This window comes from Saccopteryx bilineata, chromosome 1 (genome assembly GCF_036850765.1).
Source record: "Saccopteryx bilineata isolate mSacBil1 chromosome 1, mSacBil1_pri_phased_curated, whole genome shotgun sequence".
Lineage (NCBI taxonomy): Eukaryota > Metazoa > Chordata > Mammalia > Chiroptera > Emballonuridae > Saccopteryx > Saccopteryx bilineata.
Window position 1 is genome coordinate 294,531,503 of NC_089490.1, and position 72,089 is coordinate 294,603,591.

Consider the following 72,089-nt stretch of genomic DNA (forward strand, 5'->3'; position numbering starts at 1 on the left):
ATGTAATTAATTTAAGAATGTTGAGATGGATAGTTTAACCTGGATCATCTGGGTGAGCCTTAAATGGCATCAAATAAATACTTATACAAAGAAAGCAGGGCAAGATTAAAATTAAACACATGGAGATAAGACAGTGTGAAGATGGAGCAGAAAAAGATCTGAAATGCTGATTTTGAGGAACAGACAAATGTAGCTACAAATTAATGAATTCTGGAGTCACTGGAAGTTGGACGAGGCAATAAACAGAGCCTGCTGAGAGTGTCTGAAGAACGCATGGCCTTACTGACATCTTGAGTTCATCAGTGTGATCCTGAACCCTGACTTCTGCCCACCAGAACTACATATATAAGAGAATAAATTTTTATTGTTTGAAACCACCAAGTTTGTGATAGCTTGTTACAGCAGCGACATGACATTAATAGTAACATTTTAAAGACAGTTGAAATATATTTTAAAGTACTATTAATTAAAATTAAAATCTGCTTTATTAAAATTTTTTCAGTTCTATGCACATGTATTATTGATGAGCCAGTTTATTGAATAAATAAATAACTGAAAATAGATAGAAATAATATATATAATAAATAGAAGTAAATAATAAAGATAAAATTAGGTAATCATAAAATATAAAGAAATCATAACCATAAAATTGCTAAATCAAAGAGCTTTTTTACTAAAAAATCCAAAAATTTGTTATACATAAAGTATAGATATATAATTATGGGTACATAATTATATAGAAACAACATTACGTCAATAAAAAACCCAAACTAAACAAAAATTCAGGTAGAAAGGGTTGGATGATAAAATTACAAAAAAGCAATCAAGCAATAAAGTTGCAAGGTAAATTCACTGAGACCATTAAGGAGAAAATTACTTGACTTACATTAAAAGTTTCCAGGTTGGAAAATTTTATGTCTGTGTGATAAAATACCCTATCAGATGCTATAATGTTTCTTCAGGCTTTAATGAGAAAAGAAGCAACAATGTAATATTGATCATTCCTAATAGAACAAGTTACTTTTAAGTCACCGATAAGAGTTATTTTCCAAAGAATAAGTATAGGGAATCTTTGAATGCACCAAAGACACAAAGGGAATTGTAACTAGACCATTTGCAGGATATCCATGGGGAAAAAAAAATGTTGAAATTTGAAAGAAACACTAGAAAAAAAGGGATATTTCCTCCTACAGTAAATTCAAATGGAAACCGTAGCTTCAGAAATGACCACAAGTAGAGGCACATTCCAAAGACAGAAGAAGAAGTGAAATGAGGCTCTTAAAAGAACCCAACCCTCACCCCTCACACACCTACTTTATCATAATCGAATCAAATGACAGACTGTCATATTTAGTTCACACCCAAAGCCTTAGAAAAATAAATCACAGTCAGATTGTAGATATTTTTCATTTCAGTTTGATCTTGTAAACCATACTACTCTCTGCCATAATGTATCTGTAAATTTTGAAATAAAATAAACAAATAAATGTAGATTTATTCAATTGTTGATGGCATTATTTCAATTCTAGTGTTGGTTTCAGTCCTACCTAGGTTTATAGGCTGAAGTCAAACACTGATTCAAAAATAAATGGTGAAGAGCTTTAGCATTTTAATGCTTTGTACATTTTACAAAAGGGCTTTTTTCCACTAAGAGCACACTTTTATTGTCAGGTAAGAAAATAGAAAACTATGCAATTCATTGCAAAGTCAGTTTAGAAGAAGATTTTGAAAAAAGTTAGTTGGAATAAAATTTATGCCGAGTAAATACTGTGAAAAAAAAATCAATACTTGTTTCCAGAGAAGGAAATGTCTCTTGTCATATCTGTTTACATTTCATTGCACTGCATTATATGGTTTGAAATGACTCAACTGATACAAAAAAAAATATTTTAAAAAACAAACACAAAGCATATTACCTAAAAAAACAGAATTTTTCTCAAACTATTCTTATAAACACAGATTCTATCACTGCACTGACCCAAAGTATATAAAGCTAGCAAAGTTCTTTCAAGAATAATTAGAAAACTTGGACACACTTAAAATAACAAAAGAAATTGATAAGATTTTCTGCAAACAGCATTCCATCCCATTGACCTGTTCAGGTCCACCCTAATAATCAGCTGTCTTAAAATCAATTGTGCATATCCTGATCCATGTAGTGACATCTACCATACTCACAGCCATGGCAAATTGGGTGTGGATACCAATGGGTAGAAAGTCTAGGGAATTTAGAATTCTGCCTACCATACCCACTAAATTATATATGGGAGAGGGTAATCTGGTTTACAGGTTTGGCTTAGTATTTGATGTTCTCTATATATTCTTGATATTCATTTTAAAACAAGATGAAAATAATATGTTCTTAAGTTGGTTTTAAACTATCTTGTTTAAACATCTAATTTTAATAAAACAATAGAAATAGTTGCCCATATGTTGGGCCACAAAGACAATATCAGCAAATTTAGAAAAATTGAAATTGTACCAAGCATATTTTCTGATCATAAAGCCTTGAAACTAGAATTCAACTGCAAAAAAGAGGGGGAAAAACCCACAAAAATGTGGAAACTAAACAACATACTTCTAAAAAATGAATGGGTCAAAGAAGAAATAAGCGCAGAAATCAAAAGATATATACAGACAAATGAAAATGAAAATACGACATATCAGAATCTCTGGGATGCAGCAAAAGCAGTAATAAGAGGAAAGTTCATATCACTTCAGGCCTATATGAACAAACAAGAGAGAGCCGAAGTAAACCACTTAACTTCACACCTTAAGGAACTAGAAAAAGAAGAACAAAGACAACCCAAAACCAGCCGAAGAAAGGAGATAATAAAAATCAGAGCAGAAATAAATGAAATAGAGAACAGAAAAACTATAGAAAAAATCAATAAAACAAGGAGCTGGTTCTTTGAAAAGATCAACAAAATTGACAAACCCTTGGCAAGACTCACCAAGGAAAAAAGACACAGGACTCAAATAAATAAAATCCAAAATGAAAGAGGAGAGATCACCACAGACATCATAGAAATACAAAGAATTATTGTAGAATACTATGAAAAATTATATGCCACCAAATACAACAATCTAGAAGAAATGGATAAATTCCTAGAACAATACAACCTTCCTAGACTGAGTCATGAAGAAGCAGAAAGCCTAAACAGACCAATCAGCAGGGAGGAAATAGAAAAAACTATTAAAAACCTCCCCAAAAATAAAAGTCCAGGCCCAGATGGTTATACTAGTGAATTCTATCAAACATTCAAAGAAGACTTGGTTCCTATTCTACTCAAAGTCTTCCAAAAAATTGAAGAAGAAGCAATACTTCCAAACACATTTTATGAGGCCAACATAACCCTCATACCAAAACCTGGCAAGGATGGCACAAAGAAAGAAAACTACAGACCAATATCTCTAATGAATACAGATGCTAAAATACTAAACAAAATACTGGCAAACCGAATACAACAACATATTAAAAAAATAATACATCATGATCAAGTGGGATTCATCCCAGAATCTCAAGGATGGTTCAACATACGCAAAACGGTTAACGTAATACACCATATCAACAAAACAAAGAACAAAAACCACATGATCTTATCTATAGATGCAGAAAAGGCTTTTGATAAAATACAACACAATTTTATGTTTAAGACTCTCAACAAAATGGGTATAGAAGGAAAATATCTCAACATGATAAAGGCCATATATGATAAACCATCAGCCAACATCCTATTAAACGGCATAAAACTGAGGACTTTCTACCTTAAATCAGGAACAAGACAGGGTTGTCCACTCTCTCCACTCTTATTCAACGTGGTGCTAGAAGTTCTGGCCAGAGCAATCAGACAAGACAAAGAAATAAAAGGCATCCATATTGGAAAAGAAGAAGTAAAGCTATCACTTTTTGCTGATGATATGATCCTATACATCGAAAACCCGAAGGACTCCACAAAAAGATTATTAGAAACAATAAACCAATACAGTAAGGTCGCAGGATACAAAATTAACATACAAAAGTCCATAGCCTTTCTATATGCCAACAATGAAATATTAGAAAATGAACTCAAAAAAATAATCCCCTTCACGAGTGCAACAAAAAAAATAAAATACCTAGGAATAAACATAACAAAGAACATAAAGGACCTATATAATGAAAATTACAAAGCATTGTTAAGGGAAATCGAAAAAGATACAATGAGATGGAAAAATATTCCTTGTTCTTGGATAGGAAGAATAAATATAATCAAAATGGCCATATTACCCAAAGCAATATACAAATTTAATGCAATTCCCATCAAAATCCCTATGAGATTTTTTTAAAGAACTGGAACAAAAAATCATCAGATTTATATGGAACTATAAAAAACCCCGAATAGCCAAAACAATCCTAAGGAAAAAGAATGAAGCTGGGGGCATTACAATACCTGACTTTAAACTATATTATAGGGCCACGATAATCAAAACAGCATGGTATTGGCAAAAAAATAGACACTCAGACCAATGGAACAGAATAGAAAGCCCAGAAATAAAACCACATATATATGGTCAAATAATCTTTGATAAAGGGGCCAACAACACACAATGGAGAAAAGAATGCCTCTTCAACAAATGGTGTTGGGAAAACTGGAAAGCCACATGCAAAAGAATGAAACTCGACTACAGCCTGTCCCCGTGTACTAAAATTAATTCAAAATGGATCAAAGACCTAAATATAAGACCTGAAACAATAAAGTACATAGAAGAAGACATAGGTACTAAAATCATGGACCTGGGTTTTAAAGAACATTTTATGAACTTGACTCCAATGGCAAGAGAAGTGAAGGCAAAGATAAATGAATGGGACTACATCAGAATTAAAAGTTTTTGCTCAGCAAGAGAAACTGATATCAAAATAAACAGACAGCCAACTATATGGGAACTGATATTTTCAAACGACAGCTCAGATAAGGGCCTAATATCCAAAATTTACAAAGAACTCATAAAACTCAACAACAAACAAACAAACAATCCAATAAAAAAATGGGAAGATGACATGAACAGACACTTCTCCCAGGAAGAGATACAAATGGCCAACAGATATATGAAAAGATGCTCAGCTTCATTAGTTATTAGAGAAATGCAAATCAAAACTACAATGAGATACCACCTCACTCCTGTTAGATTAGCTATTATCAACAAGACGGGTAATAGCAAATGTTGGAGAGGCTGTGGAGAAAAAGGAACCCTCATTCACTGTTGGTGGGACTGTAAAGTAGTACAACCATTATGGAGGAAAGTATGGTGGTTCCTCAAAAAACTGAAAATAGAACTACCTTATGACCCAGCAATCCCTCTACTGGGTATATACCCCAAAACCTCAGAAACATTGATACGTGAAGACACATGTAGCCCCATGTTCATTGCAGCACTGTTCACAGTGGCCAAGACATGGAAACAACCAAAAAGCCCTTCAATAGAAGACTGGATAAAGAAGATGTGGCACATATACACTATGGAATACTACTCAGCCATAAGAAATGATGACATCAGATCATTTACAGCAAAATGGTGGGATCTTGATAACATTATAAGGAGTGAAATAAGCAAATCAGAAAAAAACAAGAACTACATGATTCCATACATTGGTGGAACATAAAAATGAGACTAAGAGACATGGACAAGAGTGTGGTGGTTACCAAGGGTGGGGGGGGGGGAGGGAGGACATGGGAGGGAGGGAGGGAGAGAGTTAGGGGGAGGGGGAGGGGCACAGAGAACTAGATAGAGGGTGACGGAGGACAATCTGACTTTGGGCGAGGGGTTTGCAACATAATTTGATGACAAAATAACCTAGACATGTTTTCTTTGAATATATGTACCCTGATTTATTAATGTCATCCCATTACCATTAATAAAAATTTATTTAAAAAAAAAAAAAAAGAAATAGTTGCATAAATTTTAGTATTAAAGTCTCTTCATTTTTTTTTTTTTAATTTTTCTGAAGTGAGAAGTGGGGAGGCAGAGAGACAGACTCCCACATGTACCCAGCTGGGATCCATCCGGCATGCCCACTAGGTGGCAATACTCTGCCCATCTGGGGCGTTGATCCATTGCAACCAGAGCCATTCTAGCACCTGAGGCAAAGGCCATGGAATCATCCTCAGCACCTGGGCCAACTTTGCCCCAATGGAGCCTTCACTATAGGAGGGGAAGAGAGATAAAGAGAAAGGAAAAGGGGAAGGGTGGAGAAGCAGGCGGGCTCTTCTCCTGTGTGCCCTGGTCAGAAATCAAACTCAGGACTTCCACACATTAGACCTACACTCTACCACTGAGCCAACTGGCCAAGGCCAAAGTCTCTTCATTTTTTATCATTATTTTTAGAGATTATCTGAGAAGCTGTGCTCAATGCACAGTCAGTACATAAAGAAAGACTATCATATAAGAAGTAATGAGGAAAATATAATTACAGGTAATAGTGTAGTTTTTTATCTGGAAAAATAAGAAATTTAGCTGGAAAATATTAAAGCACAATAATTTAGTAACATTATTTACTTGCAAAATTGTTATGGAAAACTATTATGTTATTTATATATAAACAATGAGCAGTTTATTAACATAAAGAAAGAAAATACCTTATTTATAGATATAACTACACAAACACAAAAATAAGTAGTTAGGGATAAACTTAAAAAATAAAGTATTTATGAAAAGCACAAAATTCAATGAAATAAAAAGCTAAACTAGATATATACATTCAATGACATACAACTATTATATACTTCCAAATTTATCTATCAAACTATATCCATAAAATCCAGTAGGATTGGAAAATACAGATTCACAAAGCTATCTTATTGGAGGAATATGAGTGCAAAACTCTAGAAAACATTTTTCAAGATGAATAACAAAGATATACTTTCTCCCATTTACTAAAATGCTTCAGAGAGCACTTTAAAAAGTATGGTGTTAGCCAAGAATCAGAATGAAAAACAAAGAAAAAAATTAAGTGAATTAATCAACCTAGACTCTTTATCTTAAACTTTGTCCAAACAAAAACAGAGTAGCACAAACAACGAATTATATATTCAAGGCTAACTGTAGTATAATGACAACATGTGTGTGTATATCTGTCTATGTGGAGTTAAGAATTTAATTATATATATTATTGAAATTTCAACTAATTGAGAAAATCATAAGAGCTGCAAAAAAACCTGATGTACCTTTGACACAGGGTTCATTCTATTTTTAGCATTTTATTCTAGTAATATGTACTTAAGAAACCAACGATGAACAAGTCTTTTCATAATAGTGGTGTTTGAAACATTTAAAAATACAAACTATGTATCTGGGATTTAATCTTTAATGGTCTATACCTGTAGGTTTCAAAATAGTACAAAAAATAAAAATGAAATTTAGAGGATTAAATCACTAGGAAAATATTAAAACAAATACAATTTTATGTAAAATATATATGTACCTATACATACATATAAAAGTTATTTGGAGTAATTTTCATATTATTTTTGTAATATATTTGTATTCCTTAAATTTTCTACATTTAGAACCTATTGCTTTAAACATCTACCTAATGCACAATAAATAAAATAATTTAAAAAGAGTGAAAAAATTCTATCACAAGTCAAAGTTTATTTCATAGTAATTACTACCATTTACTCTAAAAAAGTCAAGTACTTAGCCTAGAAAGAAAGCTATGCAATTACCAAATACTTATTTCTAAATGCTAGGTAATATCTTCATATCCTTCAATTGCATTATAAACTTTATACTTTTTTACACTTCATTTTGAGAAACCCAAGTCATAACTCTAATCATGATCCTTAATGTCTTGCTTTTACATATTTCTTATGAATCTCCATTTTTCATTTGGTCTCTGGTAATTCATTTTTACCTACATAATATATTATAATATGTCCCCAGTGGGTGAATATATCAGAAAGGGAAGAGAATGTAAAGATGTCTGAATCATACATTAATGCCCTAACTAGGACATTCAGGACAGAGAATGCTATAAAACAATGTATAAGATTATCCCCTGTGGATGAGTCTATCAAAAAGAGCACAGAATGTAAAGATGTCTGCATCAGGCATTAATGCCCTTCACAGGACATGCAGAACAGAGAACGCAATAAAACAATGTATAAGAAGATCTGTCTTCTTCATGTCAGTCAACTTCTATTTCAGGTTAACCTGATGTTTACTCAATGGGTCTATTTACAAAATACCTGTGACAGAGTTTATGTATAGTTTTAATTTGGTATTCTTCTCTTCACCAAAGCAGATCTAGCTACTAACACTATTGATTGCTCAATCTACCAAAAACAAAACCCAAAAGTAGATCCCAAATAGAACACCACATTCTGGGATTACCAGTCAGCTTCTTGGTGGAAGGTTGATTACATGGGATCCCTGCCATCAATATGAGGTCAACAGTTAATTCTAGGAAAAATTGATAGCCTAGGAAAATATTAAAACAAATACAATTTTATGTAAAATATATATGTACCCATACATACATATAAAAGTTATTTGGAGTAATTTTCATATTATTTTTTGTAATATATTTGTATAGCCAGGTATGCAAACCAATACATACGTGACCACTAAAACATGGAACTTGTGTGAATGAAAGTCATGTAATCCTTCCAGTCAAACTGAAAACAGTGGACAAGGTAATTCAGAATGATAGTGGAAGAAGAAAGAGTATTAATATTAGCTTAGATATCACTATCATTTATATCACTATTACTTATATTTTATGGCGATTGTTTCTTTGCCATTTATATCATAGTAATAATGGATGCTAATAGTTACCTACAGGTTCCATGTTTATAGAATTAAAGTGATCTGACATATGGTGCCATCACAGTGGAACTTTAAGTTTCTCCTGCACTGGGGATATGCTCCTGATACATCAACTTCTATCTTTGACATAGTATTTTGTAACTATATTATGTTACGGTATTTTAGATGAAATTGTTCAAGTGTCTTACTTGCTCTGCTAAAGTATACATTATTGATAACAGAGGTTTTCTTCTAATTGTATTCATCTGGAATACTTTTATGCACTCAGAACATAGTATGTTCAACAAATATTAATTGCACTGAAATACTTCAGAAGATAAAATTGTAGGTAAATATTTTCTAATGAAAAAATACTGAATATGAAGGGGCAAAGTTACCTTTTTTGAAAGGTATTATTGCATTCTTAAAATTTTTAAATTAACTCCCATCACTTAAAAAAGTGTGATCAGCCTGACCAGGTGGTGGCACAGTGGATAGAATATCAGACTGGGATGCAGAGGACCCAAGTTTGAAACTCTGAGGTCACCGGCATGAGCGTAGGCTTAACCAGCTTGAGCAAGGGCTCACTAGCTTGAGCCAGGGGTCACTGGCTTGAGGATGAGATCATAGACATGACCCAATGGTCGCTGGCTTGAGCAAAGAGTCACTTGCTCTGTTGTAGCCAGCCTGGTCAAGGCACATATGAGAAAGCAATTACTAAACAACTAAGGAGCTACAACAAAGAACTGATGCTTCTCATCTCTCTCCCTTCCTGTCTGTCTGTCCCTATCTCTCCCTTTCTCTGACTTTTTTTTTCTCTCTCTCTGTCAAAAAAAAGAAAAAAGAAAAAGCATGATCATATTTTTAGCATTTGATGGCATTTTTGCAGTGTCCTAATATCTTTATGAAGGCGGTAAAATGAATTAATATATAAATCCCATTGCATGAGTATAGGTACATGTATCATAGTCAGTTTCACCTTCAGTAAAGTTTTCAGTTGTGGTCACTTTAGCTCTAAATAAACCTAACAGAAATAGAAAAAGCCCAGTGAAGAAAAATGAAAAGGATTGTAATCATAAATAAGTAATACCATAGGAGATGACTCCAAATGAGGGAGGGGGCCATGAAATAGACTAGGCTGAATTACTCTGAAAAGACCAAGGGGAAAAAGGTGATAAAATAGAAGCATATTAAGTAAAGAAAAGAATAAAATAAATACACAGAAATTCTTCTTTTTTGCCCTTCCTTCCAATTCAAGTACAATGGATAAAATCAGAGTGCTTAAAAGTAGAAAATAACAGACCTCTTGCTTGGAATAAATTGTGAAGAAATAGTTTCAGAGTTTCTCACTGCTCCATTCCTAACTGAGGATCTAAATCAACATCACTATACCTTTATTTCCCAATATTTGTATAAAAATGTTAGATAGTAAAAGCTCCTAAGTTAGACTAAACAAGAACCTAACAGGCCATGGCCAGTTGGTTCAGTGGTAGAGTATCAGCCCAACATTTAGAAGTCCCAGGTTCAATTCCTTGCCAGGGCACACAGGAGAGGCGCTCATCTGTTTCTCTACCCTTCCCCCCTCCTTTCTCTCTGTCTCTGTTTTCCCCTCCCGCAGCCAAGGCTCCATTTGGAGCAAAGTTGGCCCAGGCACTGAGGATGGCTCTATGGCCTCTACCTCCTCCTCAGGTGCTAGAATGGCTCCAGTTGCAACGAAGCAATACCCCGGATTGGCAGAGCATCATCCCCTAGTGGGTATGCCGGGTGGATCTTGATTGGGCGCATGTGGGAGTCTGTGTCTCTGCCTCCCGCTTCTCATTTTAGAAAAATACAAAAAACAAACAAACAAAAAGAACCTAACAATTTCAATTGTAAAAGAAAGGAAATTAAGGCCTGTACAATTTGGAACTTATATTTGTTGATAAATCTTTTGTAATTAGCCAGAAATCTGTGTCTAAGTTTCTCATGTCAGAAATCTTCTTAGAACACCATGTTTACCACCAGGATAGTCATTATATATCATACATCTCATATCTCAGTTATCGAGATATGTAAATACTCAAACATATACACTACTCATGTGTATGGTACATTGAATGCACACACAAATATATTTCATGTATCACAAATTTATTTTAATACATTTTACTATTTATCTCTTTAGTTGAAGGTATTTAAGTAAATGTATCATCTCACTGTCATCTATCCACACGTAAAATTATTTATATCAATTCACATATAAACTGATATATATCCTGAATATTTTTAATATAAAGTATCAGTGAAAAATATGTTAATATAACAAAACCAATTTTTTAAGATGGGATAAGTTGAACAACTAATGAATACCACTTGGTACTCCTTAAAATTTATCATATATATTTTTTCACATTTTCCCTCATTTCTTTTAGTCCAACATTAAATTTACATTGTTGCCATCTTTTTACATACATCAGCAACCTGATTTTCATAAGTTAGCAGTTGCCATTAAAAATTTCTATTATTTTGAAATTAGCAATGGGGAATACATTAACAGTAAAATCTGAACTAAAGAAAATTATAAACTGGCTTATGTTAAAGTATGACACATAGACAGCCTTAGAGACAAGATTAAAATTCAGAGCAGATGTTCCTGCCAGTTGATCTTCGAGTCCTTGTGCCTTTCACACTTTTCTGCTCCTGATCTCCTGCAGGTCCGAGCTATCACCCTCTCAAGTGGAGGTCAGGTTTTTGCTACATACCTGGGTCTAGGTGCTTTCCACATGCTTTTAGAACAACACATACTTAGCTTTTCACTATATAAAAACCTCTGGGTAAAAACCACTGTATAAAGCTCTGGCCAGTTACCTTAGTTGGTTACAGAGTGTTTGATACCAGGTCAGGGGACATATGGGAAACAACCAATGGACACACACTAAGTGGAATAACAAATGAATGCTTCTCTCTCTCTCTCTATTTCTCTCTCTCTCAAATCAATTAAAAAAACGTTATATATATGTGTGTGTGTGTGTGTATCTATATATATATAATACTTTTTCTACTTCTATTTTCATTGTCCTGTTACTTATTGCTCTGTCTGTGGTTTGTAGCAAGAATTATATCCTCAAGTCCTTGTTATAAGATTGGTCAAATTATTTGATTAAAGTAAAGGCATGTAAGCGAAAGTGATAACATGGTAGCTCTGAGCTGAAACTTGAAAATACATCTGCTTATCTACCAGTAATCTTGCTCTGCCATGAAAAGAAACATGCTTTAAGTAGGAGCTTCTCTTTTAATCTATGTTCTAGAATGGAAAAGCAGAAGGAGAGTGACCAGGTGACAGAGCTTCATGGAGCTGCAGCCAGCATAGCTGACTTATAGCCACCAAAATCCTATGTGAACAAAAAACAAATTATGCCATTGTAAGCTATTAAGATTTGTGTGCTCCTTTGTTATTGCAGCAAATTTGACTGATATGCAAGACAAGCAAATTTTTGCTGAAATTGACAGGCTATCCTCTGTGAATTCAAAGAATATTTACTTAGCCTCAGTGTTGAGAGCACAAGTATAATTCTGTGGCTAGAAAGATTTTTTTAAAGGACTTTTTCTTTTATTGCTCATAATAAAATGAATATTGCTGTAGTGGAGAAACATTTACAATAGAATATGATAAATGCCACAATATAATTATGCCCTTGTTTACATTTGTGTGGAGTCGGAGACTCACCTAACTCCACCTCAGACAAAAATACGAAATTTGAAGAAAGATTTACAGAACAATAAATAACCTGAATCTTGAAGGAAAACAAGGGTTCATTGAAAGGACAAACTGAGGAAAAAATTACAGATATAGAGAAAGAGAGGAAGGAGGGTGAAGAATGAGACATATGTGGAAACTGTAAATCAGTCCAAGAAGCCTGGATTGCTGGTAAATATTGTACGACACAGTCTGTCAGTGGCAAATTAAAATGGACCTTTTCATTGCACAAATGAGCTTGCAATTCTTTCAGTCGGATGAATAGTAGCAAGACGAAAAATGGACTATAGATCCAGAGAGAAAGAGAAAAGTGAATTCTAAAAGTGCATGCAAGAATTTGAACTAAGACACTGGCACTGGGCAATCAGACAAATAAGTTTCCTGCTTGCTTTGGAGGAGAAAGACTAGGAAGAATTTACTTTCACTCTGCTGCCCAAATGTTAGTGTTAGATGAGGAGTAAAGCTGACATTGATTTCATGACATCCACCCTGAGAGGCTAACCGGAGGCCCAGCCATACCTCTCAAATACTTGCTGAAGACACAAAATTTTGAAATCTGCACAGCTGAGCCAAGGTCAAAGTTCAGGGGAAAAAGTAACATTGTAGCCTCTCTAAGTCCTATTGTCCCAAGGGTAACAATGGACCTATGTTTATGTTCTGTGATCAGGATTAAGAGAAGGTGGCAGATACTAGCCAGGGGTGAAGGTGTATGGAAGGAGGTTAGGGGAAAGAAGAAGAACAAGGAGAAGTTTCAGACACTGACATTGCTTTTATCTTTACATTATTTTGTCTATAAAACCGACAAATTTCCATCAGAGTCTTATTAACTCCGTAGAGATCATTCTAAATATGCTTAAACCAAACATGTAGTGTGAGAAAAGCTCATTGTGTCTTGTTCTGGAAGTATGAAATTAGGCAGAAACCATGCACAATACCAAACATAAAGAAATATAACATTTTATCTTAAGGTGTTTTTTTTTTTTTTTTTAAATAAGATGGAGAAAAAGGACGTGTACAAGAATTGAGAGTAAATAGTCTGCCAGTGGTTGTAATGGTGAACTGGGTAATTTATCATATAAAGAGAAAGCCCCAAACCCTTCTTAAACAGATAGATATATTCAAAAGTGATGTGTATATATTTTATTTTCTATTTCACAGAAAAGTCAAAAGGAAGATAACATCATGAAGCTATAACAATCAGAGTAACAGTTAAGTGAATTTGTCATCTGAAGAACTAGAAGCAACATGAAAAACAGCCCAGAAGACTTTCTGGCAACAAAAATTATATAAATTCAGCCGTTAGTATACACTCAGACTTTCCCAGGCACCAGGATGGCTTACGAAAAGAGGCATAAGGGCATTCCTCATTACTTTACTGCCACCACTGACGAAAGAAATCTTTTATAGAAGCTGCCAGATCCAGGTTTATCAATAATGGCAGTGATCACAACACTCACAATATTAAAAATTTTACAATAGGAATTTTAATACTGTTCCAATATCCAAGTAAAAAGAAAAGAAATAAGTATCGCCTTCCCTATTTCCAAAGGAGGGCAAATTGATCCCGTTTCTGTCAGTGAAAATAAAGGAACTACTTAACATCTAACATTCACTTGTTTAAAATGTTGGGACAGAGAACTGAAAGAGGAGAAGGTCTTGAAACCAGGAAGACAGCAAGGGTTGAAGAGGAAAACCTTGAGAATCACGAAGTGTAAGGTTATCTTAGGAGGAAAGCAGGCAGAAGAACTAGAACATAAGAAATAAAAAGAAACAAGAAGGTAAGTGGAGTTTTGATGAAGAAACATCCAATCAATTCCATTTGTGAGCAAGGGTCTGAGCTCCCGCAAAGAGAGCGGTGATAGATAAGACAGGGAAGGACTGATAAAAGACTGGAGACCTGAGGAATGGCAAGCACTTTGATTTGGGAGACAATTTTAACTCAGAAAGTTTGTCAGCTGATAAGTATAATATTATTATATAAAGCATTGTGTATGGAAGAAAACACGGCCCCATGACTGAGACTGGTAATGAAAACTGAAAAGTCTCTGAGGATAAAATTATAGGATGTTCATAGGTGATCACAAGGACTTCAGAACAAGCACCAAAAGAAGTCTTTAATTATATACATTTCATAGAGGTGTCTGTGTGTACGTGTGGGGAGGGCATAAAAGCTGCATAGTTAACCCACATTTGCCTATATAAACAAAATGTGGGATTTTAAAAAATTAGATGTTATTCTCATAAATCAAATGAGATTAGAGAAATTAAAAAAAAAACCTGAATGGAAGGATCTGATAAAATGATGAGCAGGTTGGTTGTAACTAGTTTTCCTTATTTCATATGCGCCTCTCATTTCCTGCTTCACATCCAGTGCTCTATGATAGTGAATACTTTCTGAACTGAGTCCTTTGCTTGGTTTTACCCATCAATTACTTTCTATAGCAGCTACTTGTTCTCTTCCCTTCCACAGTAATATTTACGGTTCATGAGTCTGGAGGTTAAAGAAGCAAGTGCTTGTCTGGCTGCCAAAAATTAATGCTGTCTGTATAAAATTCATTACCTTGCTTTCACACCCTGGAAAGGAATAATAATGAAAAAATTGCTGTCATCTTCTGTGTTCTTTGCCAGCCGCAGCTGATGTGTAACAGCAGGTGCTTTGGAAAGAAATGTTGTTGGCTCTTGTAAAGGCTGGCCAGCACATCTCTGTCTTCTATGCTTAAGGAAACAACATCATTTCCTTTATGCTATACTGTCAAGAGAAAGTTTTTTCAGAAGAGTTCAGGCAAACAAGGTGGCACAACATGAAAAACAATTTCAGAACCAGGAATTGAAGAAGTTGAGAACACCACTGGTCAATGATCACAGGAGAAGTGTCTTTCTAATAATCTGTCTTTGAATAAACTTGCTAATCATAAAAACCTCTTACCTCTTAGTTCCACTTGATTGAGTGAAGGTTAAGGTTCTATATTAAAGGCTGGATTCATAGAATTTCTGTTTCTCAGAAAGTCTTCTGGGCTGTTTTAGACATTGCTTTGAGTTCTTCAGATGACAAAGTCACTGTTACTCTGATTGTTATAGCTTCATGTTGTTATCTTCTTTTTGATGTTTCTGTGAAATAGAAAATAAAATACATATACATTATTTTTTAATATGTCTACCTGCTTAATAAGGATTTAAGACTTTCTTTTTATATGATAAATTACCCACTTCACCACTACAACCACTGGCAGAATATTTACTCCCAATTCTTGTAGATGTCCCATCTCCTTGCTTCAATCTCATTTAGAGAAAATTTAAGATAAAATGTTTTATTTCCCTATGATTGATATTGCACAAGTCTTCTGCATATAATGTATAAATCATAACATGTCTGTGGCTATAATATTGAAAGATTCTGAATTAAATACATAACTGTATTTAATTTGATAGTCCTTTAAAAAGTGTAATGTCATTTACAAAACCATTTCCAGAGAAACTATAGTCATAACTTACCTTTTTTTTTAGGTTCTTACAGATTCCAAAGTGCTTTTAATAAAGTTATTTTATTTAATCCTAAAGTAGCCATGAGGAATGATATCACAATTCAAGTTTTGCCTAGGAACATAGTGAGAATCAGAGAGGCTAAGAGTTCTGCCCCAAGTCACAAAGTTAGTAAGAGCAGCACTGGCAAGAAAGCTCTGATCTTAGCCAAGCAATATGGCAGTTTTCTGTGCATCAGTATGTTCAAGGGTTTTGAGATATTTCCAAAAAAAAAATCTAAAATTATTTTGTAGGGATTAGGAAGAGTAGTTGATCCCTGCTGTATCCACAGAAGTACCTGTCTGTCTCTCATCCTCAGCTCTTCCTTTCTGCCTCGGGAGAGATCTTAGCTGGTCTGCATTCACTCACCATTTCATCCCCAGGACATGGAAAAGTTGCTGGTGCACAAAGTTATACAAGCAGATTTTCGCTCTCCAATTCCTCATGAAAGTAGCTGGGAGATCACTACTCCATCCTAACAAGCTCTGAGCTGAACAGACTGGAAAAACAGCAACTTGTTTTTGGATCCATAAAGGAAAGAACACATGAGAAACTGCTCTCGAGGTTGGAGAGACTGACAGGCAAACGCAGGAACTGTGGCTTCCTGGAACAGAGACCGCCTAGCTGAACTGACAGGAACTGGCCCTGGAACAGAAGCAGCTAACTATAATTGTCAAGGCGCAGGCACAGTGTGGACAAGTCTGAGACTAAAAACCCCAGAGGACCCGGTCATAGGAGACCTTACAAAATGGTGAGATTGACCTCCAGGACCTGGACCAGGTTCCCACTGTAAATATCTGAGAAAAATTTCCCGTGGCTGTCAGGGGAGGAGAAACAAATAATTTTTAAAATACTCAGAAGACTCCGTTCCTTTCAGTAAGGCCTGCCTGGAGAGGCAACTGGCTCACCAGAGCCCAACCTGCTGGGCTGATAGCAGAGCATAACTGATTCCTAGGGGAGGAAAGGACCCAGCTCCAGCCCACTCTAGCTCTGTCCTTCCTAAGGGGAAAGGGAATATACCTGTGAAGTTCAGTCCAAAGGCATAAGCTCACTGAAAGTCTCAGAACTAATCATAGGACTGTAGAAGATGTTCCCTACCCCATATCTCACCACCACATTACTAAAGGCTTATTTTCAATATTCCTTTTATTCAGTACACCATGCTGGGCCATTTAAAAAAGTTCAAAAGGAATGCTAAAAGGTAATAAGACATAATTTGAAGAGACACAGCATCAGAACCAGACATGACAGAGATAATGAATTATGAGGCCAGGAATTTTAAACAACTATGATTAATGTGTGAAGGGCTCTAATGAGTAAAGTGGAGAGTATGCAGGAATTGATGAGTAATGTAAGCAAAGAAATTAAAATCCTAAGAAGCAACCAAAAAACATGCTGTAGATCAAAAATAAATTAAGAATACCATTGATAGACTTCTAGGCAGACCTGGCATGGCCGTAGAGAGTATCTCTGAGTTTGAGGATAACTCAATACAAACCTTAAAACTGAAAAGCAAACAGAACAACAACAATGAAAAGGATCAGAATAGCTAAGGGCTGTGGGACAACTATAATACATGTGAATGACTTACTCATATGGGAATTCCAGAAAGAGAAAAAGGAGAGTAAAGAACAGAGATAATATTTAAAACAATAGTGACTGAAAATTTTCCCCAAACAAATATCAGACACCAAATCACAGACCTAAGAAGCTCAGAGAACACCAACAGGTTGAATGCCAAAAAATAAAATAAAATACACCCAAGCATATCATTTTCAAACCATAGAAAATCAAAGATAAAGAAAAATCTTGAAAGAAGCAAGAGACAGAAACACCTTCCCTATAGAGAAACAAAGATTTCAAAGTCACACATGACTTCTCCTCAGAAATCATGCAAGCAATAAGAGAATGAAGTGAAATATTTAAAAGTATAAAGAAAAAACCACCACCTCAAAAATTGTACAATATATATTTGCTAAAATAATAATTTAGATGAATGTACCTATAAACAATAAGACTTACCTAACACTATTGCTTCCAGAAAAATAGTGAAATGTTAGATATCTCAGGAGACTATCACTCAAACTCAGACCCCAAGTCTCCACCACCCCCACCTCCCAGTACCCTTCAACATACATCAATGACAGCAAAAAAATCAATGGCAAAAAAAACATGTTCAGAGTCAAATTACCAGTTTGGAAAAGGCATTTGTGGTATGAAAATTATTGATTTGATAATCCTTGCATCCCAACTATTAAAAATATGTTGAGGAAACATAGATTTAAAGAGCAGATGGGGCAATGGGAAGCAACAATGTCTTTAGCTTTCATTAGATTCTCAAAAGAGGTCTCTGATCCCCCAAAATGTTTGGGTGTCAACTCTACTTACAAATAATGCAATTAAGGTTTAGAACACGTAGAGATAAAGTTTTAAATCTCCCATGTCTCCTCACTTGTATTCCAATTTTGTTTTTGATACATAAAATGGTTAATATTTTAGCAGTTTTTTGTAAGTCTTCAGTGACATTTTCTTTCTTTCACTTATAAATCATAAATGAGTATAAAGATTTTCATGTCATTATTAGAACCAGGCACCTAATAATATAGAAACCTTAATAAGATCAGACAAGAATAGATTATTTAAAAATTGTGGTCTCAAAAACCTCAAATTCGATGTGTCACCTTTTAACCTAGATTGCATTTCCCTACATCCCTTGGTGTCTATAGTGTGTGTGTATAAAGATGTGAAGAACCACGCATAATGAATGCATGATGAATCTGTTAAACTTCGTATTCATTTAATTATTGTTAGTAATTTGTCTTAACATTTCTATTTCACATTAGAAAAGATGAGTTGTTTAATATAACGTGTTAAGCCATCAACATCTTATATACTCTACAGTAATTGTTTTTCCTGAAAGTCTAATTTTCATTATTTAGTCTTAATAACTACATAGTGTAATTAGAACATTGGTATGTTACAGTCCTTTAATTCAAGATTCTATTACTATGGAAATATATAAATGTGTAAAATGTGACAAACATCAATACATAAATAAGTATAAAAATATCCTATACTTTATAAATAATCACATGGAGGCATAGTTCAAATGAATAATACACTGCTTTTTCATCTTTGAGCTTGTTTTTGCTGTTCCCTCTTACTGGAATAATCTTCTTTGTTGTTCTCTTTCATGAATTTCTAATCAACTCGTAAGACCCATTTTATGTCATTTCCTCTGGAAAGTATTTTTCAGTAGTTCTGCACAAAAATAATTACCCTTAGTATTCAAGAGCATCAGCTCATAGTATTTCAAAACATACATCAGACACTAGAGTGATGTATGTAAGAGGAAAAGCTGCATCCTACTTATCTTTTCCTCTTCCACCAACATATCTCCAGACACTCAGTCAACGCTAAATGAATATTGTTGAATAAATCTAAGGATGAAAAGTGAAAGAATTCTTTTCTTCTTAAGCATGAATTATGCATTGGGTATCATGCTAAGCAGCAAAGATATACTGATCTTGTCCTCAGTCATTGTCAGGCTGTTGCCAGGACTCTTATTTGAGAGCCTCTGGTTACACCTTAAAATCTCTATCTGAAAACTTGGAGAATACTTAAAAATAATGTTTACTGAGTTTCCTTTTTTAGGCCAAGCACCATCAATGTTACTGCCTTAAATCTCATAAATAGCAGTGCCATGCTGTCTACATATACTGACATGTCTTTTTAAACCTTACTCTTTCCCAAATCATAAGCAATATGGCCATATATGGCTATAATGTTTTCCATTTGCATTTTCCCTTCTTACTCTATCAATATCCATCATAATCAATAACCTTTCTGATAATGGGAGTTCTGATTACCAAGTCAAATGATACTATTTCACTCTATATTTTGAATATCTCTCCCCAAACTCCTACTTACAACTATGCTTATAAGTCATCATATAATGATTTTTTGTATTTATTTAGATAACCTTTTCTGACCACTCATTATGGACTAGAAACCTTGTTAAAGTCTCTATATATCACTATGATTTAATCTAAGAAAATAATTTTAATAAAATTTGTTTTTATTCTAAAAATTGTGTCTACATTTTATAAAAGTAGAAACTGAGGCCCAGAGTAGTTAAATAATTTGCCAAGAGTCAAATAGCTGATGATCAGAGGACTTGAGATTTCTAATCACATCTGCTATCTGAAACCAACCACTCTATTTATATCCTTAACCACTGGATTACACACCCTCAGATCACTCCTCTCCTTGTCTCTGAATGGGCTTGTCCTCCTTCGTGGATTTAAATTCGGTATACCCTCAGTTTTGTTATAAAAATAATGCTTTATAGACTTTTCCCACATTCTTGTCGCATTGCATTGCCTCTCTCACTTATGCTGAATGACTACTGAAATAGGAGGACAGTTCTCCAGCCCCAGCTACATTCTCTGAGAATGTGCCATCATCTGAGGTCTATGTTGAAGGGATGCATATCTAAGTAGATATGGCTTTGCTGTTTAGCCACAGATGATTTAATGAGAAATAAACAGCTGACCTAGTCTTTTCAAATGAGGTATCTTCCAAGAATTTGTTTCTGTAAATTGGTAATCCAGACATAAGAGTGATAGAGCCATGGGCCCGTGTTGCATCAAGGAGAAAGATGGAGAGTAACTTAATTTTTGAATTACCAGGTCATTTAATAGTATTCATTGGTTGCTGAGTTCCACTAGAGTGATGTATGTAAGAGGAAAAGCTGCATCCTACTTATCTTTTCATCTTTCACTCAACATATCTCCAGACACTTAGTCAATGCTAAATGAATATTTGTTGAATAAATCTAAGGATGGAAAGTGAAAAAATCCTTCCCTTTTTAAGCATTGACTTATAGGTAAACCTATGAATTATTCCTTGTGTTCAAGCTAATTTTAGTAGTCTTTGTCCTTTTCAAATAACAATCATTAAAAATTTAGTTGCAATCATCAAACTCTGAGAAGTGATACGACGCAGAGTAGAGCAGATCTTCCCAGTCTTGGGGCAAAAACCTATTATCATCGAATCAGAAAGTATAAGTCAAATAACTAACCTGTTTCCTGAGACTTTTAGGAGTATGAAAATTAAATATATAAAACATGATATAAATGGAACGATTTCAAAATGGAGTTGGAGCTACCATTCCAGAGAAATTGCCTTGCACGTCTTACTCCTCAAATCTTTGAAATATTTGAACTGGGAAAAATTACCCTTGGACTGAGCCAAACCAACATTGCATTCCAAACAACTTTTGCAAAGCTAACAGGAAAGTAGACATTCTAACTACAAAAACTGAAAATTAAATACATTATTTGGTAGCACATGCTTAAGAATAACTTAGTTTATTTTTGCACCTACAGAAATTTCTCTCTTTTATTTATGCAATTATTTCCCTTTCTTTTAGATACCCCTGCCTGCACCCCTCAGTGGAACACTATTTGAAACATCCCATAACTGGAACAACCCATAATTGGAACACTGCCTGACAGTCAGTGCTTCCTGAATAACTATTTTTTTTTTAATTTCAAATAAACACTTGTTGTCACTCACTTTGGCTTTTAATTTTTAAGGTTGATACATAGACATGTGAGAGGATGTTAGGGGCCTGTAGAAACACAACTATCTGGGGTTTTCTATTGTGCAGCTTGTATGGTGCTTCCTGTGAACATATCATTTTGTAAAGCATAATTAGTGTTGCTATGTGACAGGAGACACGGGGAGATGATAAGCTGAAACATATTATGGAAGAAAAGGTCTCTGCAGTCCCACACCCATGGAACTCTGTGCACCACCAGTGTCCTCAGCCTAGAAGAGGCATGGGGGAGGCCCACATCGTTGCTAGGCAATTAAGCCTTCCATCTTGGTTAGCCTAAGACCCGGAAAGATAAAGCTGGAGAGTGATTCATGGACCAGGAGGAAAGAACAACAATCCCCCCGCCCCCCATTGAACTGTAATAGAGTAATCGAGAGTTCATGGATTGTCCAAGACAGAAACTCAAGATGAAATAAAACAACATTCTCTCTCTCCCCTCTTGCACCCCCTACTTTTACTCACCCCCTCCCTTAGGTTTAGCAGACACGGGCATGTGCTTGAATTGAACCAAACAAAGAGCCTCTTAGCTCCTTAGGTAACCCAAAATTCTGAAGACACTCATAATGAACCGGGCATTCAAAAATGCACACCTATCTCCAATGTACCCCTCATAGAAGTTCTGAAGCACCAGACACCAGGTGAACCTTTCGTACAAACAGCCCACTGAATAGTCAGATTTGTTCAACAGGTACATTCTCCCTTGCAGGGCACAGACAGTCCTATGATCAAACTTGCTCAAGCAAGTTTCTGCCCCAGAAATCCTTTCCTGGCCCTAGAATGTTTAGCTCTATGACTAAGAGAAAGTCACCTTACCCCCCATTGTGATTCATATTCCTCAGCTTTAAAATGAAGATATGAATAGCATCCCCTGTATGAGGTATTTGTAAAGATCAAATGAGTTAACACATATACAGTTCTTTGAAGAACACATGGAGGAAAAGTTAGCTCTTGTGGACTCTGACTAATGAGGAAACGAGGCATGAAGGTGTGAAATAACATACACAGTTATACCTCTAATAAAGGGTAAGATTGGAAATTACAAACAGGAAATCTGATTTCATTCTTTTCTTGATAATTTTCATAATAACTATATAATCACAGTGTGTTTCTCTGTTTAAAATTGTCTATCTGAAGCATTGGAAATGATTATTTTTCTCCTTTAGTTCAAAGCTTGCTGGATAATGAGAAGAAGCACCTGGTTTGTCCTGAGGATCCATGAAGGAAAAACAGAGGCTAGAGATATCTAGCATTATTAATTTATCCATTCTAGATACTAGACATTTGGGCTGTTTCCCGTTTGAGACTACATTGATTACTGTTGTCATTACTTCATTATGCATACATCTAATGTGTGTAAATGAGTGTACACATATATGCATTTGTGTTGAGTATATGCCTAGGCTATACTTCAAAGAATAGTTTGAAAATGTGTACAGTCAGCCTTAATAGATGATAATTTTTCAAAATAATTGTTGCAAACTACACTTCTTCTGGCTATGTTTGGCAGCTTCAGCTGTTCCTCACCCTCACCAATATTTGCAATGGTCTGTTTTCCATTTGGGCCCTTTCAGCACCATACTTCTGCTGGCAATGTCGCTGGTATCAATCTGCACCAACCAAAAGATTTAAATGACCATACATGATGACTAAGACCGCAATGGAGCCAGAACTAATTATCTACCTTATTATGCCTAAATATCTGTTTCTCTCTCCTTTGCTCTATCAAAGCAAGTAATCTTTCCAAATCTTGAAAAATCACAGTGTAAAGGCAATCAAGGAAATGTCATACGTTTGACACCACCGAGTCCTGCTGTTGCTGCACTTTGAACCCAAGAACGGATCTGACACAACAAATTCTTACTCTCAGTTCCGAGAAAAATTATTTTTTCATGTGATGAATTATAGATTTAAGGTTTCTGACTTACCTGCTCCTGAAATATTCTTAGCACTATATTTATATTCCCAGCTCTCCCCATGCTCTCTTGTGGAATGCCAGAGTTCTGGTTAAAAAGGTGTGCCCTCATGCCAATGTAGATTGGTTTACTCAGACACAAAAGGTCTGTTTTTATGGACAGTTAAATTATTTCATGTAAGTAAATATTTACTTAATTTATAAGAAATCTGCTACTTTAAAAAAAGCAAAAATAAATAACAGGCTATAATTAAAAATCTAAGCTGTTTCTTTTTCATATATACATGTATTACAATTTAGTGGTAGTCAACCTGGTCGCTACCGCCCACTAGTGGGCGTTCCAGCTTTCATGGTGGGTGGTAGTGGAGTAATCAAAGTATAAATAAAAAGATAAATTTAACTATAGTAAGTTGTTTTATAAAGATTTATTCTGCCAAACTTAGTGAAAATCCGGCATAAAGTACTTGGTAAGTAATTATTATTATATGCTTTAACTTGCTGTAACTCTGCTTTATAAATTTTATAAAGTAAAGTTACTTCCCAATTTATAAATCACCATTACTATGGAACCAGTAGCAGTTAGAAAATTTTACTACTAACAGAGATACAAAAGTGGGCGGTAGGTATAAAAATGTTGACTACCCCTGTTACATGCTTGATGAGAATCTGATGTCCTCCCCAACATCAATACAATAACACATATAAAATCTCTGAATTTGCTCTCTAGAGTTGCTCCTCATTCTGAGGTTCTCTCTGGGTCCTACCCTAAGTCACCTTCTAACCATAAGCTCAGATGTGCTCAAAAAGGAACTGCTTAGAAGTAACAAGAGGCACTCTTACCACTCAGGAAATGCCAAGGGTTTTAGGAACTTTGTTCTAAGGCCCCAAAACAAAGACCACATCTATTTTTATTACATCTTAATTATATAAAATATTTTTATTATGTTATTATATAGCCCTCACTACAAAATGTCATCAGCCAATAGTATTAATTTTGACAAAAATCAAACCTAGTAAATATTAATTGAACAGTATGACTTCAGATTTCTCTAGTAAAAGGAGTAATTTATCTATAAATTCACACTCAGACCCCACTACTAACTTTCTAAATGTCTCCAATGATTTTTAAATTTGCTTGGATATTTAACTTTCAATTTCCCTCCATAGGAATATTTCCCAAGTAGTTACTTTATATGTGACATATCTCTACCTCAATGATCGTTCTTAATGTCGGCTTCTCTAAGCAATACTTATGGCCAGGTCTATCTAATAGGGGCACCTAATATTTTTCAAAGAAAAAATGATATAGCAATTGACCACAAATTTTTTGAAAGCATAGTCATTAAATTTAAAGAACAGTATAAGTTTGTAAATGAATGTACTTAGCAACCAGTTGACAATTTATCATATATCTTAGAAACACACTATACTTTTCTTATTACTACCACCTTTCCCCTACTATGGAAATAATTATGCTTTTCTTTGTTTTCATTGTTGTTGATTATCTTGTTTTTATAATTTTTTTCACTTATGTATTTTTACCACATATTTCTGTGTGTGTTTGTGTCGATGTGTATAGGAATTTACAAATGGGCAATGAGGAAGATATGTTAGAAGCTGGAAAAATAAAAATCTATGTAAAACAGTGATAAAATATTTGATTAAAATAACTTAGAAGATAGGTGATGTAAATATTAATATCTAGCAATAGCAAGAGAGTTTACAAAACAGAAAATTATTTCATTTGGCTACATTTGACAAATTTTTACCTGAAAGAGATGAGTTTAGGAAAAACTTTGCTGGTTTGAATTAAAAAAATAAAATAGAATAAAGAAAGTATAGTGATTCAAGAATGTGTATGTTTGGAATAAACAACCAAGAAAAGGAACAAGTGAGGAAGCCTTTGAACTGTAAATGCCATTAGAACTCAGCCTTGAAATACAGATCAAACCTCTGGGTGGAATCAAATGGTGTCTAATAAATTCTGTCATTTGAAAAGAAATTTGAGGAAAAAATTGACTTAAAGTGAGCCCTCACCTTGTGCGCGCGCAAGTGAGTGTGTATGTAAATATACACTTTTTATGATTTGTCTTTCAGTACTGTGAGTATAAAGATGAACGTCATCATAGTTTTGATCTGTATTCCTATGATTGCAATTGAGAGTGACCATTCTTTTATATACATTTTTTTAGGCCATTTATTTTTCATTTTTGTAAAATTTCTATTATTTTCTATTTATTTTTGTATTCAGTTTCTTATTTACAATAATTCTGTTTATATCCGGTTACTTGTCTTTTGTCAATTCATATGAGTTACATACATACTATGTTTTGCCTTTTCACTTTCATTATGATGTCTTATTATAGATTTCATAACGAAGAGCTTAAGTTTCATATCATTTCTCAGCTTAAGGAATGATTAATTTTCCCACCACAATTTATTGAAAAGCCCATTATTTTCCCAGTGCTGCACAATGACCAGTTTGATTTTGAGGTAGACATGGTTCACTGATTGGCTCCTGTAGTATCTTCCATGCTCTTCTACAATGAGCCCTTGCCACTTCCCCATCAAGAAAAGTTTGTTTTGCTCCCTTTGAATCTTAGTTGGTCCTGTGAGCTGTTGTAGCAACAAAATGATGTCACACTGTTTAATTCTCACATTGGCCCTTAAGAGATCTGCAAATTTCATCTTCATCTGGAAATATGAATATAGACTTTCTTGGAACACAGCCACCCACCATACCATAAGGAAATCCACATATCTATGTGGAGAGGCTCTTACGAAGATAAACCAGGCTCTCTGCTGACTGCCTCAGCTGAGACGGCAGCCACCAGACAATACAAGCTGCAAGCCATGTGAGTGAGGATATTTGAATTTTCTGGTTAGTGCTGCACCTCTCTCTATATCGTATAAACCAGACGAATGAGATCAACCTATGGATTTATCAATAAAGTGAATATTGGCTTAAATCATTAAATATTGGAGTAGATTTTAATGTAGTGATAAATAATTGAAACAAACTCTAAGCAAATATAAGTGCCAGTTTCTTTCTGGTCTCTTGATTCTGTATCATTCATTACTCACTTTTCCAGTCCCTGTTTCACATAGTTTAATGACCTTAACTTCAATATACATCTTGATGTATTTTTAGACATTCTTATGATTCTTCTTTTGAAATGGTTTTTTTTTATATGATCTTCTATAATAATGATCTGTCTACTTTACTAAATTTTTTGCTCTGAAATTATATCACCTTCAGGGTATATATGAGTCTTATTTATCTGAGAATGCTCCTTCTCAGCAACTTCCCTACTCCCATAAAGCCCAGGTCATTGCTCTCCATGTGACAGGGGCCAATTGATATTTGTTAAGTTGAATTGGATTAATGACTGGTTGCGCTGTATTAGACTAAATACACATCTGTGGATGATAGCTTTTGCTGAGTTTTACCAGTACTTTTGATAGTCACCTATAAATAAAACCAGATTGCTATGCTTTTTGGATAATCTGACGTGGGGAAATATGTCAGTACAATAGCTGCTCTAATGTTAATGTTTAATACCCTTTTTGGTCTTTTTTAAAAATTTGTTGGGGTGGCATTGGTTAGTAAAATTATATAGGTGTTAGATGTACAATTGTATAATACATCATCTGTATATTGTATGGTGTTTTCACCAATGGGAATGGGTATTTTTGACCTTTGCTCCTTGATTTAAATATAGTCAGAGTATCAAGTCTCTTAAAACAATTGGAAGTTTTATAGGAACTGCATGTTAGTGTTTTATCTGTAGATAAATTTGAAGGTTGAGATCTATGATTTTAATCTATCTCCATTTATTAAAGTCTTTGTTCTTATTTTTAAATCAAATTTTATAATTATTTTTATAAGTACCTTATCAATATTATATTTAAATTTATTACTAGATATTTTATACTATCAATACTATTTTAAGTGTGTTTTGTGTTTTTATTTTCTAATTGTTGTTAAAGTACAAAAAGAATTTTTTTGTGTGTGTATTCTGAATACACTTGTCACTCTTTAAATAATATCTTATTTCTAAATTCTTTGGAATTTTATATTAAAATTATATAATTAAAATCATTTGTTTTTCTTGCTTTAATGAAATAAACACCCTACAGTGGTGAAAGAAGTGGGAATGGTGAGCACCCTTATCTTGTTTTTCATCATAAGAGGAATGTTTTAGATGTTTCACCAACAAGTTCTTTGGAAACTATTTTTAACACCTTATAATTCACCTCATTTATACGTGGTTCTATGTTTTCCTTCTATAAATACTTCTGACAAGATCTTGCATTTGAGGTAAATATTTAACACAAAATAAGTAAATATTTTTAAGTCAATTACACAAAATTAAATAAGAGTGTTTTCCTTCTAAGGTAGTGGATCAAAATATACACACTTCTGAATTGAATTTAATTATCAAAATTGTAATAAAAATTTAGAAATATAAATACTTACATTGATAACAGTAATGACAAAGGATACTGTGTCATTTCCTAACAAGAAAGTTTGGTGAATTACTAAAAAGCTTAAATTGACTTGTGTTATATAATGAAGCCACAAGTCTAAGATATGAGCCACATTCAAGAATAAGAAAATGCATAGTAATTTCTCCTAGCTACAGAAAAGAAACCTACTATATGATTTTAATTATAGTAATTAATCATAGAACTATTTTAATTATTACATTAATTATAGAGTTTCTATAATTCTATTATTAAAGAGATGAGTTAAGCCAGTCTGCCCTCACTTTACCCCTCCTACAAATGGAAAGATCTTGAAGAAGGTATTTTTATTGCAAATACTTTTTCTCCTTAGGATAAAACTAGAAAACTTCAAAAAAAAGATAATTTCCTTGGTGTGATCTCAAAATCCTAGTATGTAAAAAACTGCAAAAAGTTATAATTTTAGTCCTCCACAATGAGCGTGGAGAAAGGGCAGCTATATACATACATACATACTTACACACATGTGCATATACAAACACACACCCAAACCCAATAAAAGCAGCACTTTTTTCAAAGGGAAATAAATTGCTTATATGGAGTAAAGTCATAATTACTTAATGTAGATTTTTGAAGTCTCCTGAACCAGGCAGCTTGTTATTTATCCCCAAACCAGTACTGATTTCCAAATCAGTTGTGCACTAGAATCAATGAGATAACCATGAGTATGCCATTGGGCCCTACCATTAGGGATTCTGAGTCGAAAGGTCAGAGTGAGCCCCAAGAATCAGTACTTTGAAATAGTTCTGTAGCCAATCTTTTCCAAGGTAGAGACAAGATTCATAATCACTGCAAACTATTCAGAAGACTGGCCATTTTTCTATGATCTCTGCTTCATATTCACATGGTACACTTGGGCTGTCCAAAGACCAACCACTGACCAGGCTTCTGAAGCTCAAAAATAAATTTACAGCTGCTTAGATTTGCCTTTCTCTGTCCATTACCACACCACGGTGACCTTGCTCAGTGCTGTGAAAATGGTACAATCAGAGCCATTGCAAAACGGTGTCAGAGCTTTAATCTCAGAGAAAAATGCCTTATAGGTCTTAGTCCTCAAAGCTTTGGAATGTTTGAACTGAGCAAAATAATCTTTGTACTTGTGTAAGCAGACATCCTATCAGGACTGAAAATTAAGGACATTCTTTAGAATTAGCGTTACCCTGTATACCTATGATAAACTGAACTTTTTGACACCTACAAAAATGCCTTCCTCCTATTCATATAATTATTTCCCTTTCCTTTTTCATATATACCTCTCGTGTTTATCCCTTAATGAAAACACTATTTAAGTTTCTGCGTGAATCAGTGCTTATTAGATTGCAATTCTTTTTCATCTCAAATGTTTGTTGCCTCTTCCTTTGATTTTCTTTTTTTTTTTTTTACTTTTAGGTAAACAGTGGTAATGAACAAAAGCATGCAGCTCTCAGAAAACTGAGTTTATAAGACTGTGTGAAATACAATATTTCTGCTGAATTTAAGGGCCACAGAATTTAAGGACTGAATTTGAAGATGTCCTGTAGGGAAACCTGTTTGGGGCACTATGTAAATTTATAAAAATTAGGCATTATTGACTTCTCTTTCTTCATCCATCAACCTCCAAATTTTTATTATGAAGCTGCATCATATCTTGTCCTAATCTTACTAGTGAGGGATAGCGGATTTTAATAGGTCAGAGACTTATAAGCAGCTAGGCTCTGATTTCAAACCCACAATTAAGGTAAGTTCTGGCACATAAATTCAACTATTTTATGAAGAGCTGACATTTTATAAAGTCCATTTTTTTTGTATCTCTCTGCAGCCAGCCACATTACTCCAAAATAAACATTTTAAAGCTTATATGCTATCGCCTAAAACAACCACTAATTCTTTATTCATCAATATTAAAGAAGAATCTTGCCTGACCAGGCAGTGGCGCAGTGGATAGAGTGTCGGAATGGGATGCCGAGGACCCAGGTTCAAGACCCCAAGGTCGCCAGCTTGAGCGCGGGCTCATCTGGTTTGAGCAAAAGATCACAAGCTTGGACCCAAGGTTGCTGGCTCAAGCAAGGGGTTAGTCTGTCTGCTGAAGGCCCGCGGTCAAGGCACATATGAGAAAGCAATCAATGAACAACTAAGGTGTCACAATGTGCAACGAAAAACTAATGATTGATGCTTCTCATCTCTCTGTTCCTGTCTGTCTATCCCTCTCTCTGTCTCTGTAAAAAAAAAAAAAAAGTTAAAGAAGAATCTTTACAAAACACTCACCAAGAAAATGGCCAAAAAGTGAAGGAAAAAAATCCCAAAGAACACAGAAATGTTGAGAATAAAATGATACTTGAAGAAAAAATTACACTTAAAGATTCCACATTTGAGAAGGAAGATGGCAGCGGAGTAGGCAGATGCAGACGCCCAGCTCTCACCACCAAACTGAAATACAAATCAATTTAGGAAAAATCAGCATGAAAAACCAACTCTGAACTGCAAGAACAGCTCTCAAAAACCAAGGAGCAAAGAAGAAGTCACAATAGCGAAGATCTGGAAACAGCCCAAGTGTCCGTCAGAGGACAAGTGGATTAAAAAGCTTTGGTACATATATACTATGGAATACTACTCAGCCATAAGAAATGATGACATCGGATCATTTACAATAACATGGATGGACCTTGATAACATTATACGGAGTGAAATAAGTAAATCAGAAAAAAAACTAAGAACTACATGAATCCATACATAGAAGGCACATAAAAATGAGACTCAGAGACATGAACAAGAATGTGATGGCAACAGGAGTGGGGGGTGGGGGGAGGGGGGATGGGGTGAAGAAGGAGACAGGTGTTGGAGGAGGGGAGGGGCACAAAGAAAACCAGATAGAAGGTGACAGAAGACAATTTAACTTTGAGGGAGAGGTATACAGCACAATCAAATGTCAAAATAATCTAGAGATGTTTTCTCTCAACATATGTACCCTGATTTATCAATGTCACTGCATTAAATTTAATAAATAAATTAAAAAAAAAAAGATTCCACATTTTGCTAACCGTCCTAGAAAAATATCTACAGGTAGATATATAGTGTTAGATCAAAGCTTCTATTAAACTTTGCCTTTAAATATAAATATATAAAAATAACCTAAATAAAAAATCAAATTTAAAAGAATTTATAGTGTAATACATCAAAATACTATGCAGTAATTATTTATTTATTTATTTATTTATTTATTTTATAGAGACAGAGAGAGAATCAGAGAGAGGGATAGACAGGGACAGACAGACAGGAACGGAGAGATGAGAAGCATCAATCATTAGTTTTTCGTTGTACATTGTGACACCTTAGTTGTTCATTGATTGCTTTCTCATATGTGCCTTGACCACGGGCCTTCAGCAGACCGAGTAACTCCTTGCTGGAGTCAGCGACCTTGGGTCCAAGCTGGTGAGCTTTTGCTCAAACCAGATGAACCCACGCTCAAGCTGGCAACCTCGGGGTCTCGAACCTGGGTCCTCGGCATCCCAGTCCGACACTCTATCCACTGCGCCACCGCCTGGTCAGGCACTATGCAGTAATTAGAAAGAATGAGAAAAATGCACATGTAAGGCATAAAAATATTAAAAATAGTTTGAATGTGGGGAAATTAATTCCAAGAAAAATACATAAAAGATTCTTATTAATGTGAAACAAAACCAAACGTACAATAATTTCCCCAAAGCCAGACTACACAATTTTGTTTATTTAGATGCTCTTTAATAAATTATTAGTAAAGATATACTTAAAACAATACTATAACATTAAAAAATATTTGGTTAGTTGAATTTTTCTAAATATGTTTCTGAAAATTAATCAGTGTATTCTATACAATTTTAATAAATATCAATTTAATATCAAAATATGAATATAAAACATTACTACTAACATAAAGCATAATTCTAGAAACCATTGAATAGCTATTGAACTAACCTTTTTTTTTTAGATTTTTTTATATATTGACTTTTGGAGAGAGGGACAGAATGACAGGGAGAGTGGGAAGGGGGGTGATAAGTCAGAAGCATCTACTTTTGGTGGTTGCTTCCTGTGTGTGCCTTGACTGGGCAATCAGTGTTTCAGGTTGATGCTTTATCCACTGTGCTACTACAGGTCAGGCTGGGCTATCATTTTTTAGTATCAATTTAATATACCTTGTATGTTACCAATTTTAACTACAATTATTTTCATTTTTGACACAGAAACTCTTAACATTGGCTCATGTTCAATTTCATCAAAAGATTCTATTAAGTTTATGCAAAAACTTATCTGTCCCCTCACTTGTGTTGTGAACACATCACATTGAGGGTATGTCTATATTCCTCTTGTGGACTGACACAGTAAAGTGCATTCTGTTCAATAAATATTTACCAAATGACTGCATGAAATTGTAAACAAATTTGTGTGTGTGTTCTGTATTGCTTAAAATCTGTACAAAACTTTCTATAATCTTTATTTTTTTATTTTTTTGACAGAGACAGAGAGAGGGACAGATAGGGACAGACAGGAAGGAAGAGAGATAAGAAGCATCAATTCTTCATCGCAGCACATTAGTTGTTCATTGATTGTTTTCTCATACGTGCCTTGACCGGGGCCTACAGCAGAGCAAGTGACCCCTTGCTCAAGCCAGCAACTTAGGCTCAAGCTGGTGAGCCTTGCTAAAATTAGATGAGCCCGCACTCAAGCTGGTTATCTTTGGGTTTTGAACCTGGGTCCTTCACATCCCAGTCCAATGTTCTATCCACCATGCCACTACCTGGTCAGCTATACATTCTATAATCTTTAAATAAAAAAGTTAATATGGACATGCTTATTAGTAAGATACATTAAAAATCTGATATTTTATTTCTATCTCAATCTAATTTTATTGATACATATTTCTCAAAAATTAATTAAAACTGTTGTGAGTTCACAATTGATATATTTTACAGAAATGATAAAAATGTGTGTATAGCTATTTAAATGTGATTTTAAAAGGTTTTCTAGTTGTCATTCCATTTCCTCTTTCCACTATTTGGAATGTATTCTATGGTAATTCTTTTAATAACACTGTATCTACATTATAATGGATAGTCACTTAAAAAATTTCGAAGCTAATAATGCATTAATTGTTCATCAAGACATTGACCTTAGAACATTTTAACTTCAGTGACATCACTCCCAGGACATGAAACAATATTCTTAATGTTTTATTATTAGTCTTTTCTATTTTCAAATTAGACATTACAATTAATCTTGAATTAAATGTTTATTAATACTTACATATATATCTTTTTCAATATGTATTTGTTATTTTATTTTGCAGTTCAAATTTTCCTCTTGAAATTTTTTGTTATTTTTTTCTTCTAAGTAAAATACATTTTTTGTAATTATTTTTTATGTAGGACCTTTTATAGTACTATCTCTGTGCTTACATATACAAAAATGTTTGTATTTCAGTGTGTTTCTTCAAAGGGAGCATGCTGAAAGTTTCCCTTGACACTTTAATAACATCTTTCTACTGTTTTCTTGCTGTTGATAATTCATCAGTCTAATTTTCATTGATTAGTAGATGACCTATCTTCTCTCTGGCTTTTTTTTATAAGATCTTGCCTTTTAATTTGATGTTTTATTGATTTACTATTAGGTGTGTAGATGTGGTTTTCTTTTTTCTTACCTTCTTATGACTTTCTGAATCAGAGGTTACTGTCTTTCAAACATTCTGGACAAATATCACCTACTATTTAGATTTTCCTATATCACATTTTCTCTATATCTTAACTCCTTCTGATGTGTCAATTATCTAACTTCATCTTATTTCTTATTTCTCCACTTAAAAAAATTATCTACTTTTTCCATTTGAAATTTGACTAATATATTTAACAATTTCTTTGTTTAGCATACTCTTTCTTGGCTAGGTTTTGATACATATAGCATTAACAGACTTTAATTTTTATGTTGGTAAATCTGTGCATATTACTTTTTATATTCGTATCTGTGTTTTAGGTTATTTAGTCTGAATTGGCTGTCTAGCTGTACTCCAGGCTGTGGTCAGGGTCAAGTCTTCTCCACTTGTTTTTATTCTGGCATTCAGAAACAAGACACAAGAACCACTTAGGATATGCTTTTCTAATGTGTGCAGGAGCTGAATTTGGCTAGTGTGTACAGCTGAATTTTGCACACATCCTTAAAGCTTCCTTTGTGTAACATCTGCTAACATTCATTTGCCGAGATAAGTCATATGGAAAAGGCAACATTAACAGGGCAAGATAGGCAGATCTACCCACATTTGGAGGCACTGGAATGTTTCAGGACATATGGTTAATTAATGAAGACGATAATACAAGTATAACTTTTTTAGTCCTTTGACCGTATTTTAATTTTTACATTTTTCAATGCTAAAAAAATGCATTTGATTCTTTATCATATCAGCTTGATCATTTTTTATTGTTTCTTATTCCCTAACATTTTAAAGCTTCTCTCCGGCCCTGGCCAGTTAGCTCAGAGGTAGTGCATTGACATGGAGTGTGAAAGTGCCAGGTTCAATTCACAATCAGGGCACACAAGAGAAGTGATTATCTGCATCTCTCCCCACCTCCTCCCCCTTCTCTCTCTCTCTTCCCCTCCTGCAGCCATGATTTGATTGATTTGAACATGTTGGCCCCAGGCACTAAGGATGGCTCCATGGAGCCTCCACCTTAGGCACTAAAAATACCTCAGTTGTGAGCATCAGTACTAGATGGGCAAAGCTCAGCCCCAGAAGGAGATCACCAGGTGGATCCTGATCAGGGCACATTTGGGAGTCTATCTACCATCTTTTCACTTAAGTTAAACAAAACAAATAAAAATAAAGAAAAACTTCTCTTTAAATTATTCAAAGCTATTAAATAAATTAATAACTTTTTTGTATGTCATAATTCCAATATCTGTACTCTGTTCAAATATCTTTCTATTTTCTCTTGTTTCTGATAATTCTCACTTATATTTTCTTTTTCTTTCTTCTGCTTTTTTTAAAAAAAATAATTTTTCTGAGTGATTTCTTCTTGAAATTTTATCTCCATTTCAGGCGGAGCTTCAATTTAATTTCATCTATAGAAAATTTACATTTGATACTGATTCTTGCCTTAAGACAAATTTTTCTTATGAGATTTTTCACAGAAGTAGTGTGAATTTGGATGGCAGACCTACAGATGGGCTCACGTATGATTCTAAATTCTCTGGAGAACATTTTCCTCCCCACCCTGTCTTTGATAATTTTAAAGCAGACAAATCTCACCATCCCGTTCTGCATAGTGGGAATAAATTACTTGTTCACCTGTACACATAGGATGTAATCCTTTGTGGCCCTAGTTTTATGCATAGATAGCTTATTAAATCTCCCATCTCGTTGAGTCCTGAGTTTTCTCTCCTGTCCTACAATGCTGTGCAGTGATCAAAGGGTAGCTCCTAGTCTCCAGGGTTCAATTAAAAACAGGTTGGAAGTTAGCTATGCTGTGATACCTCCATGGTTCCTGCTATTAGTTACGTTTTGTCCCTATAATTCTCTAAAATTATTATTATTGTTAAGCTAGTAACATATCATGTGTGAATATATGTGTCTGTGAATGTTTGCATATTTATCTATGTATATTTTTACATATGTATGTAAAAATCTGGCAGTTTAGTTGTTTCAGTTGAGAGGATTGTTTGCTGTATATTACTCACAGTATTGAGAGATGTAAGTTCACTTTTCAAACATTTAACCTTGGCACAAACGTCTCCAACGTCAAGCTTGCTTCTTCTTACAAAGATGTGCTAATTTTGTTCTACTAGGAACTGTGCACATTGGGCTGGTTTCACTTAGTTAAACCATTGGTTTTAACATGAGAATTCTGTTTGCCCACTTTGTGGGTGAATCAGTTCAGTTTTATAATTATCATGTTATGATATAATGTGCCTAGTCTCCTCCCTCTGCAGGCTGTCAGCAAGTGCTCAGACTATTTCCTGCTCGCCTGCTAGCACATCCGTGCAGCGTCCTCTGCATGGAGTACAGCAGAAAGGCTGGCCTCATACAGTTCATACCTGTGCTGCCTGCCGGCCAGGCCATGTGCATCCAAACTGTGCTAAATAGTGAGTCTTTATTACTTATAATTTATCACAGGGCTGACTTTCGTCTAGTTTTTATCTCTTTGTGTGTATCTGTGTCTCTTTCTCTCTCACACACAAATGCACCTGGTTAAAGTAAGAAGTATGGGGAAAATATAAAAATTTCCTCTCACCCAAATCCTCTTCACAAAGGCAGTAGAAAAAATATTTTTATTATTCACAAGCACTAAACCAGGATGTAATGCACAGTGCAAGCAATCTGCTCTCCATATATTGTAAAGGCAAAAATAAATTATACCCTTTTATAGCCAAGCAAGTACAACCCATTAGATACATGTGCTCAAGATAAACAATAATTAGTCCTGCAAAATATAAAGCCAACCATTTCAAAATGTCAAAATAGATTTGGAGCTCTCATCTCTGAAGAAATGCCTTGCGTGTCTCACTATTCAAATCTTTGGAATGTTAAAACTGGGGAAAATAACATTTTTGATTGGGCCTATAGCAGTACTATATTCTAAACAACTCTTTGTTATGATGGCCAGACTGAAAATTAAAGACATTCTTTAGAATTAGTATCACTATAGTAGCTTAACTGCACTTATAGAAATTCCTTCCTACCTGACCAGGTGATGGTGCAGTGGATAGATTATTGGCCTGGGATGCAAAGGACTAGGTTTAAAACCCCGAGGTCACTGGTTTGTTGGTGGGCTCATCTGGCTTGAACCTGGGTTCGCCAGATTGAGCACGGAATCATGGACATAACTCCAGGTTGCTGGCTTGAGCCCAGTGGTCCTGGCTTGAGTCCAAATGTCACTGGCTTGAAGCCCAAAGTCGCTGACTTGAGCCCAAGGTCATTGGCTTGAGCAAGGAGTCCCTGGCTCAGCTGGAGCCCCACCCACCCACCCCAGCTCCGGTTCAGGCATATATGAGAAAGCAATCAATGAACAACTAAGGAGTCACAACAAAAAATTGAGGCTTCTCATCTCTCTCTCTTCCTGTCTGTCACTGTCTGTTCCTCTCTCTCTTTCTTTCTTTCACTAAAAAATTCTGCCTTAGTTTATTAATACACATAGAAATCCCTTTCTACTCATGTAATTATTCCCCTTGTCTTTCTCATAAATACATGTTGTCTTCACCTCCTAATAAGATACTGTTTGGGTTTCAGCCTAAATTACTGCTTCCTGGACAGCTATTCTTAGGAATCTCAGATATTTATTGCCTCTCACTTTGGCCTTGTATGTTTAAGTCAACAGCCCCAAGTAAGAAGAATTGACAGCAACACTTTATCCCCACCACACACGCAGTTCACCCAGGAGTCACCTGGTAATTGGAGTATCCACCTGTGTTAATTAATGGACTTACTCTATGGGATGAATAAGCTTCTCATATTTTTTCAAGAGGAGGTAATTCTGCAGCTTGGAGCCAGGCCACCTACCAACTGTTAGGCGCCTACTCACATAGAAATTGTGTAAGAGGAGTGCTATCTCCTATGATGTGTGCATTGCAGAGATGGCTTCTAGGTCCTTGTGAAGGGACCTAAAGCTAGCAAAACCTCTATCTCAGTGGTTTCCAATCTTTTTACACTTGGGGGCCAGTGACCTAACCAGCTGGAAACAGAAACACGCAAAGAATAGTTTTATCTTACTGTGCTTATCAGTGCAACATGGTAGAAGCTGGTTCTTGACTGTCAAACTTCACATGTACAATACATTGAATCCTTCATAAGTTTGCCTGAATGCTTTTTGTCTACTGTGCATCATTTGTAAATGCTCTGCATGGTACAAAAGTCTGCTGAAATGTTAAAGATATCCAAGACAATCTCAATAGTATTTTCATTGATGATATAGGCCGATAAGTGGCAATCACCCTGAGCCTAAGCAAATTCAATTAAGATCATTGGGTCTATAATCTATTCCCCATCAGGGTGATTAACTCTTCTGCGGACTGGCATGAATTTTCCAGTGCATCAGCACCAGTCCGCAGATTGGCAGTTGAAAAACACTGGTCTATCTTGTTTCCAAAAGGATTTTCATATTTTTGGAGTACAAGAGTAGAGAAAGTGCTTAAGATTAAAAGCATTTTGTAGAATATTCTGGTTTCTCTTCAGACCATACAAAACTTTTGCCTTTTAAAAGTTTTCTATTATAAACGATCTAAGGAAAAGAGAAGGGGTATCTCTTGCCTTATTTTTAACAGAGAAACTGATGCCTTTTATCTTTTGTTTTTATTTCTCCTTACCAAATGGTAATTGCTAAATAGACAAGAAAGCTGGCTTCTTTAAAATAGCACTTCATTTCATTTATGAAATTTTCTTATAACACTTGTTTGATCATTAAATTCCTTGAAAAAAAAAGTGATAGAAACCATGTCGTGTTAAATTTCCTTTTGTGGAGGGCTAAAGTTCTGAGATATTAATTAAGCTTTTTGTTGCGATTAGTGTAATCACCCCCCCACACACACACACACAACTTTTCTATCATCCACTTCTTTTGTTTAACCTTTTTTATTTCAATAAAAACTAGATTACCTCTGCGTTCAGTGCCCTCGGTTCCCTCAGGAGGGCAGATGCTGGAGATAGGAAAAGAGAAAGAACAAAAGAGGCCACTGAGGCATTTTAGGGCCAGATACATTTGTAGTTAGAAGCAGTAAAGATAAAAATACTTTTTATTTAGAAAAACTAGAAACTTTTAAAAGCCAGTGGCTAAAGTACTCAGAGACTAAATTTTATCCAAAAGCAATAGTTTGAAAAGGGAACACTGTAGGGAATGCAGAAGATTACTTTGCCTCAAAAATTGTTCAATATTCACCTGGGGTAGAGAGGTGAGAGGGTGGGGGAGAGAGAGAAAAGAGAAGAAACATACTACCTTTTGTGGACAAAAAAAGGCGTTCTACAGAAAGTGACCTCACAGGGTGATCTGATCATGAATTCCCAGCTGGGCAGGTCATGGTTGGCAGTCACATCCTAGGCATAAAACTTTACTAAAAATGTACCTTTGCCTTAACCAATCCCTGTTCATTGTTTCTGTGGATCTAGAGTGACACAAATTTGAAATGCCTCTTTTCAGAACCTTTCAAAGTAAAACTGCCCCTACGAGAGCCCATTATTTTGTTATCACTTTTTTAACCCAATCCCCACCTTGCTTTCTCTCACCTTCATTTAATCTTCCTTAGGTTCCCTTCTTAATTCCAAATGCATGAGAGAGGTTTCAAACTGTCATTCTGAGAAGCATATTTCTTTTTCAGTCTGTTGAGATCTTGCACCAGTTGTATCTTCTGTTTGGCTCAAATAAATATTTATTAAAATTCCCTTTAGGTTTGAATGATCTTATTTCAAACACTTTGAACATCAAATTGAAGATTAAACTCTTTAGAAAATGGCCCTTGCTGAGGATCACTTGGTTTGTCCAAGTGTTTTAGCCTCAGGAGCTAAAAAGAGCTTGGCTGATTTGAGCACTGGCCCCAGAAGGGAGTTGCCGGGTGGATTTCAGTGGGACTCATGCAGAAATCTGTCTCACTATCTTCCCTTCTCTCACTTAAAAAAAAGGAAAGTAAGAAAAAGAAAATTCTCCATTGTCTTTTCCCACCAGATGGCAGAAAGTTGACTAGAGATGAGAATTGAATAGGGGACAAGGCTTTCTTAAAGATGACTAATGATAAAAAAAAGAAAGGTCTAAAATATCCAAGTCTAGATCTAAGAGGATATGAGCATTTTCAATGTAAACCTGAATGAGACAGTCCCTTACAGAAAAATTGTCAAATAACCTAGAACACCCTAGAAGGTAGGCATATCTAGAACAAAAAGTAATATGACCTCCCCACATACAACTACTTCTGTGTGTCTCCTGAGAGCAGGTAGAGGGGAGTTTAGTACATATATTTCTTTGACCACTGAATATGGGGCAAGAGGAACAAAAAGTTCTACTATACTTTGAAAATTTAGAAGTTAACAATCAATTCACCTTTTTAAGTACTAGTGGTGCTTCTCCAAACATGGTCTATAGACCCCCTGTGTTCCCTGAGATACTTTCAGGGAGTCTGTAAGATTAATCTCTATTTATAATAATCACAAATTATTTTCTTTTTCATTCTCATTTTTCTCATAAATGTAGAAGATATTTAAAGAAATTACATGATGTGTGATATCAATACCAGATGAGATATAGCTGTCTTCTATTAAACTAGGCCAGGGCTGTTTAGTGTGGTACCCACTAGCTACATATGGTCATTGAGTACTTGAATTATGACTAATCTTAACTGAGATGGCCTGTAAGTGTAAAACACTTAATGAATTTTAAAGATTTTTATATGAAAGAGAATCTAAAATATTTTAATAATTATTTATATTAATTATATGTCAAACTGAAAATAGTTTGGATATACTGAGAAAACAAAATATATTAAAATAATTTCTTATGTGTTTCTTTTTTTTTAATGTGACTACACAAGAACTTAAAATTATGCAGAATCAAGGACCTAGGAATAAAATCTGAAATAATAAATTACACAGAAGACACATAGCTACTAAACTTATGGACCTTGTTGTTTTAGATAACATTTTATAAAATTGACCCCAAAGGCAAGGGAAGTAAAGGCAAAAATAAATAAGTGGGGCTCTATCAAACTAAAAAAGCTTCTTCTGTACAGCAAAAGAAACTTAAAACAAAACAAAAAGACAACCAACCAAATGGGAGATAATATTTATGAACAATAGCTTCAACAAGGGGTTAATATCCAAAGTATATAAAGGACTCATACAACTATCAAAAAAACCAATCCATTTAAAAAAATGGGCAATGAACCTGAGCAGACACCTCTCACAAGAAGATATACTCATGGTCCACAGATATATAAGAAGATGCCCAATTTCACTAGTTATTAGGGAAATTCAAATTAAAACTATGAAATACCACTTCATACCTCTTAGAATGGCTATTATGAACAAGAAAAGTAATAACAAGTATTGGAGAGTATGTGGAGTAAAAGGAACCCTCATTCATTGCTGGTAAGAATATAAACTGGAACAGCCACTATGGAAGACAGCATGAAAGATCCTCAAAAAATGAAGAATAGAATTACCATATGAAACAGCAATCCCTCTTCTGGGTATCTACCCAAAAAACTCAAAAACACTTATTCACAGATATATACACCCTCTGTGTGCATTGCAGCATATTCATAGTGGCCAAGATATGGAGACAAGCAAATTATCCTTCAGTAGAGGATTGAATAAAAAAGATGTGATACCTATATACTATGGAATACTACTCAGTCTTAAGGAAAGATGAAATACTGCCTTTGTGACAACATGGATGGACTTTTGAGAATACTATACAAAGCAAAATAAGTTAGTCAGGATAAGCTAAGAACTATATTATTTCACTCTTATGTGGGATATAAAACTGAAACTCATACAGACAGACAACAGTATGGTAGCTACCAGAAAGAAAAGGGGTGAGGGGGTTGTAAAGGGTAGAGGGAGCCAAATATATGGTGATGGAAGACAATTTGACTGTGGGTGGTGGACCCATAATGCAATATACACATTATTTGTCATGGAATGTACACTTGAAACCTGTATGATTGTACTGACCAAAGTTACCCCAATAAATTTAAAACCACAGGCCCAAAATGGCATCACTGATGTTACAGTCCAAGTTACAAACCTACTTTTATTATCTCACCTAACTGATGTTCTGACCTCCACTAGAATTGTTATCTTAATCAACTATTCTGGAATATTCTGGTTAACACCAATGATGTAATCTGTTATATGGGCCTTCTCCAAGCCCCTATCCCCCCAGAAAGAAGAGGCAATCTGTATGATAAAACACTTCTTGTATCCTTTCTCCCCAAAAATTATCTAGTCTAAAAATACATAATCCTTTCTTTTCTTTTGCTAATACATTCCCTACCCCACCATTCTGCCTATAAAAACCTCCCATTTTAACCATTCAGAATAAGAGATTCATAAATTATATCATAAAGCCAACTAGATCTTCAAATTTACTCAGTTGAATTTTGTTCTTTAATAGTATCTTGTGCTGTATTTCTGTTGAAGAGTAAGGACTGAACCAGCCATTGAAGAAATTTGAAAAAAAAAATGGTAAAGCAATGCCACTTCTGTGATGGCTCATTTTTTTGTGTCAACTAGACTGGGCTAAGGGATGTCCAGATAACTGGTAAAACATTCTTGGTGGATTTGTCTATATGGTAGGCAGTTAGACAGACATGACCAGAGCAAGGACTATAGGCCAGGCACAGAAGGTCACCAGGGTGGAAATCCCAGTGTGCCCAGCAATGGGTAAAACTTGGATAACAAGGACCTCACCCCCAGAGAGACCTTTACTCTCTTAGTTGGTCATGCAGTTTGGACACTACCTAACCTTTCCACCCTTGGAATATCACTACTCATGTGGTTTTAGGCTCCCTTGGAGAAGAAACAAGGGGCAGGGCAATCGCCTCATATAACCCTCATACAAGCCCTTGCACAATCACTCCCTTAAGCATCAATTCTAGAGATAAGAGCTAGGCTGAGTTGTGTTTCAACTCCAGACCCAGAAAAGTAGCAAAACCAGACAACTGAAGCTGGGCAGATATCAGGACCAGCTGTATTGACTAATGACCCCCTGCACTGGCACTGACCAGTCAATTACGAACATGACCCTAAAGGACACACTTGGAACACTGATGAATATTTTACTGAGATCCTCCCCTGAGACCTCCCCTAAGTTCCCTGATCCACTGCACCTTCCCCTTCCCCCTCCCCCTCATCTTCCCCTACAGGCGTGTGCGTCCTAAACTCTAAGGGTCCTCACCACACTTGCAAACGGGGGGGGGGGCAGTGAGTATCAGTAGCTCCTCCCAGGCTAACCCCCTGACCCTGTCTGCAAGGCCTCTTTTCACAGCAGCCCCGCCTAGGCTCTCCAGTTGTTCTTCTATTCTCGGTCCTTCCTTGTTGCACAGTCTCCAGCTTTATCAAATTTACTTTCTAAATCATCTGGACTCATGTTGTGAAATTTTTCCGGCTTGAAGTCAAGAACCCACACATTACTGGCTGGCCCTGGGCAGACCGGAAGGCCAGGTCCCCTATCCCGTAACATCTATGAGGATGTTTTGGGAAGAGGTTAGCTTTTGCATGACTGAGTAAAGATTATTACCAATGTGAATAGGCATCATCCAGTCCACCAAGGCTTATATAGAACAAAAGGGCAGAGAAAGTATGAGTTTGCTCTTTGCACAAGCTGGGACATCCATCTTGTGCCCTAAAACACCAGGCATTGTTGCAAAGGTTCTGAGCCTCATGCACGCGCAGAATGAGGCTTAGACTTTTGCTTCCCCTGGTTCTCAGGCCTTTAGGACTGGAGTGGAACTGCACCCCTGGCTCTCCCAGGGCTCCGGCACGTAGACAGCAGAGCCAGGGACTGCTCAGCCTTCCCACAAGTTAATTCCTCATAATAAATCTTTTTCCATATATGCATACCTAATTTATTGATTTTGTATCTCTGGAGAAAACTAATAAGACTTCTTACTAAGTTTTTGTTTTGTAAAACATGTTTTTTCATAAAATATATTTTATTTATGTTAACATTTAATGACATTTTCTGTCATTATTAAATATATATTTTGAAAATTTCCCAGTCCTGATTTCTAATACAGCATGTATTAGAACATATAATGCATATAAACAACAGCTTTTTTTGTCTTCTCAATATTTTTGAAAAGTGTAAGGAGTTCCTGAGACCAAAAACACTTGAGAATCATTGTAATACTGTGACCCCTGAAGCTATCAATAAATTAACATCACCATCATGCACTGCTTGCTGTGTGCCAGGAACAACACTAATAGTCTATGTATATTATTTTTATTCTTCTAAAAAACGATTTAGTGATATGTGCTGACTGTCCAGAGTTGAGCCTGCCAGTTCCAAAAAGGATTATATCCATACTACTTTGAGAAGCCTTTTTAAAAAGATTATGTCTCTGTTACTAAAAATAAGAAATCTCTATTTCAGGAAATTTAGAAATATATTTAAAATTATGTAACTACTAATATAAAAATTAACTGGAATTAGAATGCTATAACAATGACTCTACAGTTACATCTAAATTCCATAATAAACTAACTCTGTCCATGTTAGTTTATCATTCAGGTATATAAAAACTAAAATGTTTGAATGAGCAAAGGGCCAGATATGTTTCTGACTAAATATGACGTGGATTTCTTCTAACCCTGAATTTCTACTGTCCTCAAAATAACTCTTCTCAAAATTTATAGATGTTTCTTTTTTTTTCCCCAGAACCCTTTTCCAGTTTGTGGACAGCTCCCTTCTCCTTTTGTCCTCTTATGGTGGAAAGTATGAGAGAACTTTCTGGGTTCTCTTACATAGGGACACTAATTTCATTCCTGAGAGCTCCACCCTCTTCACTAAACCCTCCCAAAGAGCCGTAGGTCCAAATACCATAACCTTTGGGAGTTAGGACTCCAACAGAGGAGTTCTGGTAGGATACATTGACAGTAATGTTAATAACTGGACATTTCTCATGTTATGAGATATGTGATATGATACTCAGAGAGACCATGAAAAATGTTCCCTGGTTTTCAACAGATATTAAAGATTATAACTATAATTTAGACAGTGAAAAAGGAAAAAGGAAAACCCTTCAGTATAGTCATCCTTACTTGAGGAAAATGTATTGTCTGGACTATAATAGCACTGCCATCATGTGTGAAAGCTTTGATGGAATTGTGGAAATATTTAATAAGAAAATGACAAGAACATTATATGCATATTTTAAAGAATATCTTTGTTTATAGAGTAGATGAAATGTAAAAAAAAAATGATTTCCTGATACTTTTGATTCTGCCAATTATTTGTATGATGCTACTCATGCATATGCAATGCATTGACAAATTTTCAAAAGTTGTCAATAGGGAAAATTTGTGGCAATTTGTTACATAGCAGAATATAACTAATGCATGTAATTCCTTAGTTTTTTGGCCCATGCATGCATTATTGAACTAACTAATGTTAAATGAAAAACAGTCTCTGTGAAATATCATAAAATTTTGAAGACAGGTTACTCTTTTCTCCATAGGCTATTGTAGTTAGGTATTTCTTCTGATACGTTTTTTGAAGCCATTTGTTAACTTCAAAAGATTATTGAAAATATTAGTAGTAAATATATTTTCTCAAATTCTAAGACAGTTGGTGGCATTAACAGTTGTAATAAAGTTGATATAAGGTTTGAGAGATTCTCGAATTCTCAAAAGCCTCTAAAATTATATTGATTAATAGTTTTAAATTTCTTCAGTTTTATAATTAAACTTGACATTTAGTAAAATTTCTCAAAAGTGGTACCTTTAAGTACATAGGAATTTAAATATATGTAACCATTTACTTACATTGTGTATGTCCCAGTGTTTTCCCCTTCTTCTTACTTCATTAATGTCCTAAATAAAAAACCCAAATTCCTAAATTATAACATGTCTTGACTTTATTTAATAACGCTTTTATAACTTTCCCACCTAATTTTCAAGCTAAAATGTTTTACGAAAATAAGGCTTTGCTATTTTTATTAATACAATCTCCAATTTAGCAATATTTTATGATTGAACAGTAGTACTTATCTGTTCTACACAAATTTCTGAATTAATCAATTTTCAATAAACTTCAAATTATTTGATATATAAATATTTGATAATTATATAACTGAGTATAATTTATATTTCAATAACAGTTTGGATTTCATAAAACACTTTTAAGTGACTAAAATCTGCATATGAGGTCTCTGGAAAATAAATATATTTATCGTAATCTTCAACTATGTGGAACTCAGGTGGAGTCATGGGGAGGGAACAAATACAGTGAACATCTAGTGGAGGCTCAGTAGAGTGCTGTACACGATACACCCTGAATAAACTGAAAAGTAACATAAATAATGAATATTTGATTAATTTTCAAGATCAGCCCTGGTCATTTGGCCCAGTGGTAGAGCGTTGGCCTAGCATGTGGATGTCTCAGGTTCAATTCCAGGTCAGGGCACACAGGAGAAGTGACCATCTGCTTCTCCACTCTTTCCCTTCACCCTCCTCTCTATCTCTCTCTGTTTCTCTGTCTCTCTCTTTTTCTCTTGCAGCCATGGCTCAATTAGTTTGAGCACATTGGCTTGGGCACTGAGAATGGCTCCATGGAGCCTCTACCTCAGGTGCTGAAAATAGCTCAGGGTATAAGCATGGCCCCAGATGGGCAGAGCATTGGCCCCAGATGGGGTTGCAGGGTGAATCCCGGTTGGGGTGCATGCAGGAGTCTATTTCTATCTCCCCTCCTCTCACTTGGAAAAGAAAAAAAAATCTGTAAGTCTTACACCTGTGTTTCTCTCATCCTTTCCTTGCACAGTTCTAACTGGCCATCTTGCCTCATCCTGTTCACCTCTCCATGATTTATTAACCCACAGAACCTCTCAATATGGTAATTAGCTGAAATAGATTGTAGGAAAGGAAAATTTTTCCTTCTTCCATATTCTTTGGTTGGCTTAATAATTAATCCTACATAAAACAGATTAACAGGAGAAAAACAAATTTCACTTCATGCATATGAGTACTCATAGCAATAGATGAACAAAGGAGTGAAGCAGGCAACTATTATATCTTTTAGAAAAAGAAATAATAAGTTTGTGGAGGATTGACAGGACATGGAGTTTGGGCTTCGGGTAGTAAATTACTGCAGAAGTAACAACATGTGGCCGTTTTAGCTCTTAAGGCCCTATCTGTAAAATCATTGAGGAGTAGGGGCCTAAAGGCTATTGTTTTCATTTTCTTTTTTTATTGATAGAAAACCTACTCATCTTTCTCTATTTAGAAAAATTTTCTACAAACAATAAATGGTATCACCTCCTACTGAAGAAAGGCTCAATAAAATAAAAAAGAGCAATGTAAGTTATGCAGATTAGTAGTACAAAGAAACTCTACTGGTAGCTTTCTAGTCAAGGAAGTTATGTTGCTTGATAGCCTGCACCACCCAAACTCGTGCCCTCAGAAGATGAAGACCTAATAACTTTAATAAAACAAAATGATATCATGAAGGATTTCCAAGGCAAGAGAGAGGATAAGAACAAGACCCTTAGGATGCAATGTTTAAGACCACAGTAATATTCTCTTTCTTTTCACAAAGCCAAGTAGTTCAAAAATAGTTATAAATAGTGCCGCATAGCAGTTGTAGCTTGCGAATGAAAAGAACAGCTTTGAAAATATGTGTGTACTTTGCGAAGGCCCCTGCTGTACACCATTCTCCAGAAGCACGTATGTGTCACAGACAGAAGGACGCTGCTGTCTCTGTGCTTAATCCTCCCTCGCCTCCACCACAAGCATTCTGTGTGGCACAGAGAAATTGGAGTCTTGAATTCTGTAACTTGGATTTAAGAATCCTTTCTTCCATTTACCAAGTTTGTGAAGGTAGAAAATTTATTTAACTAACCTAATTAGTGGAAGGGGTATAACTGCAATAACAAATAGAAACAATACAAAACAAAAGGTAGGATTCCAGACCAGTAGAGCTTTAATTATTACTTGTGCTGAGCCACTGAATGTGTGGGGGATCGGGTCTCCTCTGTGCAGTCCCTCAGATAGCCTGGCTGATCAGTGTGCTGCCATTTTCAAAATATGGCTTCCTGACTTCATTGGAAGATTCTGTTCCAGACAGAAATGAAAAAGAAACAGAATCGTGGTAAAGATTTTATGGAACAGTTTTGTAAAACCTGGCCTAAAAATAACACACCCCACCTCTGCATGTCTATGCAAATCCCACCCACCGACATTAGTCATGTGGACACCATGATGTTATGGGAGACTGGGAGTTGGGAAGCAGAGTCAGAAAATCAAACCACAAAAAGCAAACAGACAAAACATACTTTTTCGTAAATTGCTATTACACTCTGCCATACTACCTACTAACTTTTCTCACATGTAAGTTGAGAAAATTAATTCCCCATGAAAATATTATGAGCATTAAACTCAGTTAATATACCTAGGAGTTTGGGACTTTGTAGGCATCAAATTCTAGTTATTTTTCTTCTGGTATATCCTAAAATATACAAATAAGGAAGCCCCAGGTTTTGAGGGCTACCTCAATTTTATTTCCATCCTGTATCATGAAAGCTGAAAGCCCAGGTTGTCAATCAGGAAAAAACACTTATATTAACAAAAGATGATAGAATCATTTGCAAAATTGTGGATCTAATTATGCATAATTTTCAGATTGTATTCTGATCATAGTCCTAATTATCTTTCAATAGAAGTGCTTTTGGAAAAGATTGGGGCTCTGTTTAATTAGTTATTTACTTTATACATCTTACTTAGAATAACATGGGAAGAGAAATTTCCAGGCAGAATGAATTCATTCTTTTAGATTCCAAGAGAAGCAGGGTCTAAGTTTCACATTAAGTTTATCTATATGAAGATCTTAGGTTTTCAGACTCATTGCTTTTGGTCCCTGAAAAGTCACATCATCTTTTTGGCTACTTGGATATTTTAAACTTACAAAGAAGCTTCTACACATGGATAACCGAAAACTAGTCATATATAATATAGCCCAAACCAGTGAAAATTGGACATATTATTCCATGGGTTTGATAGACCTGTCCAAAATATAGCCTCTAAACCACAACAGTTCGGGTCATTACCTATGGATATCTGAAAATATGGTATCCTCCAATCGAATCATTTTAAAACAATTAATCATAAAAAGTGATCATTAATAATGATTCATATCATAATAATATATGGCAAAACATTTCTAAAGTTAAAAATTACAGAATTTGGCAGCTAACACCAAATTCCTCTACAAAATTCAGAGAACCCCTATAAACAAACATTCATTTTGAACAAATAGAAGTTTTGCAATCATTAAGTAATATATTTTATGAAGGAAAACACTAGGGCCATATTGCTTTTCTATATTTTAACATCAGATTTATGTTTTTTGAGAGTGTAGTATTAAAGTTTGAAGAAAACATTAAATTTAGTAAGTCAATTTTGACAGGATAATCCAAGTTTTTATATAGTGAGATATACTCAATGCACATTTGAAATTGCTTTTGCTTATAATTTGTCCAGGCAATTGTATAACTGAACCTTTTCAGGTATCTAATATCCAAAATTAAATTGGAGACCATTGAGAAAACAGATGTGCCAGAAATTGATAAAAATCGAGTAAATTATGTTTCATGAAATAATTACTTAGACCTTAAACTGACGAAAACTGTATTTTTATAATTTCCTTGGGGATGACGTTTCATTTCAAACTGTTAAATGCACTTCCCTACCTCCATTTAAACCTTATATACAAACAATAATCATTGTATTAGTAAGTATCAGTTAAGAAAATAGAAATCAATCTAGATGTACCAAGTAAGAAAGTTTTAATCCATAGACTTAGATGCAAATAAAATTGTTGCAAGGGTTTGGAAGAATAAAGATAAGAAAAGGCTTCTGTTAGATCACCAGGAGTCAGGGAGTAGCGTAAAACCCAAATTCCCACTTCAGATGATCACAGCTCCCTCTACACTGGCAATGAGTTTTAGATAAGATATTTAGAGGCCTGGGAAAATTTTCAAGTCTGCTGAATATCAACATTGCCAAAAGTGCAATTATGGTTATTATTTACCTTATACTTTTTAATATCAAGGTGGTTTAATATTACTCAATTACTCTGTATTATTAGATAAATATGCAACCATATTTTTATTCTTCTTAAAAGTTTAATTTATCTGTGAATCTGTTGATAAATACTAAGCTATGTGGCGCTACTTTGGTACTTCTTCTGAACAATAGCCAATTTTCTACATATCATTTATTTAATAATCAGTTTCCTCCCAAATAAATATGATGCACTTATTTTGACATATTAAGTAATTTATTAAATGGTATATTTGGATGTTTCTGAGCTTTTTGTTTGAATCTATCTAAGTATGCTGTCAATTGATACATAAATAATGCATCATGGTATTTAGCTATTTTTTTTTTAAGTGAGAAGAGGCAAGACAGAGAGACAGACTCTTGAATGCATCCCAAGACTGGGATTCAGCCAGCAACACCTATCTGGAGCTAATGCTATGTTTATCTGGGGCCATGTTCTCTAATCCTAACCCTAACCCTCCCTTACTTTTAGTGTCTGAGGTGAAGGCTCCATGGAGTCACCTTTAGGACTTGGGCTGATGCACCAATCAAGCCACAGGTTTTGGGAGGAGAAAAGGGGGAGGAGTGGGGAAGAAGGGAAAAACAGATGGTCACTTCTCATGTGTGCCCAGACGAGAAATCAAACCAGGACGTCCACATGTCAAGTCAGTGCTATATCCACTAAGCCAACCGGCCAAGGCCTAAAGAAATTCTTAAATATTGACAGGGGGTTTGAATACCTTTGGTTTTGATTACATAATAACTGAAAAAATACAGTAGCCTTAAAATGTATAACCTTGAAAAATAATACTTTTAATTAATTTACATAAAACTAATAATTAATGTAATATAAAATTTAAAGACAAATTTTCTTCATTTCATTAAAGTAATATAGTGTCATAAGCAAGTCAATGCTATTAAATTCAGCCTTCTCATTTATAATATTTCAACCTCAAAGTATAATTGTTAGTGTTTTAAATATATTTATCAAATTACATATTTATCATTTACTTAAATTATTATTTAATTGTTAGTTTAATTTCCCTTAAATTTTGATAAGTATGAGACCTCTATTTTTTTATGAAAGAATGTAAAACATGATATTAAAAATATCTACTCTGATTATAATCCATCTAATAATTCATTTATTTTATCTTTTAACTTTTAATCTTTTATTAACATTAGTATTTTATTTTATTTTTATTAATTTTACTGGGGTGACATCAATAAATCAGGGTACATATGTTCAAAGAAAACATGTCCAGGTTATCTTGTCAATCATTTATGTTGAATACCCATCACCCAAAGTCAGATTGTCCTCCATCACCTTCTATCTAGTTTTCTTTGTGCCCCTTCCCCTCCCCCTTCCCCCCCATAACCACCACACTCTTGTCAATGTCTCTTAGTCTCGTTTTTATGTCCCACCTACTTATGGAATAATGCAGTTCTTGGTTTTTTCTGATTAACTTATTTCACTCCGTATAATGTTATCAAGATCCCATCATGTTGTAAATGATCCGATGTCATCATTTCTTATGGCTGAGTAGTATTCCATAGTGTATATGTGCCACATCTTCTTTATCCAGTCATCTATTGAAGGGCTTTTTGGTTGTTTTCATGTCTTGGCCACTGTGAACAATGCTGCAAGGAACATGGGGCTACATGTTGCCGCGGACCAGCGCAGCTCCAAATAACGGTGCGGAATTAAGGAAACACACTTTGTCAGAACAAAAGTCCTCCCGATGGGACCGGGAGGACTCCTCAAACTGCCTGGCAGCATCTGAGTGCCTTACAGCCCCAGTTCGCTTTATTATATGGACCTATGCAAATCAAGGACCCTGATACAAAGTTGCACATCAAAGGTTAAGACAGGAACTCTCCCAAGGCAAAAACAGGATACATTAGTGAAACTTACAAACATCTGAAACAAACAGAGTCAGAGGAAGGGTATGTATATTGCTTCCTGCAACCCAAGGAAGGAAGTGGAGTGGGTGCAAACACTTAGCATCAAAGCCAAATATGGAGATGGAGGGGGGAGAACTTAGCCTTTTGCTAAGCCTTGAATCTATAATGGCTTCCTGCCATTAACGGTCCACAACAACATGTGTCTTTAATGTTTCTGAGTTTTGGGGGTATATATCCAGTAGAGGGATTGCTGGGTCATAAGGTAGTTCTATTTTCAGTTTTTTGAGGAACAACCATACTTTCTTCCATAATGGCTGTACTACTTTACATTCCCACCAACAGTGAATGAGGGTTCCTTTTTCTCCATAGCCTCTTCAACATTTGCTATTACCTGTCTTGTTGATAATAGCTAATCTAACAGGTGTGAGGTAGTATCTCATTGCAGTTTTGATTTGCATTTTCTCTAATAACTAATAAAGATGAGCATCTTTTCATATATCTGTTGGCCATTTGTATTTCTTCCTTTAACTTTTAATCTTGAGATAAGAAGAGACTCATAGGAATTGGAAACACAGTCCAGAGCAGCCCTGTAGAACTGATCCACCTTCCCTCAAAGATAACATATTACATCAATGTAGGTCCAATATCAAAACCTAGAACCTGACAAGAGGCCTAAATTGGAGTTGACTAATTTTTACATACAATCATATTTGTGTTTGTGTAGTTATATGCCCCTCACATTTATAGATTAACATATCCACTACCACTGTCAATTCACAAAACTCTTCCATCACTACAAAGGAATTCCCTGGTGTATCCTTTTCAAACCTACAGTCTACCACCATAGTCCCTGGTAGCCATTAATCTATCCTTGAGCTATACAATTTTGTGATTTTGAGAATGTTAAATGAATGAAATAATGCAATATGTAAAAAACTTGAGGTTTTAAAATTTTTATTTGTTTTTGTTTAGCAGAATTTCCAGGATGTTATCCAACTAAGCTTTGAATATACCAATAGTTTGTTCCTTCTATGGTATGTGAAACCTGAGCTCCTAATCCAAATGAAAGTTGGAACCTTGATGTAAATCAAATCCCAGGAAGCTCCTGAATGAAAAACTGTTTTATTTTTAAATTTTACAAGCCAATTTGGAATTTATAAAATATACTTATTTATTTAAAATATATTGAATAACACTGATTATCTTCAGTGTTCTTAAACCAAAATATGTCCACACCTGTACACATAACGTGGTTTGAGTCAATTTTCTTTTAAAGTGCTTCTTATGTTGAAAAAAAAAATTAATTCTCATAAAAGTGGCAACTGCTTTTACAAAACTATGCTTCATGAGCTCGAAAGCGAACCCTTTGGGACCATCTAAATGCATATGACCTGGAGGGAAATCAGCCTGCATTGAATATTTATATTGGATGCCAGTTTACATTATCATTGGCTCTTGTGAACACCGATATAGAAGTTCTCATTCTAAAGAGGCTTGGCTTTTGTGATAGCTGCCACGTACTTTAATCTTAAAAAAAATAATAATGTTATGAAAATAAAACTATCATTAATAAAAATAAAAAGATCCATCTATTAAATTCAATGACCCAAAAAATGAGTCATTGTGGTTCACTGGATGTCTTAAGTGCCAGACACATTTAGTATAAGAGAAAGTTGAGTAAGTATGAGAAGGTCCTGCTTTGAAGTTTACCAAAGAAAGATCTGTGTTGCCGCTTAAGATCTGAGAGTTCAGCTTTTTGGTATGCTGAGGATCCTATAGAACAACCCTTATAACCTCTGCTCTCAGATTCCCACATTATCCCAAGGTTGTTGGTCTCTGAGACAGAGAACATAAGGCACAAGTGATAGTATATCACATGTGACCTCAAAGATTAGGTCATAGAAAACTGCAGTTTCTGCTTGGACTCTCTCTGTTCCTCTCTTTTGCCCTCTGTCCTCTGTCACTTTTGGGAAAGCCAGGTCACAGACACATCATGCATATATTCAGGAAGCCCATGAAGAGGCTAATGTGGCAAGACTGAAATCTCTGGCCCACAGTCAGGGAGAAACTGAAGCCTGCCAACATGATTGAGCTTGGAAGAGGCTTTTCCATGGCCTGGCTGACCACTGAGGGCAGCAACATGAGGGGCCCTGAGCCAAAACCATCCGGCTATCTGTCCCCAGATTCATGATCCACAGGGATTATGATATAATAAATGTATAATAAGTTTTAAACTGCTGACTTGGAGAATAATTTGTTATAGATAACTTGTTAATAGATAACTGCTACATACCTAATACCTAATTAACACAGACTTTTGTACAAGCAAAATGTCCCTATAGCAAATCCTCAAATGTGAAGCTGACTTTGGAAATGACAATGGGAAGACATTAGAAGTCTTTAAAGATTCTGAGGGAAGTCATACTGAACAATTTAGCCTTGAATACTCTATTTATAGAATTTGGGACTTTGATGAGGTTCTGGTGAGAAAGAGAGTGAAAAAAGTTTTGTTAGAAACTATATATATGATAAAAGATCCACATTAGCAAGGGTCAGAACATTCTGCAACCTTATTTTCTGTAGTCATGTGAAAGGTGGAATATGTATCTAAAGGACTAGGAAATCTAGCCAAGATTTCCATGCAGAGTGTGGATAGACTGCCTTTTTATTTCCTGCTGCTTATAGTAAAATTTAAGAGGAGAAAGATAATAAAGAAGTGACCGGTGAACTTAAAGGAGCTGGGACTTGCTGGCTTTGAAGATTCTCATTCTTTCCAAATAGCTGACAATGTTAGAATTAAGAAATATTTTCTAATCAAATATCATATGAAAGGCACTCACACTAAAGATGGAGCTAGAATTTTACCATAAAATCTTTGAAGACCTCATAAATATCATAAGTGTTGCCTCCAAGTACTGTTCAGTTAGAAGATTCTCTAAAGGAGATAAGGGTATACTTGAAAGATGAGTTAAACAATTGAAATTGAAACAGGTATAATTTTTTTTCTTCCTTCCTTCCTTCCTTCCTTCCTTCCTTCCTTCCTTCCTTCCTTCCTTCCTTCCTTCCTCTTCCTTCCTTCCTTCTTCCCTTCCTTTCCCTTTCTTTTCCTTTCCTTTCTTTTCCTTTCCTTTCCTTTCCTTTCCTTTCCTTTCCTTTCCTTTCCTTTCCCTTTCCTTTCCTTTCCTTTCCTTTCCTTTCCTTTCCTTTCCTTTCCTTCCTTCTCTCTCTCTCTCTTTCTTTCTTTCCTTTCCTTTTTTTTTTTTTTAAGCTGAGAGGAGAGGAGATAGTGAGACTGACTCCTGCATGCACCCTGTCCAGGATCATCATGAACCTGGCAACTCCTTTCTGGGGCCAATTCTCAAATCAACCAAGCCACTGGATGCAGGAGAGGAAGATGGAGAGAAGGGGGAGAGGGAGGGGAAGAGAAACAGATGGTCTCTTCTACCGTGTGCCTTGACCAGGAATTGAATCTGGGATGTTCATACACCAGGCCGACACTCTATCCATTGAGCCAAACAGCCAGGGCCAGTATAATATTATTTTGAATAGTTAGGGAGAAAACACAGCAGGTAAACCTTTGACTAGCCTCAGTGTCTTTTAGTAACCTGAAATCTTCAAGCTATCTTTCTGTATAATTTCAGCAAAGAATATAATATAGCCCTAAACAAATCTAAACTCCAACTATTCTTTAGTATATTTTCAATGACAGACTAGACACTTACCTGGTTTATTTTAATAGCCATTAACCTGTCCCCTCTTTCTTTTCTCTTCTTTCTTCCCTAACCAAAATCTATGCATACAATGTTGTCATTATGTTCTTTTTAAAATTTTATTTATATCACATCTCTACTCCACTCAAAATTCTGCAATTCTCTCAATTTCTCTCAGAGCAAAAGCTCTATGTCTAATAAGAGCCTAAAATCTCTATATGATTTGGCCTTGCTACCTTCTCACCTTACCTCCTGTTGTTATTTTCTGCTCAAAGGAGAATACGTTCAACTGGAATTTTAGTTGGCACATTAATAAAAGATTAAGAAAAATAACCAGGGTAATGAAATGAAATTACAAGAAAAGAAAAAATGATCAGGGAAGATATATGTGAAAGAGAAGATAGGTAAAGGTAAAATTCAAATATAGTCAGAGTTTGTTCTACCTGCTAGTAGTATAGCTTGTCACAGGTAGTTCAATTATAAAAACATTTATTGAACTTTATGATTTTAATGATTAATTCTTAAATATAATTGAACAACTAAATATATCCAGATGCTTGAGAAAAGACTCCACCAGGAAGGACAAATATATAAACCAAGAGGAGAAAAACCTTAAGAAAAAAGATTTATATTTTAAGATTGTTAAGATATTTAAAAATAAAGAGCAAGAACCTATATAAAACAAAAAAATATGTTGCATTGATGAATATATATCTAAGATAATAGAAAAGATGTTTGGCAACCTTCTCTCACTTAGTTATATACAGGACAGATACTATTTTGAGGCCCAAATTGTATCACATAATAAATGTTACTAAGAATATATGAGACAGTTTGAAGTGACTAAGGTATAGACAGGTTGAAGTGACTAAGGTATAGGGAGAAAGAGAGGAGAAGAAACAGAAAAGGGAGAGTGATAGAGAAAAAAACATACCATATATGGAAGATAAAAAAATAGCTTTATTTTATTATAATGCCCTAATCAAAGGATTGGATCCATTATCATTACTTTACCAAAGAGGTTTAAGGAAGTAATTCTGTTTCCTCCACTTGGTGTTTATTAAAGAGGAAAGAAAGTGATCACATTCTATTGTCAGCAAAAATTTAACTGTAGTAAATAAAGCATTGAAGCTCAGAAGCATCCATTTTCATTGTTTAAGTTATCTTCAATCTTGTAAGGGAAATGATCTGAGTTCATGGGAAGTCTTAGAATGCCTATAAAATAAGGACTATTTGCTTTGTCACAGAGACAGGTCTCATTTTGAATATGATTGCATTTCTTTAAGTTTTGATCAGTAAATCTTAAAACCAGCCCATGTTTCTAAGAACTATAAAGCTGAGCTTTTGGTGACTATAAATCAGATATGTAGAGCATGATCCTCCTACTGGTATTGTCATTTTGATTTAAAAGTATCCAACATGTGCTAGTGTTCACTTTCCACATAAATAGAAGCTATATTCAAGTTTTAATGGAGTCCCAATAGAAGAATAGAAAAAAGACACATTCTTTCTTGTTTCTGACCCCTATTTTTGCTCCATATCTTCACAGACACCTATACGCAGACACACAAACATAAAAAAACATATACAGAGGAGTCCTTTGCTTTCTGGCTCAATTAAAATCTGGTCACAAAATCAATGACTTATTTTCGTGAGAGGAGTGACTCCTGATCTAAGCTCATTCTCTAAAAAGCTGTATTAGTTTCCTAAGGCTGCCCTAATAAAATTGGGTATGTCTTAAACAATGGAAGTTTATTCTCTCACAGTTCTTGATGCTAGAAGTCCAGAATCAAGGTGTCATCAGAGTCGTGCTCCCTCTGAGACTTTGGGTAAAATCCTCCCTTGTCTCCTCAGCTTCTGGCGGAGATTGACAATCCTTGCCATTCCTAAACCTGCAGATGTCATCACATGGTGTTCTCCCCTCACATGTTTGTGTTCACACTGTCTTTGTGCATGTCTGTCTTCCTGTCTTCTAAGAAGACCTGTTATATTGAATTAACAGCTCACTTTACTCCATCCAGGGTGATATCAACTTTAGTAATTATATCTACAACAACCCTGTTTTCAGATATGGTTATATCCTAGGGGTTCTGGGGGGCTTCAACATACATTTTTAGGGGACATCATCCCATCTCTAACAGCACGCACAAATTTAGTAATTGGAAACAGCACAATTCATGTCATGTAATCAGCATATAACATTTCCATCCTACTCTTCTTTAATGTTGAGGTTATTCTTGTGCTCAAGTTTAAAACAGACTAAATTTTGTAACTGAATCCTCACTCAGCAGGTGAGAAACCTTAATCTGGGGGGGGTGGGATGGCAACTTCTTCCTTGACTGGGAACCTCTTACTGCCTGCTGTAGGTTTCTGTCTCTGAAGCGGATGCATAAGATGTGGTAGGAAGAAAGGAAGTGAACTTCCTTATTGAACTAGACCTGTTGTAAGGCCGCACTGCACTTTCTGGGTCTGATGGGATTAAAGTTGACCCTTTCCCCTGAGAGAGCTTTCATGGCATTCTTCAGAGGATTCCCCATTGTGTGTGCCTTTCTGACAACTCCCAGGAGTAAAAAGCAAATACCCCTCAGCTTTGCCACATTGCTGGTGAACACACAGCTTCTGACTAGTGAGGATGTACAGGAAAGTGGTTTATGAGTCATGACATGACTTCTCAGCATCACTTTTTCAGGGATGCATCTTTGCCTGAAGCTTCATTTTGTAATCTCATTTTCTATTGAATCTAGTATGTCAGTTGGAATTTCCAACTTAATTTCCCATCACACACACATATAACTAATTTATACACACATGAATAATTAGTTTTTCTCTTCTGCTAGTATCTTAGTGCTCTCTGCACATTATTAGGTTTTTAAATCATGTCCCTTTTGGGGGGCGTGGGACTGAGGAAATTTGATTTGGTCTGTACGCTAACTTTAATTTCATAGATGCCGTGTGAAGATTCTCCTCTTCCCTTCACTCAGGCCTGCTTCACATCTAAAGATAATGGTGAAAAGTAAAAATTGGTCCTGTTTTGCATTTTTCTATTTCCATTCACTTCTGGTTCTCTAGTACCAGATCTGAAGAAGAGGGAATAAGTGGTGACTGCCAGGAAGGGGGAGGTGGAAGAGGGTACTAGAGCATAAATGGCGAAGGATGAAGACTAGACTTGGGGGTGTGAACATATAATATGTGCAGAGATGTATTATAGGATTGGGTACCTTAAACCTATATAACTATGTTACCTGGGCTCACCTTCAAAATTTCAATTAAAAAAAAGGAAGACAGGAGTAATGTGACTGTACTTAGTTGGAACTATTTGCAGTTCTCTTTTGTTTATGGTCACCCACTGTTGGGTACCAAATGCTATAAATTTTACTGATTATTTTAGTGAATCTGTGAGTACCACCCTCCTTATACATCCTTCTCTGGCAAGGGCTCTGCACCCCTCAACACCGACATTTTTCTTCAAGTGTCTCTTTATCCCAACAGGTGGGTATCTTAGCCCACTTGTGATTTAGGTTTTCTTCTTGAGCCAAGGGAAAACTCATTATATGTTAGCCGTGTCAAACTCTGTAAATGCAGGCTTCTCCTATACTCTCTTCTGGCCCTACTATTTTAGGCAGCTTCAGATGACAGTCCATAATCTGCTTTCTTTTAAAAAGAAGCAAGTTCTCATGTTAGCACTGTAGGTCAACCCCCCAAAACTATTAGAACACATATTGTGCTTTCCTAAGAACTATTCTGACTCTTGATGGCAACATTTGGTGAACCTATGATATCATGCATCTCAGCAAGTATCAGCCAGAGAGCAAGACCAATTTTCCCAATTTGTGTAAGAGTTCCTTGACATGTACCTCTGGGACTATAGAATTAAAGAAACACTTCGGAGAGGGGAGATTAAAAGGCACAGTCCATTCTACTTCCTTGGAATTCTCCTCAAAGGACATAGCATGTCTACTAAGAAATCTTCTGGAAGTATGTAAAAAGATTGACTGGTACATGGCCAATTTTTTTACCTTTTGCACATATCCAAGCAGTAAAACAGCCAGTAAAACTGAAGAACTCAATTTTGTTCTGTTTACAGGTGAACAACTACTAGGAGAGAAAGTGAATGTAGAAGTAATAAAGGACAATAATAAGAGAAAGTCTAACATTACAAAGAGATAAAAATCAAAGTCCATTTTTTATTCTTTTCTGACTATCCTACTATTGCTCTCTGTAATAGGCTTTCTCTTTAATGGCAGTACTGACATTAGGACTAGACAAGTTTTTTGTAGGAAACTGTCCTGTGCATTACAGGATGTTTTACAGGATCCCTTAACCATAGATGCTGACAGCATCACTCCTTTTCCTCATGATCATGATGTGACAGTTAAAAATATCTTCAAGCCCTAGCTGGTTGGCTCAGTGATAGAGCATTGACCCAGCATGTGATATTCCAGGTTCAATCTCTGGTCAGGGCACATCGGAGAAGCATCCATCTGCTTCTCCACCCCTCCCCCTATTGCTTCTCTCTCTCTCACGGTCTCTTCTCCTCCCCTCTTGCAGCCATAGCTAGATTAGAACAAGTTGTCCCCAGGCACTGAAGATGGTTCCATGTCCTCCAACTTAAGCACTAAAATATGGCTCTGGTTGCAACAGAGCAAGGGTGCCAGATGGGTAGAGCATCACCCTCTAGTGGGCTTGCAGGAAGGAGGATCACAGTCAGGGTGCATGCAGAGGTCTGCCTCTGCCTCCCTTCCTCTCACTAAAAAAAAAAAAAAAAAGAAGAAGAAGAAGAAGAAAAAATCTCCAGACATTTCCAAATGTCCCATGGGGGCTAATTTGCTCTCCATTGAAGAATCATTGTTCTAAGAGGGAACCATTTTATGAGTTTTATTTTTTTAAGATCAGAAAAATGATTCCTTTCATAAGTAAAACATACACTCCTACCTCTAGCTCAGCTATATCAACCCCCACTTCCCATTACTTTCCTTCCTGTATTCATTATGCTATCATTTTAGTTATTGTCCTACATTTTAAAGCTTATATAATATGCGTGTCTTCCTTGACTCATTTTATGTAGCACCCATAATGCCGATATTCTTTTCACCTTTCCCTCATTTTACCTCCAAAATTCTTTCTAGACTATTACCTTTGTGTTCATTTATTTTTAATAGCATTTCAGTTTTTTATACAAAGAATTATCAAGAACACATTTAAAATGGCTTAGAAAGCACCATTTATGTAAGCTACTGACATAAAGAAATGAATATAAATGGCTAGAAAATCAAACAGTACAGATAAGTACATAGAAGAAAGTAAACACCTCATCTCTACAAAAGCTCAGTCTCTTCTCACAAGAGAACCCGGTCACTCTGGATGAAAATTTTAACACAGCAGAAATAAATAGATAAAATATAACACACACAGAAGAGAATTCAATTGAATTTCTGTTTCTTGAGAAAGAAGTCCCAATGCTGAGACCAGGTGAATTATCTTTTTCATACCCCATCAGGTCCTCAAATCCTGCTACATTATTGTTTGTTTCTTTTCTGGCTAAGACACCACCACTGTCTGTATGAGGTACAGCACCCTTCTTGCAATTGGGGTTAGCAGAGGGATTTCTGGACCATTTAGATAGTTTCTCCTTCACCCAGTCTTCCTAGAAACACCCTGTGAATGCAGTAGGATGAACTTGCAATGACTCTGTGGCAGGACCTGGTGTGTTTGTATGTGCAAGATCTCGGGTATCATCCTCCAGCCTTTTCATGTTTTAGTTGCTTTAAAGTGTGTCTATATTTAAAATGGCCTGAAACTACAGTTGCTTTCAAAATCCCCCAAAGCCTAGTATAGATAGTAATTATTTTCCTGGAAGAGAATAGTTATGTCCTGAGTGGCCTCAACACTTTTTGAATTTTTATTGATTCTTTCACTTAAATGAGTCATGGGATACACAGAAATTCTGAGATATTACCAAATTCTACAAGGAATTTTGGTCATTAGGCTCTCCATAGTAGAATGACAACAAGAACTGTGCCACACACTGGACCAGTTGGTAGCCATAATGCATCTGGTCTTGACTCAAACTGAAATTTATTCTGCTCTCATTGCCCAGGAAACAAGGCATACAAATTGACTCAAATGAACAAATCAAACATTATTCAGCTATTTTATTTAACTAAGGAGAGAATAACTTGGCATGGTCTTTATACTAACACAATACCCCATGGCTCAAAGCTTCACTGAGGTTGTAGAATCTGCTCTTTTCATAGAAAAGATCTTTTGTTCTCTAGAACACATGTGAATTAACATTGTGTTTGGGGTATCTGGTAATGTTTGTTCTCTGCAATACACAGGTGAGTTCTCTTCAATAAACAGTGGTACACCTGGGAAATGGCTAGAGGAGATGATTAAGATCTCTGATGGCGAAACTGAGGTGTAGTAATGTAAAGCTGATTTACTCCAGGGGTGGGAATTTGCCACTGACATTAATCCTGCTGGAACCCTTTGTAACTTCTATTTTTCCATTCTCAGAGAAACCAGGAAGCCCATATCAACTGATATTCTCCTATGCATCCCCAGCCAAGAGACCAATCAATCATTAAAGAGCATTTTGACATGCTGGTGCTTTCTACACACAGGTATGGGTCAAAGATGCTGATAGAAAGACTTTAAAGCATCTTTAAAAACTTTGATACAGTTCTTTAGAGAAATGCTCCTTGAGGATGAGGCTAGAGCATACACATAACAGATTCTTAAATCTCTAGATTTTTAGAGAGACTCTCTGTCCCCTCAGTTTACTTTAGGCTCAGTAATTAATTAGCCTTTGTTTTCTACCAAAAAAGCCAGACAAAATGAAAGTATAATACTCAGTTTCCGTATAAGCATTCCAAATGCAGATGCTCTCATATATGAAATCACGTTATCAGTTTCAGACCACTTTTTTTTAGAGAGAGAGAGAGATAATGAGAGAGAGAGGGAGAATGAGAGAGAGAGACAGAAAGGGGAAAGATTCATATGTGCCTTGACTGGGAGGGGGGTCCAGTTGAGCCAGTGACCTTTTGCTCAAGCCAGTGACCTTGGGCTCAAGCCAGCCACCTTAGGCTTTTAAGCTAGTGACCTTGGGCTCAAGTCAGCAACCATGGGGTCATGTCTATGATCCCACACTCAAGCCGCTACACCACACTCAAACTGGTGAGCCCATGCTCAAGCTGGAGACCTTCGGTTTTTGAACCTGGGTCCTCAATGTCTCAGGTTGATGCTCTATCCACTATGCTACTACCTGGTCAGACAAAGACCATTTTTAAATATTCCTCAGAAATTTTTTTTTGTTGGTGTTGCTTACATATATTTAAAACTCCTACATTTTTATGAACATAATATAGATTTTTAGGACTTTATTCTTCTTGAATTTATTCTAGTTGATATTTTACTTCAGGGACATGGTAAAACTTGATTCTAGTTGTTCGTATGATGTTAGTAAGAGATGGGACATGAAGAGAATATCAGCTTATTGTTTTGAAAAATTATGTCCATGAAAGTCTAACCACTTAAAAAGGAAATGAACAATAGAGCAAGATGTGGGTTACTAGCTCCCTTCAGGGGATAGAAAGTTGTTTTGGTAGAGAAAAAATATTCTAGAGATAATAACACCATTTTTTTCTGAGCATGAAATCAGAAAAACAATAAAGCTATTGTGGTAACAATTAACTTGACTGGGGAAAATTATATGAATAGGAGTAGAGAGCCATTAAACTGAAAGTATAGATGTAGACTTGGTCTTAACATTTGAATAACATTTGTATTTTTTTAGCAGGCAAGATATTGAATAGAATATGCCTGGAACAGAATTGTTATGTCTATGTCAGGAAATTCATTTGACAAGAATGTGTAGGATGAATATAAAAAAAAATCCAAATGGGATCACTAATTATCTAGCTAAAACAATAGTGCTAGTGAGAGGTAATGAGGTTTGAAATAAAATAATTGTAGGAGTAAAGAAGGTTGGAAGGTTAACAGTGATTTCTGGTCTCTTGACTATGTATATATAGGTGCAACAGATAGGCACCTGACCTCTAAATGTTGAAAATGTTACTTTATATTAATCCACTTAATATAGCCTATGTACCAGAATGTTTTATTTAAACCTAACATAGGAATAAGAATTAAATATGAAGGTAAAATGCTCACCTAGGTCAAGACATGGGAGAAATAAACATAAGAGAGCATGTGTTAGAGAAGTAACCTATGTTTTCTTGCAATAGTATACAGAAAGTCTACAAGTTACAAACATCCAACTTAGGTACAACTCATACTTAAAAATGGTGTACCATAAGGGCTATTGGTAATCAACTGCAATTGGATGTTAGTGAAAATGATATCATAGAGTTACTCAAATTCCATGGCAAAGAACTAACCAATGAAGACCTTATGGAACTGGAGCAGCAGATGATAGCATTTAGGGAAGAAAACAGGGACCTAGAAACTTCAAAACAAACAAAAAAATTCTACAAAAGAGTTAGCTGATGCTATTCATTTCATTGAAGCAGAAATGGCAAATTAGAGGAGCAAGATCCTCTAACACTTAAATACAGAGAGGTTCACCAAAGTTTACCATACAGTTACTGAAGGTCTGAGATGCTACAGGGCCACTTATGATGAGAAAAGAAAGCTCTGTACAAACCTCCCTTGATGCCTACTTCAAAACACTGACTCCAGCAGCAGACTCAAACCCTGACTCTCTAACACCAGTTCTACCCTCTCCAACAAGTCCATTATTTTCTGCATCATCCAAGATTGTTTGAGGTTGTATTTGAAAATGGTTAAATATTTATATACAAAAAGGTAAAAATAAATACTATGTTAAGACAAACATTGTCTAAATTGCATTTAATAGGTAAATGTACCTGCTCTAACTTACATACAGATTCAATTTAAGAACAAACCTACAGAATCTATCTTGTTCATAACCCAGGGACTGCCTAAATGTATTTTCTCTCTCTCTCTCTTGTGTGCACACGCGCGCGCGCGCACACACACACACACACACACACACCTCTTAAATTTTGATCTGGAGCAATTACCTCACATGGGCTGGCAATATCTTTCTAGAGCAGGGATCGGGAAACTTTTTGGCTGAGAGAACAATGAACGCCACATATTTTAAAATGTAATTCCATGAGAGCCATACAACGACCTGTGTATGTTACATATTACCCAATAAAAATTTGGTGTTGTCCTGGAGGACAGCTGTGATTGGCTCCAGCCACCCACAACCATGAACATGAGTGGTAGGAAATGAATGGATTGTAATACATGAGAAAGCTTTATATTTTTAACGTTATTATTTTTTTATTAAAGATTTTTCTGCGAACCAGATGCAGCCATCAAAAGAGCCACATCTGGCTCACGAGCCATAGGTTCCCAACCCCTGTTCTAGAAAAAGGTTTATGCTTTTGTATTCACCATTAACCTCACCAAGTCCATTTATAGCAGAACTGTTTTACAGAAGAAATGTCAAAAGGTAAAATTTACTGTTTTCATTGTAATGAATTAATCTAATTCTCTGATTTTTTTCTTAGTTTGATATTGGGAAAACTATTATTTTATCTAACATAGGAATTGCCAACCAATGTCCATGGACTGGCTCTAACAAGGAGATATGTTTTCTTTGGCTACAGAAATATTTAATAATATTTATGTTTGAAAGATTTTAGATATAGCATAAAAAGTCTAATTTAACACAATTGTTAACATTTCATATTGTCTTTCACCTGCATCTCCATGCACGCATGTTTCTTGCCTTATGTTTATGGAATTTAAGCTTGATCCAAAACCAGGTTTAAACTTGAACCATAAACAAAACCCAGTTATAATTTACATATAACAAAATGCATCCATTTTATGTGTATAGTTCCTTGAGTTTGACAAATAAATAAATCCATGTAATTACCACTAAAACGAAGATAGAGAACATTTCTATCACCCTAAAAATTATCCTGGTGCCCCTTTGTACTAGAACAGCGGTTCTCAACCTGTGGGTCGCGACCTCGGCGGGGATGAAACGACCAAAACACAGGGGTCGCCTAAAGCCATCGGAAATACATATTTTATTTAAAAATGTATTGTATAATAAATATGTATTTTCCGATGGCTTTAGGCGACCCCTGTGTTTTGGTCATTCGACCCCCGCTGGGGTCGCGACCCACAGGTTGAGAACCGCTGTACTATCAATAGAATATAATATAAACAAAATGATAGACTATACATTATTCTATAGATCTATAGAGCTTCTTTAGATCATCATTTTTTTCTTTTGAGATATACCCGTGTTATGTTTATTAATAGTTTATTCCTCTGAATTGTTGAGAAATAATTGCATCACAGGGATATATTACAAGTTTATGGACATTTTGATTGTTTCCAATTTTAGTTACTATGAATAAAACTGAAATGGACTTTACATTAAGTCTTTTTATTGATATTTGTATTTATTTCTCTTGGAGCCCAAAGATTGCTGTCTCCTTGATTTTAAAATGGTTTTAAAATGGTTCTATACACTATCTTGTTTTATCTGAGTTTGTCTCAATAAACATCGATTGAGCAACTATTACATAACTAGGCAATCTAGTGGACTCTAGGTATAGAAAACGCAGAAGTTAAAATTCTTGATATTATATAAAGAAACAAATTCTGGAAAATAATTCAACTTTTAAAAATTGCCAAATGGCATGATATTTTCTTTATATAGAGATATTTTTAATTTTTCAGTGATAAGAGAGAGAGAGAAAAAGAGAAGCAGGTTGTGAACTCCAGTTGCTTCTCATATGATCCCCTGATGGGGATCATACTCACAATCTCAGTGCACCAGAAGAACATTTTACCCAATGAGCCACCTACCCAAGGCTGATAGTTTCTAAGAAACATTTAAAATATATTATTTGAGGAAGCAAGTAAACTTTTCAAAAAGGAAATGTCAATGCAGCTAACACAAGAATGTAAGAAATACCAATTGGCACTGATACCTGGAACAATTAAAAGTAAAACATCATCCATGGGCAATTTCAATTAAATTAGTAAGTGAGAATGCAAACTCTAAGAGAAGAAACAAAAAGTTTACACATGGAGGCAGACTTTAAATCTTAAAGGAAGAGATCCTAGGAAAGATTTTTCACAGGGGAGTAAAAAAAATCACTTAAGTTTCAGAATCACACTGCATTGTCAACAGTACAGCAGAGTGACTTGGAAGAAGTCGAAGGTAGGAGCTCCAAGAATTGTGGCAGATCAGGAAAATCTGCGGATTGATTATATATATGGGAGAGTGAAACTACTAAATTTCTTATTGCAGAACTCATTAGATGGAGATGTTTTCAATGAAGATTTAAAATACACCAAAGATAAAATTACCATATTTTTATATGAAGTTTGAGGTTTCTGTACTATATAGCTGGGTAATTATGTCCAATAAAATTTGGTTGTATAGACTTGAATCTCAACAGAAGGCTATACGCTAGAGAGGTGGATTTTAGATTCACAAAAGTATAAATGTCGGGTAAACCCGAATGTGAATGATTTAACCCAATTACTGTGTGTGTGTGTGTGTGTGTGTGTGTGTGTGTGTGTAAAGCTAATAAAAATAATAATGAGAGAAGCATGATGAATGGGAGCAGAAAGGAAACAAAGGAGTTTCAATGGACCAAAAGTTGATGTCTCTCCAAAATACATATGTGAAAATCTTAGACCCCTTGTCCCCCAATATAATGGTATCAGTAGGTGGGCCTTTGGGAAGTGAATAGCTCATTAGGATGGAAGCCTCAGGAATGAAATTAGTGCACTTCCAAAAAAAGACCCCAAAGAGCTTTCATTCCTCAATGTGAGGACAGAGAGGACAGCCATCTGTGAACTAAGAGGTGTGCTCTGACCAAACACCAAATTTCCTGGTGCCTTGAGCTTGGACTTCTTAGCCTCCAGAACTGTGAGAACAATTTTATTATTTATTAGTCACCCAGTCTATGGCATTCTGCTATAGCCACCTGAATAAACTAAAATAGAAGCAGATTTCAACGAAGAAATAAAAAGAAGTAACAGGGAGAAATATGGTGATCCATGAGAGGAAGCACAGACGACAGGAAAAAAGTCGAAACAAAGAGGTGGTCAGAACAGCCAATGTTCAACAGGTTAATGAATTTTGAACATATGATAATTAGGAAATCACCACTGAATCTATAAAGAAGAGTTTCAGAAGACTAGCATGGATTGAAGGCAAGTAGGCACTACACTGATCTATGGGTGTTAGGCAGCAAAGTGGACACATTAAACAAAGTGGTCATACTAAAAATGTGTGGTCACTGGTTCAGTAAACCCAGGGTTATCCGAAGATCTTTGAAATGGGAGACATTTAAATATGATTATATTGTGAGAGACAAATTAAATAAAAATAAGAAACAACTGACTGAAATAAGCAAAGACAATTGGTGAAATTAAAGTTGGATGTGATAAAGTTTTCTTCTTTTTCATAGTGTTTCTCAAACTGGTGTCAGCAGCATCTCCTTGGAAATGTTTAGAAGTAAAAATGTTCAAGCCCCATCTCAGACATACTGAATAAAAAAGTCTGGGTTTGAAGCTTAGCATTCTGTGCTTTAAAAAACCCCTCAAGTGACTCCTTTGAACAATAAAGTTTGGGGGGGAAAAAACCCCACTGGATAAGGATAGAGGAAGGACATAATTTGTGAGACTATAGAGATTACACAAGGAATAGAGGCTGACGGGTATAATAAACTCAAATAAATTGCTTACTAGCCTCAAAGACATCAATGAATTTAAAGATGAGGCCAAGAATAGATAAGATATAAAGCCTTTGAGAGAAGTGATGAAATTCTTCAGTATTCAGTCCTTGTTAATATAAGATGAATCTGGCTGCTGATGGGTCATAAAAGAAAGAATTGCTAAGACTCCCCGAGTGTCCTGCTGTGACTTCAAAATGGCATCCTTCTTCACAGTTATATGATTTTTCTACAGCAGTTTTTCTATGGCTTTTGGCAATGGAGCAAAGTAATAGAGGTCTTACCTGGGGGAAATGTACCAACGAGATGCCAGAACTTTGATACTGCACTAATGATTGTTCCTTCTCTTCACAGCGCTCTAAATTCTAGTATCTTAAAAAGTATGACAATTCCTGTTGCAACCTCTGCTTCATGATATAAACTAATGTATATGAGTAGTGAGATCATATGGGATTTAGATGCTTGCTGGAAGACAGACTAGTTGTAAAGCATGTGGTGTTCTTTAGTTAAATTTCTTGTAGCTGTAAGAACTCATGGCAACACTTGTTAATGGCACCGTGTTATCTCTCCACTCCAGAGCCATGAACATGTCGCCACTAAAATTGCATGCAATAGAGTCTTATTTGTTTCATTAAATACCATGTGGAGCTGGACTTCTTGGGGACATGTTTATTTCCTGTGTGAAAGGCTATGAAGGGAAAACTTTTGGAAGCTTTGTACAGTATTTTAGGGATTGTCTATTAAGAAGACAAGAACCTCCTTACCTCTGAAATTATTTTGCTTCTTCTTTTTCATAAGTCAAAAGGTTTATTTAACTTGCCTCCCAAATTCAAATGCTTTCTAGAGACTTAACAGAAGAGTTTCAATATTAAAAATTCTTTATTCTCTACTAACATTTAGTTCACCTAATAGTTTGGAGGCTTTTTTGTCCTACACATTACTAGGCAAGAAAAAGGTATAAAGTAGAATTTCTTCTAAGCAAAGTTCTAAAATAGCTGAACCTTACCACTATGCATAAATAGATAGGAGGACCTGTGAAAATGTATGTTTCCTATAGTAATTTACTTCCCTTATTGTTATTGTTGCATTTTTTTACAGCTGGTCTTACAAGTTGAGAACAGAAAGAAATAACTGAGATGCTTTAGTTAATAAATCGCTCATATTCCACCCATTTTACTCAATCATATTCCACCCATTTTACTTGTTTAGTGACAAGATGATGGCTGGTTAGTAGAATGTCACTTCACCTAAAATAGACGAATTAAGCAGGGTATATAGTGAGAGCCCATATTGGATTTCTATATTTTCCAAACTGACATTTAAATGACATTTTCAGCATGAAAGATTATGATTTTTTATAACACTCATAATATGATGACGATTGTTTCCACACTCAATGTGTTTCAGTTTACACATGAGCAATATGAGTGTTCACAGTATGTAATAGTCTCTCCACACCATGTCTAAGGAAGTTCCCAGGTTTAAATTATTTTTTAAGGAACTTATTGACTGGTGAGAAAAAGGGTTTATTTTCAACAACCTGTATTCAGATCACTTAAAGATAATGGGCATTTAAGAGAAAGAGAAACAACAAAGTTCCAATATATATGTAAACAACAAGCAGATGCGACAGAGAATGATTAAGCAAATAACTGATCTTAAAGGGAGAAGAAAGATGGGGAAGTCAAACAAATTAACACGTAGTTTGCTAGCATAGTAAGGTGAATATAAAACAGTGCTTCTGGCTGATTTCTTTCCCTATGAATCTTTTTAAAAAATATTTCCATTCTATTTGTTTAAGTTTATTGTCTAAATCTTAGCTTGATTTGGAAGCATAATGCTAACAGCTTGAAATAATGTAGAAAGAAATGTTATTTTAAAATCTTACTATGGATTCGCACTGTCACAAATCATTCCATTTTATAGGGAAAACATAATATTGTACAGATACAGAAAAGACTATTATTGTTCCTTTGTATTTTCTTCATTTACTTGGTTTGACAGTTGCTGAGACAAAAATAATCTGTTAAATTCATTTACTTCCTAAGCATATATGTGTTTGGTTTTATACTTTTTATTTTAGGAACTATCTTTAATACCTTTGTATCTTACTCTAATAATTCAGCTTGCTTGGGAAAAAAAGTCAAAGTCAGTTAAATTATGAATTCAGCAAATTATTATGAAATTTTATTAAATTACAGGCTCTTTGCTAGGCACTAGGGTTTAAGTTAATAACAAAGCATGGCTTTCAAAGTATTTACAGAAGGTAGGGCAGATAATCATATAAAGAATGATGACATCAAATCTAATGGGTTTATTAATATGGGTGAAGTACAAGGTAGAGAGGCTTCTCGGGATGCAGTTAATTACAGTTCAAATTTCAGGAAAGTTGATAAAAATTACTCTTTTACCTCAGGATAGTTTTAGAAAGGTTTTATGAATCCTTTTATGACCTGGAAATTACAAGCATTTTTACAATTTCCTTTATCACTTTTTACATATATATTAATTTGTGTGTGTGTGTTTAGACAAACATATATATATATGTTTATTTATGCATTTTGTGTCTAGTAGTATGCAAGAAATTGAAAAAAGCAGAGAACAATATATATTCTATTTCCTTATGGACGTTTAAACTAGTTAGTGGCGTACAAGTGGAGATGAATACATTCAGGGAGACAGGCAATGTATTTTTAAATGTGGTACAGAAAGAAATCTTTGAACATTTATGTGCATATGTTTTGATGAAAAAGGAAGAAATTTCAGGAACATATTTATAGTAGTGTCTTGTGTAAGGCCTAATCCAGATTACACTTCTCATGTACTCTGCCTTTTTTATTCTGGGGGAAGTGAGAATTTAAAATGAAAAGTGAAGCATGGTGCTGTCATTCAGTTGTATATTTTTGGCATATGAGTGCCCAATTAAGTAAAATTTTGGACCTTTTTTTAATTTAAGCTAATGTTAAGCTACTAAACTAATACGAAATTGAAATATTTTATATAGATTCTAGTTAAAAGACTATGTTTGATAAAAAATATGTTTAATATAAACACAAGAGAAATAAAAGAGAGGTGACTATATTTCCACTGCATAGGGAATCTTGTCATCATCCCCAGAGTAATCTGTCCCTTTAAGGGGAAGGTAATGCTATAACAAGTAAGAAATAGCTTCTCCAGCCTGACCAGGTGGTGGCACAGTGGATAGGGCCTTGAACTTGGATGCAGAGACCCCAGGTTTGAAACCCCGAAGTCGCTAGCCTGAGCGCAGGCTTATCTGGTTTGAGCAAGGCTCACCAGCTTAAGCCCGAGGTCTCTAGCTTAAGCAAGGGGTCACTCGGTCTGCTGTAGCCCTCCGCCCCCCTTCCCTGGTCAAGGCACATATGAGAAAGCAATCAATGAGCAACTAAGGTGCCACAACGAGGAATTGATGCTTCTCATTTCTCTCCCTTCCTGTCTGTCTGACCCTATCTGTCCCTCTCTCTGTCTTTCTCTGTCTCTGTCACACACACGCAAAAAGATATCGCTTCTCCAAAGTAGCTTGTGCTGAGAAGAGTAGTACAGTGTGAAAAACTTGGAAATGTTACCAGTTTTAACTGACTTTTGTTATTGTCTCAAGTTGACTTTTTAGACTGAGTTTGGGATATAAGATGTCTATTAGGAAACAACACCTTTGAAAGGAGGCAGGTGAAGCAGGACTGGGAAAAGAGAAAAGTCAAATAGTGATTTAGGTTCCACAAAGTTTGGCCCATGTTTTAGTCTGCTTAGACTGCTGTAACAGATTAACATAGACTGGGTGCCTTATAAACAACAGGAATATATTCCTCTCAGTTTTAGAATGCTGGAAGTCAAAGACCAGGGTGCCAGCATGTCAGGTGC